Source organism: Cuculus canorus, chromosome 2 (assembly GCF_017976375.1).
Source record: "Cuculus canorus isolate bCucCan1 chromosome 2, bCucCan1.pri, whole genome shotgun sequence".
NCBI lineage: Eukaryota > Metazoa > Chordata > Aves > Cuculiformes > Cuculidae > Cuculus > Cuculus canorus.
This window is the reverse complement of record NC_071402.1, coordinates 59,019,443-59,091,531: the sequence shown is the minus strand read 5'-3', so window position 1 is coordinate 59,091,531 and position 72,089 is coordinate 59,019,443.

Here is a 72,089-nt window from a genome sequence, read left to right as displayed (position 1 = left end):
TTGTATCAGTGTAATAAATCCAGACAGCATCCTGTAAACACAATAGCTTGAGGGGAAAAAGTTACTTTGGGCAAATGTCAAATAGGAAAAGCTTTCAAGCATGCAGAAGACACTTCATGAAACTGAAATTAGGGCTATTATTTACATTTATTTACAAAAACTGAGCTGAAATGTGCTACTTATAGTGTCACTAGTTTTTACGCCTCTGCTAAATCTTTAGTCAGATGCCACCTCATCATGATCTTTAAATTCATTAGCTTCCTGAGAACATTATCTTTTGCTGTTTTTTTTTTAAAAAAAAAAGCTTAGCAAGAAGTAAGTTACAAAATATGTTGATTAAGTTTTCAAAAGGAAAAGTAATTGAAAGGCTGAATTTTTCCTGACTGTGGAAAAGGTGGTAATTACTTAAGCTTAATGTCAACAGCAAAATTGTGTGTGTATGTGATGTTCAGCATGGATAGATTTTTGTTTACTATTATGTGTAAGCTGTAAACTTGACTTTTTTTAATTCAATGTTTATTAGAAACTAAAAGTGTCAAGTAAATCTAACAGTAGCTGGCAGAGATGAGACCTTGTTTCTCAAAATAAACAAAGGGATATTTTACACTCTTGCTGCATCCTTATTATTAAATATTGTGGAGTAGTAGGAGCAAAGCTGAGAGAGAAGCATTTGGTGTTGAGAATCCAAAATCCACACTGTCCATTAGGGATTTTTACTTCAGAGATCTAATCTAACCTAATCTTGGTTACCTAGTCTCTATTCCTCTCTTGTGAGACCTCATCTGGAGTATTGTGTCCAGTTCTGGAATCCTCAACATAAGAAGGATATGGAACTGTTGGAATGGGTCCAGAGGAGGGCTACAAAGCTAATCAGAGGGCTGGAGCACCTTCCCTAGAAGGACAGGCTGAGAGAGTTGGGCTTGTTCAGCCTGGAGAAGAGAAGGCTCAGAGAAGATCTTACAGCGACCTTCCGGACTAGACATTAGGCAGAATTTCTTCACCATGAGAGTGGTGAGGCACTGGCACAGGTTGCCCAGGGAAGTTGTGGATGCCCCATCCCTGGAGGTGTTGAAGGCCAGGCTGGATGGGGTCTTGGGCAGCCTGATCTAGTGGGATGTCCCTGCCCATGGCAGGGTGGTTTGGAACTAGGTGATCTTTAAGGCCCCTTCCAACCCAAACTATTCTATGATTCTATGATTGTTGGATTTACCAGCTGCTGAAGCACACTAAATTCATTTCTGTAGTGTATCTTCCAGACTCGTTTCTTCTGAAAGGATGCCTGTTATATGTCTCAAGATTGTCCTCTGATGTGAACCAGAGAGGTAGAGTGGGAAAAATCAGGATTCAATTCAAGATTGTATTCCTGATCTCAAATAAAATGCTCAGGCAGACACATACTCAGAGTAACATTTAATTTCTAATTAACTGTTGCAGCAGCCTACCTTTCTACTGCATTGACTGGCAGGATTGTAGGATGCCCAACAGTAATGAGAATGAAGTTCCATTCCCCTCTGTCCCCACACAGACATAGGATGGATAAGTAAATGACTATAATAATTTAGGTGCCATCTCCAAAACTGGATAGAATTTTTCAAGCAAATTTAGCCAGAAAATTTTTTTAACTCAAATTTTAGAACTTTGCAAAAAAACACACCGGTTGGAGAACTGAACTCCATTTCTGCTTATTTATAAGGAGATTTTAATATATCCTTTTTTAATGGAGACTTACGATCACTGAGTGAAAGACTACTCTCACACCCTTGAAATGCTTTCCCTAGCTACGCATAATTAAATATTTGGTAGAACAAGGATCAGAACATTGTTGTTGCTTGTTCCAGATAAAAGTACAAAGCCTCAAGGCAGTAATTCAGTCTGTTTTTCTGCCTTTATCCTTCCTCCTTTACAAAGACTCTGAATAATGTTTGATCAGAAAAGAAAGGTTAAAAAAACACATATCCCCACTGATGGATGCAAATGGTGACCTTGTATCAACAGGCAAGGAGAATGAGGTACTCAACAATCTTTTGCCTCAGTCTTCACCAACAACCACTCTCCTCACCCCTTCTGGGTCAATGGACAACAACATGAGGGATCAGGAGGGTAAAGCACCTCCTGCTATGGGGGAGGATGAGGTTCATTACTGTCTGAGGAACCTGAACACATATAAGTCTACAGAAACCAACGAGATGCATCTCAGTCCTGAAGGAATTGGTTGTTGTGGTTGCCAATCCACTCTCCATGATATTAGAAAAGTCATGGTAGTCAAGAGAAGTCCCTGGTGACCGGAAGAAAGACAACATTTTCCCCATTTTTTTAAAGGGTAGAAAAGATGAACCTGGCAACTACTGAGCTGTCAGGCTCCCCTCTGTGCCTGGGAAGACCATGGAATAGATCCTCCTGAAAGCTATGCTAAAGCACATGAGGATGGGGAGGTGACTAGTGGCAGCCAGCATGGCTTCAGGAAAGGCAGGTTCTGTATGACCAATCTGGTGGCTTTCAATGATAGGGTAACCACAGCAGTGGACAGGGGAAAACCAACTGATGTGATCTGTCTGGACTTCTGTAAAGCCTGTGACACAGCCCCCCACATCCTTCTCTCTAAATTAGAGAGATATGGATTTCATGGGTGGGTGGCTCAGTGGATAAGAAATTGGTTGGAAGGTTATGTTCAGAGACTAATGGTCAACAACTCGATGTCCAGATGGAGATCCATGACAGATGGTGTCCCTCAGGGGTACATGCTGGGACCAGTGCTGTTTAATATCTTCATCAATGATACAGACAGTGAGATCGAGTGCACCCTCAGCAAGTTTGCAGATGACACCAAGCTGAGTGCTGTAGTTGCCACACCAGAAGGACCAGTCATCCAGAGGGACCTGGACAAGCTGGAGAAGTGGTCCTGTGTGAATATCATCAGGTTCAAAGAGGCCAAACGCAAGGTCCTACACCTGGGTTGGAGCAAGTCATGGTTTCAATACTGGATGGGGAACAACGTGATTGAGAGCAGCCCTGTGGAGGAGTTGGGGGTGCTCATTGATGAGAAGCTCAACATGAGCTGGCAATGTGCTCTCACAGCCCAGAAGGCCAACTGTATCCTGGGCTGCATAAAAAGAAGCATAGACAGCAGATTGAGGGAGGTGATTCTGCACTTCCACTCCACTCTTGTGAGAACCCACCTGGAACATTGTGTCCAATTCTGGAATCCTCAACACAAGAAGGCTATGAAAATGTTGGAACAGGTCCAGAGGAGGGCTACGAAGTTGATCAGAGGGTTGGAGTGCCTCCCATATGAGGACAGGCTCTGGAAAACAGAAGGCTCTGAGGAGACCTTGCAGCAACCTTCCAGGACCTGAAGGGGGCATACAAGCAAGCTTGGGAGGGACTTTTCACAAGGTCATGTAATTATAGGAAGAGGAGGAATGGTTTTAAATTGGAAGGGGGAAGATTTACAGTAAACATAAGAAGAAATTTCTTCACAATGAGGGTTGTGAGGAACAGGAACATGTTGCCCAGGGAAGCTGTGGATGCTTCCTCCCTGGAAGTGTTCAAGGCCAGGTTGGATGGGGCCTTGGGCAGCCTGTGTAGTGGGAGGTGTCCCTGCCCATGGCAGAAAGGGTGGAATTAGATGATCTTTAAGTTCCCTTCCAACTCAAATCGTTCCATGATTCTATGATTCTACGATTTATTTGACCTCCGAGGAAAGTGTTGGTTTTTTAATGGAAAAGTGTTCTAATTTGAACTCTACTTGGTGGTTCTCCTCACTCTTCCTGCATTAGTTTTGTGCTGTTCCTTGAATTTGTAACATATGCATTTTGGGTTTTTTTACTGTGGATAAATACCCTCTTGCATTTACAATGTAAGACGTAATGCACGTTCCAGTTTTATTTTATCCATTGAGAACTCAGTTCACATCACAAATGGTTGGATAGCAAGTCAGAGAAAACTGCAAAATATGATTCAAAAGTGCAGTCCAAACTAGAACATTGATGTAGTTGCACATTTAAGTACAAAATTCTACAAATGAAACCCAAATATCATCCTGGCTTGAAAACAAACTTCCTGTTTAAGTAGAATCAGTACAACTAGCTGGCCTAGATGAATACTCAAGTCTTGTACATGTATTTTTTTAACGTTTCTTTCCCACAGATATTTCTGGATTTTCCAAAATATGGTATTCAAAAGTGTGGTTAATAGGCATATCCTGTTTCTAAAACAATAACTGTTACCGTGTCTTTAATAAGATTATTCCATCAGATGAAATGAAAACAGAATTGGAAAAATTGGAGTGTTTTGTAAAGGTGCCTACTCTCAACATAAGCTTTGATTCAGTGGATTTCTCTTTTTATTGTGAGCAATTTTTATGACATTCATACATTGAGATGAAAGCACCAGGGCTGAAGATCAGAACTGACATTTGTAATCTGTATAAATTTTCAATTTTGTAATTTTGTCATGTATGATTTAGCACTATAAATTCCAATTTGGATTAGAAAGTCTTTTTCTCATATGAGTATGGAAGTAGGATTTCAGTAAGAATGGGAACTAACCGATCTGCAAAACATGTATACATCTTTCCCTTGATTATACTCTGATTTAAATATAACTTTCTTTATCTTGTTTTCATCAAGAAAAAAAGTAGTTATATTAATTTCTTTCATCAAGTAAAGAAGACAGGAGGCTTGCCTTTATGAATAAACATATTAAACATTTATTTGTCTTGTGAACAGTTTGCATGGAATTATTTTTAATTTACATCTCCAGCATCTCTCATCTAAGAAATGGGATGGTCACTTATCCCTGGTCATCAATTTGGTCTTATTTGGTTTTCTCTTTGGATCTCAGATAACATGTGGAATCTCGACATGAATCTCAATAGCTGATATTTCCAGACATTAGCTGGAAATTCTGTTCATTTCAAGTAAGGTTTCATGTTAGCCTTGCCTGAGGATTTTGGTATGGTGATACTAAATACAGATTTTTAAATAATGTGTTATTATAATGCCAAAATGATCTTTTATCAATTTTTATGATAAACTTAGTCTTTAGTCAGCTTCTACTCCTTACAAATTATTTTCAACTGAATCAAAGTATCTCTGAGATAAGAAACTAACCCCAAAATTTTCAGTCCAGAGTATATTGAGACAAATATGATCAGCATGCTGGCTTTATGAAATAAAGCATCCATGTTGGAAATACAGGTAACACTGAATTTCAAACTCCTTTCTTTTGATAATCAACAGATAGAAGTCTGATAATTTTTTATGGTGGAGTTTTGTATTTCAGTTATGTACTAAACATGAACATTCAAGATAAAAATATTAAGGCAATGTTCTAGATTAGCCCCCCTGCTTCTGTTGGCTAACACTGAGCCATGCAGTCCTAGTTCCACCCTTCCAGGGATAAGGAGACATGAATAAAGGAAATGCAGTTGTGATTTGGGAAAAAAAAAATCCCTAAACCAGTTTTAATCAAAAAATAAAAATAAAAAAGAGAAAAGTTAACCAAACTAAGAAGTAAACAATGAAATACAGAACAGGCACTGGAAAAGTCTTGGACTGGGTTCAGCCACAGTGGGGAGTTGGATCTACAAAGTGGATTCAGGAATGCACAGGTTGGGAAAGAAGGGAGGGGAGCAGGCAGAGTTGTTCTAGAGTCACAGAAGAAAGGAGATTGACCCTTGTGATCCCTTTGTTTTATACCAAGTATGATATATATGGAATGGAATACTTTGTTGATGGGTCTTGGGTCACCTGTCCTGTCTCCTCATCCCTGCTGATTCGACCTTTTTTTCACCCTTTGACTTATGGTATTCTATCGACTTCAGCAATTGTCTTGGTTTCTGTAGAAATAAGTGAGGGGATTCTTTGCACACCATTCGCCTTATTACCTAGTAATAATTCTAATTATCAAGCGTTATCATGTCTAGAAGCAAACACTGCCTGAATGTTCTTCAGGAAATTCCGTCACTTGGAAAAGGCTAGACTGAAAAATCAGAGAACTAATTCTAGTTTAACACAAACCAGGAAAGGTAGTATAGAAATGGAATATATGCTGATTTACAGTTGTCAAAAATTTGATTTCTGATAGGTGTTTTGTCATCCTTCCTCTTTATTCTTATGACTTTGGTAGACTAAAACTATCGCTCAGAAATCTCAAGAGCTTTACTGAAGACATTTTTGCCGAGTCATTGTGATTTTCCACCTTGTCAGATTAGGACTAACACAATAAAATCCAGATTAATTTGAGAAAATGTTTATTTGGGGCTTGAAATACATTAATAAAAGAAAACAATGAAATCTTCTTTTTTTTTTTACTTACAATTATAGCTTTGAGGCAATCATTCTAGTCTTAATTACTCTTTTAGTCTAGTCTCCTAGCAAAACCAAAAAGAAGCTGCAAAAGTTTTAATCAGCCATATTGATGTGTAGACTAAATAAAAAGTAGAACTCTCTATCACTGATATAATTTTTATCTTATTTTTCTTTTTTCTTCATTTCTCCAGATTCCTTCACAATCATTTCACATTCCCTGCTCAACTCTGGACCTGTTTGCCTGCTCTTCACTTTTATGATAGCCTAATTTGAGAAACAAGTACAAAATTCCTGACTGTTGCTGCTGTTGTGCAAAGGTGATAATTTCTATTTCTAAGAGATGTTGAAGAAAACGTACGATAAATTCTATTTGGGTTTAAGAGATACAGCCTTCTATTGCAGATTCCTCTGTTGGATGGAATATGGCCTCGGATATGTTGTACAATATTTTGTGTATAACCTATCAGAATTACCTGCAGACTTTGAACAAGTACTGTGGATAGTATGTGATTATATACCTGCATGAACTTGTAGACTGCACTGTAGTGTGAACAAATACTGGAAGGAAAGATTTGGGAGAACAATAATATTGAAGTGTGCTATTCTGTGCTGAGTATTTCAAGATCCCTTTCTTAATTGTTTCAGAAAGTGCCTACTGATGGAATTACTCAGAAAGAGTATCTGTGCAATTCCAAATTATTTATACTATCAGTCAGGCTACTCAAACATGGCAAGATGTTTTTCTCTTTGCTGAGTTTGATGCCTCAATCAGTAGTTTTCCTCTGGAATAAAGTGGGAAAAGCAAAAGAAGATTAAAAAAAAATCCAGAAGGAAAAGAGAGGTAATTCACCATGATCAAAAATACTGATTAGTTGGCATTCAAGTACTTGTAAGACTTTGTAGAACATTTTATCATAAATACTGCTTTTTAAAGAACGAAAGTAAAAGAAAATATAATCTCACCTAATTATGGACAACCTCATTAAATCATTCATAATGAGATACCATTTATTAGTCACACTATTTGTGACACTGCTTATCATCTTAATGTGTATCAGTCCTACTCTCTCATTCTGCCTGAAACTTTGCCAATCAGCATGATACTGTCAGTCAACCTGATAGTGATACTTCCGTTTGCAAGTTTTTAATATTATTCATTAAATTTCTACCATGAGGAATCATCCTATCTTTCTTTTGTCTATAATTTGGAATCAAAAGATGATGAGAGATGATGACTCACAGCTTCATGGTGCAGTTTCTTTCTCTGGTATTGAATGACCAAAATAAAATTTTTTAAATTCTGATGTTTGTACATGCTTATCACAAAATTTACATATCATTATTTACATTCCTCATCAGGACAGCAGGAAAATATTTTTCTTTCAGTAAAAGCTTTATACAATGACTATTAAATAGTTTATTCTTGGAATAAGTTAATTAGATAAATCAGTCTACCTTATACCCATTCATTATTTTTAAATTCAGGTTCAGATTGAAGTGTCAATATTAGGTCTTTTTCAAATGTCATTTAAATTTGACAATTAGATATTTTCTCTGGAATGTCTATCCTTTAAGGGAAGAAAACAAGTGAGAGATGCCACTACATGGCCCTGAAGAATGCAAATAAAATAAGTTATAACTCTCAGTTCAGAGACATCATTAATAGATGCTCTATGATGTTCTATAATTCAAACTTTGTTAATCATTTCTGACACATAAATCATGTTAAAAAAAGGAATACTCCTTTCTTATTGAATAATACACATTGTTTTCTGGGACCAAAAATGTGTTTGACCTATGTCATATGGAAGGAGAAAATGTAAAAGTGTAAAGTGATTGCATTAAGATCTGAGTGTGTTTCGATCATGTTAACACACCCTTGTATACAGCTTCCCATTTTGAAATTGAAGATGCCTGTGGAAAAGGGGCATTTTCTGTGAGCACCAAGTAGTTAAATCACTTCCCATTTCTTCTGGCAGACATTGTTAAGAATAAAGTTATTTCGTGTATTTGTACTTAAAAGTCCATTATGTAATCAAGGTCAAACAGTCCACAGGGACATAAACTTTCTCAGAGATGTTTTTGTAAGGCTGGCTTAGTTAACATTTTTTTCAGATCATATATTTTGTTGAAAGAAAGATTCATCTGCAGTTTTGCCAACATTAGATTGTAATGTCCATTTATTTTTTTTAAGTTGAATTGATTTTATATAGCACTCAAAAACATAATATAAGAGATGTGCAGTTATTCTGGTCTTCCTTTCAAGTGCATATTATATTTAGAAACTAAACTTCCCTAGTTTTACATTTCAGTTCAGTCTTTTTGGCCAAACTGTATACAGAGAAGAAGGAGGAGGTGCTCCAGTGCTGGAACCAAAATTCCCCTGCAGTCCATGGAGAGACCATGGAGCAGGTACTTTCCTGAAGCCCATGGAGAGGACCCAAATTGGAGGTGTGGGAAAATGTGAGGAAGAGGTTAGGTGTTTTAATTTTTGTCTCTATTTCTCACCATCCTATTCTATTTTTATTTAGAAATAAATTGAATTAGTTTTTCCCAAGTTAAGACTGTTTCACTCCTGACAGTAATAGGTGAGTCATCACCCTGTCTCCATCTCCTTTTTTTCTTCAGAACTCTTGGTGAATTTGGTTCTATCCAAATTCTTGTTGAAAACTGCTTGTTACTTTAACTGACTTCAAAGTAAAAAGTTATGACTTTGACTACAAAGTACAGATTGGAATTTTGAGTAGATCCCTGGAGTCGTTATCACTCCAGACTGCCCAGTTGCCCAAGAAACATACAAAAAAAACCCTACTTCCTCATCCTGCAATGCAGGTCCACTGGGGATGGATCATAATGGCTGGTAAATATGAAAAGGTTTTACTGCATATAATTAAAAAAAATCATTAAAAGGGAAAGTAAATTTTCTCTAAGTATGCCAATTCTTACATGCTATGGCGAGTTAACACTGGCTGGCTGCCCAATGCCCACTCAAATTTTCCCACACTCCCATTCCTCAAAAGAATAAGGGAGAAAAGTAACATAGAAAAGCTAATGGGAAGTGAAGTACATTTAAGCAGAAAATAAGGACAGAGAGAGAGAAAGAAGAAAAGTAGCAGAAGAAGAGGAATATAACATAAAAATAATCACTACTCCAAAGAAATCCAACAGAGATTTCCTCAAGAAAAGTGGTCTATGGCCAAAGCAAATCTTTGAGAATTTGTGATGCTGCAATTTCTTTAATAAACAAAGAAGACAAAAATAAATATAAAAGATAAGAAACTGGCATAGTTTACTGAAGTCTCATAGTTTGGAATTTCTGGAAAGGTTTCTATCAATTTTATTATGTTTTCATAGACTTTTTCTTTGTTTAATACGGTCTGAGCCCTGCCAGGTGTTAATACCCCTCCCTAATCTTCATTTTTAACAAGAACAAAAAAAACCCCTATGATACACTTCCCCCTCCTCGTCACTTTGCTATTTTCCAGAATAGAGAGCAACTGTAAGAAAATCCCTACGCTACCGCCAACGACCTTAATTCATACGCTGCTATTTCTGTTAGATTTATGATTTGGAGCCCATTAGAACTGGATAGGCTGTCACTCTTTTGGTGCTCTATCTCAAATGCTTTGCATCAAAAAACTCCAATTGATAGTTACTGGTAAGATAATTGCTAGAGAATTAATTCTTAGGCCGTGATGCAAAAAATCTCAATCTTCTCAAGTCAGTGAAAACTTTCTTTGAAAAAAGGAAAGTATGATTTGTGCTTTGGCTTTGTTTGGGTTTGGTTGTTTGTTTTTAACTAGTGTAGGACTTCTATGTCTTTCCTGTTTCTCCAATTCCTTAAAGAAATATTGGGTAAATAAAACTAGAAAAAACAAGTTCTTAAAGAAAGGTAAGTATGACATAATTGAAAACTGATATAACGGCAAGTAAATTCAAGACTGTGGGACAAAAACAACAGCAACAACAATAACAATAAAAATCAGAGTGGAAAGTTGTGCTCTGAGGGTCAGAGTGTGTCATCTGAAGTCAACGGGCATAATTTACAAGCTGAGCAACTTTCCTATGTAAACAAGGCTAAGTTGCTCAATTATTATTATTCTGTTTTGACTGTGCCTGAAACCAAACTGCACAAACAATATGCTAGTTGTCAATTTATGTGTGCTATATAATGGTTGTGAAAAGGTTTTATTATGCACCAATTAGTCATGCCTGGTTAAAGATACACATGCAGTGAAAATAATAATGATTTTGCAATAAAGGCCCCTGCAATCATGCAAATCGAATACCTGAAGTTCAAGGAGCTACTTATAGAAGATGAGAAAACAGAAATAAGATATAAACTATGTTATAAAATTTCAGTAATTATATAGCACATCTCTGATCTGGCTGAGAAGTTATTGACAAGTAATAAAATGTCATATCTGCTCTAGTGTGGAATACACAGCTGAAAATGAATAGAATAGATATATGCACTAAATGTTTGACCTAGAAATATATGAAAGCAGAGGTTTTAAATGGAAATAAATGCTGAAACATCTGCTGTCTTTGTAACTTAGTAGTTGCTTTTTCTTGTAGATCGTTTGAATTCTTTCTGATTATTGTAGTCTTCTCTAATATATACCAGTAGCTGAAATAGTGAATAAGTATTTGTAATATGCCAGCTTGTTTTCTATTTAGAAGAAGAATCCTTTTATGTTTCCTCAGCTGTTGCTAGATTTAATAACTCTACCAGATGTCACATTTAAATTGAGGTTTTTTTAAGGACTTTGAAAAGCATCAAAGCAGAGACAGCCTTTAGAATTTCAATGGCTATACCACAGTTTCTTAGAATTAAGCAACTTTGTAATTATAAAAAATTCTTAATAATTAAAAAATATAAGGCTTAAGTAAAACAAAAATACACTAGAAAATAATGGGCCATTATTTCTCCCAGATATGCAAAGTGTTGTATGTAGTCAAATCTAATGTTCTGAATAGCAGAATTGCCACTTTCTCTGGCGTTTGGGCAATGGCGGTAAGGTTAAACACCATTAAAAAAAATAATCTAATTTAAGGTGTTGGTAGTATCCAGAGTATTCTGAACTTCCTATGGAAGGACAACATCACTCTCAAGTCACTAGCAGCTGCCCACTGAATACAATAGGAAATAGATCAGAAGACCATCTTATGCCCCAAAAATTTATTATTCTGAATCTTAAATTTATTGGCAAATACCTGGCAAAACTAGACTCCTTGATCTCAGTTTTACAGGTATTGTCTTTCTTTGTATTTGCCTAATTGTATACATACACATCTATGAAAAATGCACAGGCTCTTCTGAAATACATTACTTTTTTATTTTGCATAATTGATCAATATGCCATTGAAATCTTTTCTCTTTGTGGATTTATTTTGTAATTTTATTTGTTTTTCTACCGTTCATTTCTACCATTCACTTAGTTTGTAATGCACCACCTATCAAAGTCAGGTTTTGAAACCTCTTCAGGTCTTGCAATAAGCCTGCACTGTTTGTGTTAGCATTCTAAATAGTAAAATGCTGCAATTTCTTCTTCTGATGTCAAGCAATAAGTTCAAAGTAACAAGTTCTTACTTGATCGGGAGTGGCTCAATCCTAAATTGCCTCTGATATTATCCTACATATATGACTGTGTGTTAGTTTTCTTGTTATAATAATGTGGCAAGCAACACCATGAGGTAAAAAGATAACTTGTTCAACTTCCCAGAGTACTAAATTTAAAGCAATAAAAGAAATATTTTTGCTTGATATTAAGTTATTTCTAAATAAAGAAAATTATTATTGTTGACACAGGCTGCTCAGAGAAAATGAAAAATGTATCTAAGATTATAACAGAAATTAAGTATCAAGCTGAAAATATTTGCCAGTTATTGTACTTCTCAGTTTCAGTTGCATATGTCCCTGCAGAGAATACTGTAGGAAAGACTTTAAAGAGGTAGGAAAAATGTTAGTGTGTAATTATATATGTTTAATTTTGTCTCCTGAGTTTTGATTTCTTCTGTTCTTTGTTTATGCATTAAAGATTCCTTTAAAACCATAAGGTATCCTTTAAAAGTAAAGTCATTCATAAAAATATATTCAAAGCTTTATCTCAAGAGGAGCAATTCAGCAAGAATCGGGAACCTTAAACCTAAGCTGAATGCATGTTTGTCTCATATAAGGTCTATATAGGTTTGCATTTAATAGTGGAAAATGTTTGTAATGTAAATTGCAACAGCATTTTAGTATCCTATTTATAAAACTACCAGAAAAAAAAATTCTCTGTGTGTATGTCTCTTGTGTGTGGAAAGTTCACACAGATATCTTCCCTTATGACAATGATTCTTACTGATGGCATATTTTTCAGAAACCGCCCTGCACGCTCACTGATTCTTTGTGCTGCATTTTGTTCTCTGTATTTTCACCTGTCTGACTGCTATTGATAAATAAAATTAATTTTAAAGCTGAATAGAAGCAGAGGGAGGCTGTTCAATTTAGAGGCCTTTCAAAAGCTTTTCATAATACTAATCTCAGATTTAATGTATTTGAAATTTGCCAACATAACTCTATACTGAGCTATCCTGTGTAACATTTCCATGAATATATTGTCTGCTTGGTGAGCATTCAGCTGCTTATAATGGTGTTCATTCTGTGGTTGAACATTCCCATAGAGTCTCTGCAGTTATAATTCTTTAATTTTTCACTTTTCTAACTGTTTTCTGAAATTTGCTTCATGTTTCAACTGGCATTATGAACAATTGAAATATTGTTGCAGAGAAGTAAAAATGTTGTCTATGAAGTGATATTCTGACTCTAAATTCTGTCTTTATATATGATTTTTAAAGACAAATTTTAAATTTGAGTAATATTTTAACAAACGTTACCTCTCCTTTGGTTAAACCATTTTTGAGTTTTGGCAAGAAGTCCACTTACTTGGCCATTCACAGTCCCTATTGAAATAGGTATTCTGTATTACAGATATATTGTTGTTTTTATTTGGTAACTAATCTCGTAATATCACTGGATATTACGAGTCACTCGACTACTGGATGGGGGAAAGGTTGTGGATGTAGTCTTCTTGGACTTCAGTAAAGCCTTTGACACAGTTTCTCACAGCATTCTGCTGCAGAAACTGTCTGCCTCTGGCCTGGACAGGCGCACACTCTCCTGGGTTGAAAACTGGTTGGATGGCCGGGCCCAGAGAGTGGTGGTCAATGGAGTTAACTCCAGCTGGAGGCCAGTTACAAGTGGAGTTCCCCAGGGCTCAGTACTGGGTCCAGCCCTGTTCAATGTCTTTATCAATGACCTGGATGAAGGCATTGAGTGCACCATTAGCAAGTTTGCAGATGACACTAAGCTGGGAGGAAGTGTGGATCTGCTGGAGGGTAGGGAGGCTCTGCAAAGGGATCTGAACAGGCTGGACTGCTGGGCCGAGACCAATGGGATGAGGTTTAACAAGGCCAAATGCCAGGTCCTGCACTTGGGGCACAACAACCCTATGGAGTGCTACAGACTGGGGGAAGAATGGCTTGAGAGCTGCACAGAAGAGAAGGACCTGGGGGTGCTGGTTGACAGCCAACTGAACATGAGCCAGCAGTGTGCCCAGGTGGCCAAGAAGGCCAATGGCATCTTGGCTTGTATCAGAAATGGGGTCACCAGCAGGTCCAGGGAGGTTATTCTCCCTCTGTACTCGGCACTGGTGAGACCGCACCTTGAATACTGTGTTCAGTTCTGGACCCCTCACCACAAGAAGGATGTTGAGGCTCTGGAGCGTGTCCAGAGAAGAGCAACGAAGCTGGTGAAGGGGCTGGAGAACAAGTCTTACGAGGAGCGGCTGAGAGAGCTGGGGTTGTTTAGCCTGGAGAAGAGGAGGCTGAGGGGAGACCTTATTACTCTCTACAACTACCTGAAAGGAGGTTGTGGAGAGGAGGGAGCTGGCCTCTTCTCCCAGGTGACAGGGGACAGGACTAGAGGGAATGGCCTGAAGCTCCGTCAGGAGAGGTTCAGGTTGGATATCAGAAAAAAATTCTTCAGAGTAAGAATCATTGGGTACTGGAACAGGCTGCCCAGGGAGGTGGTTGAGTCGCCTTCCCTGGAGGTGTTTAAGGAACGGGTGGATGAAGTGCTGAGGGACATGGTTTAGGGAGTGTTAGGAATGGTTGGACTCGATGATCCAGTGGGTCCTTTCCAACCCTGTGATTCTGTGATTCTGTGATCACTGTTAGGGAGTTACTATATTGCAAATTTTCACTGAGATAAAATATGAACAATTAACTTTTTACCATTTGATAAATATTCTCTTGCTTTTATACCTCTTTTGAAAAATGAGTTACATATGCTATTGTATGTGTAGTTTAATTACAGCTTTTTTTGCAGTAATGGTGTTGTAGGCACCATTAAGGTGCCGAAATACAACTAGGCCTTTAAGAAGCTTAGCTAAAATCCCTATATCTTCATATGTACTTTAACAAGTAATGAATGGCACGGGCATTTAAGTTGTTATGCAAAAAAAAACCCTATCCTATTTCTGTATCAGTACTAGAGGTATTTTGAATGATTTCACTTTATAAAATCATATTTAACATATAAATAACTACGTTTACATTTAACACTACTAATATATAAATAGCTATGCTTACATTTAACACTGTGCTTTGTAGGTGCAGAGTTTGGGGAAGATTGTTATGTTTTTGGGGGAGTTTTGTTTAGTTCTATTTTCCTGCCTGGACCACCCTTGGAGAGAAGTTTATAAGAGATTGTTTAGAAATTTGCATGGAGGAATAGGAAACATTTATGCAATGTTCATGTCAAATATTCAGAATATTAATCTATTTGGTTCTTAACTCAAGTGAGAGTGTCTTTATTTTTCACTTTTTGTTCTTCCCCTTGTGAAGCTTTTAGCAGATTTTTAATATTCAAGCACTACTAGTAAAGAACAAATGTCCTTGTCAGTATTTTGAAGTCACCTAAGGTGCAAATCATCACTCCCTCCTCCCGCCTAGTGGCTAATAACTGCCATTCTTCTCACAACCTTCATTACAAGATATGAAACACCTTGACAGCTTAATGGACTTCTAAAAAAAAAGTTAAGATAAAGGCAAAATATCCCAAATGTTTAACACTGTTACTTTGTTATGACTGATCAAAAAAAGAATATATCAGCACTTCCTGACTGGATTTACTGACTATTTCTTGTCCATATGCATTCGAATTTTATTTTAAACTCAGTTGTAAATTTAAATTCACCTTGAAAGCATCCTTTCACAAATCTTTGTCTCAGAAAACTTGGTTACTAGACTGATTATGCTTTGAATTACCCGGTTACTTTATACCGTGAAATAGTTTATTTAAGTTGGGTTAATTTCTCTTTTCTGTTTTGTGTTGTCTCCTCAATTTCCTCCCCTTACTTTTCCAGGGTACTGACTGTTATATTCACTTTATTCTAGTACTCTCTGAACATCAGAACAAATGCACAATACTAAACATGCTACAAATTCAGCATGTTAGCCCATTGATTGGTTTTGTATATGCTCAAATAGAAAGAAAAGAAGTTTCTAATTATTGAAGTAGGTGCAGTAAGTTTTAAATTGTAGAATGAAGTGATGTAAGTCAAGCAATAAAGTAAAGTATTATTTCTCTTTACTAGGGAAAGAAATATGTTAACAACTGTAGAAAATATCTGGTTCTCCTAGTAGTTCCATTTTATTAAAAAAATCCCAATCAACCAAACAAAAAAAGAACCCTATCAAAAAATAAACAGAATTTTTTTATTGATTGCTGCCACTTGGTGTGTTCTATGGTGCAAATAGTCATAGTTAAATCAGGGCCTGAACGAAAGTTGAAAGAATCAAACCCCTGTGTTCTTTTCCAATGGTATTTAGTCCCTTGACTTAGTCTTGTATTTAGATGGTGTTTCCAATAAATCTGCAAGAAATCTGTATTTGTCCATCTCTGTCTCAGACATACACATAAAAAAGAGCAATGAAACTAAGAGAATTTTTGTTCGTCTCTCAAACAGACATTACAAATGTTTCTGTGCTATGAGCAAAGAAAGTAATTTAGAAAACTTCTGCATTTGCATTGCCTCTCAGCAATGTGAATAACCTATAGGAAAATGAAGAAGAGAAAATATCTGTGTTTCACCTATTGTAGTGGAAGCAAGGAATGACGTCTGAAAGTAGTTTTGTTGCTGTTTTTTGTCAAGGCAGTAGTGAGTTGGGGATGTGTGTCTGTACGTATAAGATTTTTTTTTAATTTAGAATTTATTTCTGTCATAAAAGTTAGAGATATGTGTTAGTAAAATGCTCACAAAGTAAGGATTAAAAATATACCTAGGTTACTGTTCTCATGCTGAAATTATTTATTGTAATATTAATTGATTTAGAGTTATGTGCCTCAGCTTCAAAACAATAGTTGCTTTTCAGAATATGCCACACATTCTGTAAGCTATGAATTTCCTGCAACAGGTGCACCTCTTGACAGGATTAATTTATAATCCATGCTGGTCATTCACCCAAAAGTTGCCTGTCTCATTACTGGAAGTTGAAAACTCCTGATGTTGTACTTAAAAAGGCTTTGACCCACGTTTTTAACACCTCTTTGAATAACATCTGAGATAGCTTTTATGCTATAGATATTTTTCTTTTCTTTTTGGCACCACGTGGCTCCCTTAATCTTCTTTAACTCAAATAGCAAATATCCTGCTTCTGTGCTAAAGGTTTGCAGCTTAAAGGCCAGCAGGGGCAGAGTTCTGTCACTGCAACCAAACTGGAGGTTTCATTCCCTCTGAGTTGAGTTTGGTAGAGTTTAGCATCTAGAGTACCTGCTGAAGAGGCAGACGTGCCAAGTATTCACTAGATTAGAAAATATATCTTGCTGTTTGTAAAGGAGTGGGGAAGGGCATACTGGTATTATTACCCTAAAAATTAAGAAGTGGAAAAAGGAATGTAGTCCTGGCAGCTCACCTAGGCTTTCTGAAAGTGCCAGTGTCACTCTCAGGAGGTAGAGATCTCAGCTGGAACTTGTGTGCAGAACAACAAGTGCAGACACAAGTGCAGAACACAGTCTTGCTCCTCTAATGCAGGCTGCTTCACATTTCCCTGTCTGCAACAACATTTCTGGAGAGGAGGAGGTGCTAGCAAAGCTATTTTTTGCAGCCAAAGGCTTTGTATTCACAAGCCTGAAATAAAATTTTAAGAACATGTTTAGGTAACTTTGCTTGACTTAGGCTGGAATGTCTCTTTTCTTAGTGCTCATCTGCAAACTGCTGCTTCTGAACTTGCTTAACTTGTATTCCACGAGTCAGATAATCTCTTGGGTAACTTCAATGATAATAAAATCATTAGGGTGTTACATTAAGGATGAATTTGACCTAGCATCTTGCTCAGCAGAGCACAGAGCAGCCTGCATTCTCTAATTATGTTTTGCTTTCCTCTTATATGCCTTGCTCAATAAGTACTGTTTGTAAACTAATATGATCTTGCAGCTCTGTGTATCTCACAATCTTTTCCATTTGCCCATCATAGACAAACATGCTGTCAAAGCACTGTACGAACATTACAAACAAACAAAAAAATCATATTCTTTGAATATTTTTCAAAAAAACAAAGAAGATATGGGAATATACATATTTCATTGGAAAAGAATGCAGTGTTTACTGAGTATTAGTCTAATGATTATGTTTGAATCAGTCCAAATGTGACAGTACATTATAACCCTAACTTAATTTTAACATTCGCGTATGCTGGAGGTAATCAGGATATTGCTGACTGCATTGACTAATTCCCCTATTTGTTTTCTAGAGGGGAAAGGCATTGACTTTGTTTACTTTGTGATCTCTGCACAAAAATAAGAAATGTAAACATCAGGAGAAAAAAACATAACAATATAAACACTTAACGCTTTCTCAGATCTCACATTCAATACACCCTGAAAGGTACTGCAATAGATGTCTGTGTATATGTATCTATTTTATTGCAATATTCTCTAACAAAGATATTAATCCAGTCCTTCCTATGGCTACATTTCATTCCATCTCTGCTGGTGGAGCTTTGTGGGTGTAGATGTCAATATTGTGAAAGGATGGGACCGTTGGTGTGTGTGAAATGACACTTGTCTAACTAGTCCTGTACAATTACTCTACTTGTGGCTTCAGCTTACATTCAGTCCATCTCCCAACTGTACTCCCTAAGTGGTGTCTTATGTTATAGATTGAGTCTGAAGGAAGTGGGTCTGAAGTAAGTCATTTCACCAATGCGTGTTTACGTGGTAGGACCTGTTCATATGTGACTCAGTTCCTTCAGAACTTAAGACCCGAACAAGTGATCACCTAAAGGTATTATACACGCAATTCAATGCAGCTTCACAGAAACTGAGTAAATGATCCCAGTTATCCTTATTCTTCCTCTTAAGGCTCAGTCAGTCAACTCACTAAATTCTTGGGAACAGATTGTCATAACCATTGGATCTTGTATTTTTAGTTCTATTCTTTGCATTTTGCTTCAATGAAAATACTTCAATATCCAAACTCTACTTGGGCATGCTCTGTTACCTAGAATTGGTAGGACAGGTCCTTATGCATTTCTTCTAGTCTTTCAAATTGTTGTTTCTGTTTCATAATCCGCATCAAGCACTTCTTTTAGACATTTACAGTTCTTTGGCCTCTCATGCAGTGTTTTTGTAGTAATTGTTCTTTACTTGACAACTGTACAATACTGTATTGAAATTAATTGCCTTCCTTAATCTTTGCATTATACTCACTTGCTTTTATAAACTGAACATACTGTATTTCCAGTCTTCACTTCTGTCATTAAAAGAGCTACAAATTTATTTTCAATCATACAGACTTGATCCAGCAGTAATTTCTGTGTCTTTAATCTGTTTCTGCCTGTTCACCAGTTGCTGCTTCCTTTTCTGGTAAATTTTTATATTTGATTCACTCATCTCTAGGAGTTTTGTAAGTTTTCATCATCATCTTTGGCTTGAGAATTGCAGCTTCATATAGAATTAACTTCTTATCGTTTTACCCCAGGCTTCTTTGAACACTAATCTCAGTTCCTTTTAGGTCTCACATCACTTTCTGGTTTTCAGCCAGGACATATCGTAAGCTGTATCCTGGTGCCTTGAATAAAGTTTGAGTCTAGTTTAGTGGTAAATTCAGTTGTAGAGATGGGTGTTAGAAGGCATCCATTCTGCTTATTTTCTTAGTTTTTCAAGCCAGCAACATGATTGACTTGAGACTAATGTGCTTTCTGTTTGGAGCTCTGGCTTGAAAAATAAAGATATTTATCCTGAATGAGGAATAATCATCATTCACCTGCACCCATAAGACTTTATTAAACATTTACCCACTCACTTATCAAAATGCAAAAAATCCAAAAAGTAATACAATGTCAGCCTTTGCGTAGTCAGTGTTTTATTTTCATTCTTAGAAATAATGTTGTTTCTTAAAATATGTATTATATAAACTGCAATTTCCCATAAATATCTGCAGCCTACCTCTAGCTCTCATGCTTTACCTAGTAGAAGAGTTTTATTTATTTCTGTCTAGTCAAGGACATATATTTTTTATTGTTTTGAAAGTAATACATTTGACTTGTTGGTGGAACAGTTGATATAAATTACTTTGACAGCTTTCATAACTGGTGTTCCTGATGCCCCTTTCTTGCTTGCTTGTTTTCTTTCACCGGTATTTGAAGCCAGTAAAGGCTAAGGAGATGCACAGGAAACATTTTTTATATACCATAGTATAATTCAAATTTAAATATGTTTTTATATATCCAACACTGAGTGCTAGATATATAGATTGTCTTCTGAGGAGTGCAGATCATTGTGGGTTTTGCTACAATATAATGAGGGACTGCTGCATCTGTAATCTTCTTAAACAAGTTCCTTGATTGTGGGGTTCGTGTAGTTCATAGTTATCAAGTAAATAATTTGTCTAGTTAAAGTCATGTAATAACACACTTAAAACTACTGTCTCAACAGACGATTCTGTTTATATGTTTTCTAGTATTTGGTCACTGGTTAGAGCCTTATATGAAATATGGACTTTTATGTTCTCTACTTTTGAGTTAGTTTACTCAGTTAAGTAACAAAACCATAGACAATATTTTATTATATATAAGATTGTTTATATAAAGTGATGGATTTTTATAACCTACCACACAGCTCTGTGATTACAATGCACTGTGAACAAAATGTGTCTCTCAAACGAATGTCTAATGTCATTAATATTTTAAGCTATATGAAACATTGAAACCTATATGTAAATAAAGCCTTACATTAAAGTATGACCTAGATTTATATTTGCATAAAGAAAGTGAACGGGTTGTTTATTCAGACTTATTTCTGTGGGTTTGTTTTGACATTGTGGAGCTTTTTTCTTCTTCCACTCAGCTTGGATGATGCTGGAAATATATGCAGATTTTATAACAATTTAAAGGGAGTGATGACCTGTTGATACCTATCACTTTTTAAATTATTCCTGTGACAGCATTTAGTAGCTTAACATACAGAACTGAAGAGCAAAAGAAAACTTAGCTAACAGTATATGTGATTATTTGCATAATGATTGGCATTTGCGCTAGTGTCTCTGTCACTGACTGTAAATGGATGAAGGAATTCAGTCAAAGGGAGGAAAGTCTAACATTCTCTAGCTTTATGCAAAATAAACAGAGTTTTGTAGGAACTGGAAGAGGTAAGTAGTAGAATCACTAGGTTTTACACTGCAGCACAAAATATGCCTTTGTCTCGCTTTCATACTCATCATACATTTGACCACTTTTTCTATTTTGGGTATTTTATGTCACAGTTTTCAGAACAGCAAATGTTTAGTTCTTAACTTGAAAGGGAGTGTTTTCTCTTATGGTAGGATAAATAGGAAGCATAACAGAAAACACAAACTTTCCTTTCTGCTTTTGAAATAGGGAAACAAGCTAATTTCTTATATTACTTAAATCTCTAACTTTATGTGAGGTTTTGAAAAAAATCTGGGCATTTTTCTTTTATCAAAACAAATTATGTCATGCTGTTCTAGATTTGACATTATCTTTATTCACTTCAGGACTGATGCTCTGAAGTGTTTTCAGTAAACTCATTAGCATCCTCCTCATTAAGATCATGTCTGGCGCTCTGGTTGTGCAGTGCCTAGTGATGGCACAAAAATTGTAACAGGGATCTCAGTGAAAAGATTTGCCTTTAAAAAGTAAAGAAAAGAACCTCACAGAACTGTAACTTTTTTTTTCTTGCTGTGTGTATATATTTCATGGATCAGAATACACTGACCTTTTTCTCCAGCCCATTGTGCATATTTCTGTGTTTGATTTTAAAGTAAAACTAAAAGGGAAGGAAAAGGACTACAAGAAAATTGCCACAGCACAGAAGCTACTCTATTTAACAGGTTTCTTAGAAAGCTAATAATGGTGGCTTAGTTACCTCTCCTGTTGTAAAAAACTCAGATCTCCAAAGCAGAAATTTTTTTTTTGTTTGTTTTTAGTGCGTTTTGGTCTTAAGTCTCTTTTCATCCATGTCACATATATGTTGTAAGAAGTTGAAAGGCATTGTATGCTTGGTTTTCTTCTTAAGACTGTCCTGGTTTATTTTTCTTTTCTCTATTTGACTGAAAGAAAAGTTCAGTCCTAAAAATATTTGATTATAAAGGATTTCCTGTGCATTGAAGTCTAGCCATGGGCTGTCACGAGAAGAACCTTATGTAACCCACAGCATTGCTTTATCCAGTTCTTTTTAAATGTACATTTTTTTTGTACTTTAACCATCTCTGCTGTCTTTTGTAAGCCTGTAAGAGGTCTGTTGTCAGCTTAAATGTATATATCATCCGTCTATACAGATTTTTTTCTGTGGCAGTATTATTTTTTTTAATTAAATAGTTTATGCCCCCTGAAGCCTTTGCCTGTTCTCAGCTGATGTATATATAAAACAGCAATCATATTCCTTCTCATGTATATTTTTGCTGGACTAAGCAAGAAGAGCTTTTAGTGCACTGAGAAAGTATGTTCCTGATTCTCCCTACCACTGTTAACTTTTCGCTGTTGCTTTTTTTTTTTTTTTACAGTGCTCGTACAACCATATTAAAAGGGAACTAAGAAAGCACAAAATGCATTTGGGATATAACTTTTGTGTGCAGATTATCATCTGGTTGTTCGAGAAGAGAAGAAACAGGATCACTGATGGATCACTGTTGAACGCTCATCGCAAAGTATTCCCTTTCCTTTTTTGTAAGGCATACTGAAAGCTGCTAATAATTATATGTTGCTGGCCAGAATCATGCTGTAAAATCATCAGAATAGTCTGAACATTTTTTTTTTTTTCTAAAGAATGGAGGGTTGAGAGCAGTTAATAAGAAGATATTTCTTGGGGAATTTGTTTGTTTGTTTTTTTTTTTTCTTTTTTTTTTTTTTTGTTGCCTATCCCTCTCCCCTCCCCATATGTAATAATAGATAGCTAAAATAACTGAAAAATATAATCATATTTTATGAAAACTTTTCTTTTGAAAAAAAAGCTTTTCTACTTTTCACAAAAAGCCTCAAAGCTGCATCTTTGGTGAAAAAGAAAATTAGATATAGTGAAAGGACCTAAAGGAAAAATATATAATCTTAGTATAGCATCTTACTGGCTTTTAAATAAGACATCCTTGTAGAGAAGTATCACAAACATGTCTTGTGAGATGTTGTTAATGGTCTCCACTGGTTTATAATTTATACAGACAGAAGTTAATGTAAGAAAATGTCATAGCAGCACATTTTAACAAGGAAAGGAAAAAGTTGAGCTGCAAAATGTGCATAATAAAGATTTTTTTCCCAACTGCCAGAAAATTTATATTCATGACTAAATCAGTTTTAATAAATTATGCACAGCCTTTAGAAAGTTAGCAAAAACATGAAACATACTGCTATAGGTTTGTTACCAGGACAAACAAAAAATGTAAGAAGAAATGGGAAGAGATGGTCGACATTCCCAGATCCTCTTCCAATACTAGGATTTTATTTACTTTATTTTTTTTAAAGGGTTAAATTTCTTTCTCTTCAGAGTTGTCTAAATATTTTTTTATTAGAAGCCAGTGTCTATCATCCAGATGACTAAATTAAAACAGATCTATCCCTCTAATTATCTCAGTGCTGTTCAATAACCCAATTACACTCCGCACAGATATCCTCTGAATGATTCCAAAGTTTTATGGATTTACCCACTAATGGCGTTCCACATTTACAATAAAACCACCTGTTGAGCAATGAGAATATCTCCAAATTCTACATTCTTATTTCTTTAAATTTTTAAAGAAGCTTTTCTAAGTGCTTTAGCCATACTAGCAAGATTATTTTCTATTTTCTGCTTTTCCTTTTCAAAAAATCTTTCTGTATAACTTCCATAAAAAAAAAAAAAGAAAGAACAAATCTTGGGATGTGATAATTCAGCTTTGAATAGCATGTCTCATTCAAAAGTAACAGTTGCTGTTAAGAGGGTTGGGGTTTTTTCAGTTTCTTCTTCAAGCTGCAGCTGGCAATAAAATTGCATTTCAAATGTGGTTCTTCCACAGGTCACTTCACTGCTTAAATGTGCCAGGACAGAACGCATCTCTCTTGGATAAAGTTTTGGTTGCTGAAACTGAAAACAGAGAATTCTCTCTCTTGCAACAAACCAGCTCATACTGACTTGAGAAAGTGACACCGATGATTCTGCATCATATGCACAGAAGGGTTGAAAATTATTCCAATAATTACACTGCACTCTGTTTTGAATTTCTGTTTATTTGTGTTATTGTTAACTGTTACTGAACTGATGTTCCTAAAATTGGGATGTTCCCAATGTTGGGATGTTCCCAGCATAGAGATAATGTTCCTGACATAGTAATTTCATTAGTATTTAAAAGGCACACGAAGTATATCTTTGCCATAGATACAGATGTTTTTTACCAGGGAGAAAAGAAGTTTGTGTTGTTTGTAGTCTTTAAAAAACAATGTTTGTTTTAGGTCAGAAAGAAGCACTAATTTAAATATTAAAGTGAGAGGTTGGCTTTTCCACTACTGAAAGATGAGAATTCATTCTGTACTAATAGTTGTGTATTTGAAAAAAAAAAAAGTCTTAGAAGCATATGGATTCTAGGAATAAAATTACTGTCTAATCAGAACTAACTATATTTAACTAACTCTCCTTTGCTACTGAGATATAATGCTGCATTTTCGTTTAAAACACTGATAAATATTTATTATGCAATGACAGAAGTCACATAAAAATGAGAGTTATACTGAAAGGTAACTTTGGTTAAACAGTGCTAGGGAAAATCAGAGAAAGGACTTGGGAGAGGAAGAAAATAGCAATCAGTATTTTCAGGGAATTTTTTGACAAATATTTCACAGTAAGAAAAATATCACTCCACATATTTCTTTCTCAGTTCCTCAGATCTCACCTGTGAAAAGCACATAGCAGCATTTCCAAGGTAGAAGGAGTAAATAGTAAATAAAGATGATGATGCAATGGAACAAGTTGCCCAAAATAGTTGTGGATACCTCATCCCTGGTGATGTTCAAGGCCAGTCTGGATGAGGCTTTGAGAAACCTAATCTAGTGGAAGGTGTCCTTGCCCAATGCTGATTGGTTGGATCTAGATGATCTTGAAGGTCCCTTCCAGTTCAAACCATTCTGTGATTCTATGACTTTTTTTTTTTATTTATTTCTTCTTTCCTGAAGAAACTTCTGCTATTCCATTCTGCACTAGCCTTTGGAATTATTTGAATTAATGAAAATACACTCTTTATGTAGACTGAAGCACCTGTAACAAGTCTCCCAGCTATGCATCTTAATGCTTGTATGCCATTTGCTTAAAATGAGTTAGTGTAATAGAAGAATTGCTGCAGTCCAGGCGATGTAGATTGGTGCTCTAATACATACATACTAGATGAAAGATATTTTCCCTACTCCCATTTTAAGAGGGAACAAGGTGAAGATAAAGACTTATATGAGTTAACCACCAGTCAGAGTTAATGTTCCCATCAGTGTCCTCACTGACTGTCACCCACAGGTCTGCCTGTCAGAGCACACGTATGCGCTTTTCACCAACAGGTTGATATTGGCTACCAGAGAGCCAGAGGGTTTTCAAGTGTTGATTGTATACTTTTCTGGTGCCTCTTGGCGAGGTGGGACTAAGTCTGTTATTATGTGTTGATTGTTCTACTGTGTCATTAGAAGTGGGACTCAGGGTGGGGTACTGAGCTCAGTACATGTTTTTGGGGGTCATTCTGTTCTTAACTGAAACAACATCAGGCTATGAGTCCTCTGCCTTATCCCCAGTGTCACTCAACTGATGTAAGTTTTAAAACACCATCCTATCCACCCGCCTCACAAGATAAAGTTGTTCAAGTCAAATCATTCTCTTTTGCAAAGTCAGAAACATCAGTGTTTTCCACTTCTTGCAAGATCGGCCTTGACAAGTCTGAGCAAGTCCGTTGTCCCACAAGTCTCTTCCTCAAAATTGCTTCTTTCTTTCTGCTAATAATAATCATCAGTTGGTTATAGCCAGTGAAAAGCACTAAGTCTTCAAAAAGCTAAGGTGACTTGAAGGGTGTTTTGGTTTTGGGGGAGGTGGGGGTTTTCTTTTTTGAGGGATGGGGTAGTTTTTTTGGTTGTTGTGATTTTTTTCACACTGAAGATTACCTTGTAGTTTTCCTATTGCGACCACACTAGTCTCCAAGTTGTCCTTCTCCTGAGTCATCTGAGGAGAGAATATAAATTATGACAGGAATCTTTGAGTGACCCATTATGATACACCTGGCAGATTAATGTAATTAAATTGCTGTCACTTAAAATTCATTCTTACCTGTCTTTAGTCATCTATTTATCTGAATTAATCTGATTTGGGGAATCTAAAGTTATAGCTTTCAAAGATATTGAGTGTCAAGTAATCAAAAAACATAGGTAGAAAGAAAATACTATCTAGAATGAAATGTAGTTACACATGATTGTTAGTGATTAAAAAAAAAATATCTTGGATTTTCATTACACCAGCTACAGAATATTTAAAATGTTCAAAATGCACAGAACATTTGAAATTCTGAAATTCATTTACTGGGTACTGTTTGCTATGGTAATAATCATCATAGTCTAACATAGCATTTGACAAGCAGTGAGACATACCACAAGAAGGAAATGGATTTTTTTCTTAACAAAATAGACAGAATTTTTACCGTAATTTATAAGTTGTATTCAGCTTTATTAGTTGAACTAATAAGCAGAAAAATGAACTCATGATCCTCCAAATTTGGTGAACTAAATGCACTGGTTAAAAAGAATGAACAATGCATCATGGAAACATCAATGTACAGTGAAATTCTCAAGCATAAAATATAAATAAAGCAAGGCTTGATTTACTGTCTTTAAAGACTGAGATATTGGAAATGAACACTTTCCATAAATAATGAGAATCAACAGCACAGTATTCAACTATCGAAAATATTACAAGCATCTGGTAGGATTTAGACTTTTTTTTTGTTTTGCCAGTTGAGCATTTTAACATGATACAGTAGCAATTGTAAAAAAGGTAAATCATATTTAAATTCAACTTCACGCTATTTGTCTCAAATGAGTGGTTTTTTTAACTAATAATTTTAAGTTTTACTTTCACAATTTCAAGAAAATACTATATGAGAACTTCAGTAATATGCTATTACAATTGTGCAGTTACATAATTCTTAGACTCTTAAAGTTAGTGCAATAAGAACAGTATTATAAAAAGAAAAAAATACAAAATATCAGTCAATGAAGGGTAAAAAACCAGTTTTGTTGTATATCAAGATGTTGTAGTTTGAAACGATCTTGTTTGGGAAGAAATTTGATCAATTAAGCAATCTGTAAATTACATTAATTTGTCTAAGAAAGTCTCAGAGATGTCCAATGACAGAGCTTCGAAGAAAATTTAAGAAGAAGAATTAGAAATCAACATTACATGAAAATACATATGGTTAATATATAAAGGACTGAATGTTGACACCAAATTTTAATTAATGTTATGTTAAAGAATTGATTCAGAATTCTTTTTTTGGTTAATTTTTCTACTGAATAAAAATGGTTTTGCAAACCGTTTAGTTTTTATCACACATATGCAGAGTGAAATAATGTATCAGGACTTAAATAATTTCTAAGTTTCAGAGACCACTTACTACACAAAAGGTAAAAAAAATTCTTTCTTCAAAGAAATGGTTCAGTGTTGTGATCTATATCTAGTAAGTCTTAGAGTAGATAACAAATTGAGTTTGCAATGTTCAAAGTTTACCTGAAGGTCACTTAGATTTTTCTTTCATTCATTATATATACAGATATATAAAAATTCTTTCTTAATGCATTAACTTCATATTTACTAAGTTAAAAATAGAAAAAAATAATTGGGGATCAAACTGACCCTTGGATACCATAGTACAAGAGGTATAGAGTAATGCACAGAAGGAATTAATTTTTTTTATATATGCTGAAAATTTATTTAACTTACACTTTTGTGATTAAATTTGATATATGCTCAGTGAGAAGGAGAAATGCACTCTGCTAAACTAGAGATTTGGTTAGATGGAACATGTTTCTCTTACCAAGTTTCACTTGAGTTATGTACAGCTTTTGTAATGCTTTGTCACAGAATGTGAGTTCCTTTGAGATTTGCTGTAAATTATGAATGCCTGTGTACAGATTGCTAGTGAGCTCTTTCAAAGCTGAATGGAAAGGATTGTGACAAAATTACCTGTTTTTTCCATTGCGAACAAAATCCTGGGGCACTGTGTCTTTTTTAGCATCTGATTCTACTTTTCGTTACTGCTGTAGTAGCAAAAAGACAGGTACTTTCCTTCTATATTTCTTTCTCAGATGCTTCAGCACATGATAATGAAAGAACTTTAGGTAATGAAATGACTTCGCATAAACTTGACAACTTCATTATTTGGAGATTGTGCTCAAACAGGCAGAATGCTGAACAGTGTGATGCTGGAAAATAACGTTTTCCACATAAACTGTTAGTTGCCAGCATTACACTGCATGAGTGCTATGAAAACTTCTCGCTGAGAAATTAATTGCAAAGCTGTGAAACACAATGGCAATGGCAAACTTATCTGAAGTTCTTGACTTGAAGGACCTTCTTATAGCAGCGTGATTACTATAAAGTATATAATGAGGAGTAGAAAAATCAGTATTGTAGCAAAGAGTAAAAATATTATTACTCATAATAAATTGCAATGTTATGGCACATATGGTAAGTAGCAATGGCACCAAGCCTGACAGTATTCAAGAAACATTTGAACAACATCCTCAGACATATGTGGGAGTGTTGGATTTGTCCTATGCAGGGACAGGAGTTGGACTCAATGATCCTTGTGGGTCCCTTCCAACTCAGGACATTCTATGATTCTATATATGATCTAGTGATGGTACTTTTTTGCTACTGTTCTCAGTATAATCAACTAAGGAAGCATATTTTCCAAGTAAATGCCTATAGTCTGTGGTGGGTTGATTCCATACAGCAGATAAGCCCATCCCCCACAACTATTCACTCATTACCTCCAGGAGCAGGATGGAAGAGAGAATAAAAAGAGCAAAAGCAAGAAAATTTGTTGGTCAAGGTAAGAACAGTCTAATAAGACAAAAAAGAGAGAAGGAAAGAGAAGAACAACTAATGCGAAGGCAGTCCCTCATCCTCCACAGAGAGACCAGTCTTGTAGAAGCAGAGGAAGATGGAAGACCATCTCTACTCCATTTTCTTTTAATAGTTGAGTATGATGTTTTAGGGTGTGGAATATCCCTTTTGCCAATTCAGGTGAGCTGTGCCGTCTGCATTCCCTCCCAACTCATCTACCCCAGCCTCCTTACTGGATAAGAAGGAGATGTTACGGCCTAGTCTCAATGGACCTCAGCAGGATGGGGGCAGGAGGTGTAGGTTTCTTTTGAATGTTTGCATGGGAACCACAGAAGTAATGACAATCAATCAAAAGATCTACTCAAAATTCCAATTTTTACTTGAGCTCAGTCAAAGTAACAACAATTTATAGCAACTATCTTTTACTTGGAGCTCTGTCAAAGTCAAAATTCCAATCTGTACTTTGAATGCAGTCAAAGTTTCAACTCTCTACTTTGAGCTCAGTAAAAGTAACAAGAGTTTACCAAAAAAAAATTGGACACAATCAAATTCACCCACAAGTGCTGAGAAGAAGAAAAGTGAGGTATATTTGAGAAGAGCATTACAAGATTAAAAGGAGAAAATTAGCAGACGAAATGAGAATATAACATAGAAATAATCATGACCCAATGGAGCTTTCAACAAGAAAACATGGTCTATGGGGCAGAGAGCATACACCTATGTTTGTTGTCATGTATTATTTATAGAGGATCTGCATCCCCTGTTGGCATATAAGGAAGAATTTTGCTACGTCTGCGCTGTGTCTCAATATGGAAAGTTCTTGAATTGGGGTTGGGGGCTCCAGGAGTCACCAGCAGTTCAAAGAACTCTTGGCAGAATAACCATTACTTGAAACCTTTGGATACACATGAGCAGTCAGGGGCACTCCTGCCTCTTCAGAATGCACAAATTCCTGAGCCACAGCAGCATGGACGGTGCAGCAAACACCAGCAGCCCAGCTGCAGGCATGGGGGAAGGGGCAGCACCTGCTCTCACACCTCTCTCTCTGCTGCTCAAACTGCTTAAAACCCCAAACACACACACCCAGTTTCCCACTAAGATGGATGTTTAAGACACACAGACAAATACAAATAAAGAAGTTGATCTTAAGGCCTGGTGTTGGGCAAACACTCTTCAACAGTAGCTGGCTCTGGTGTCTTATCAACATTATTTTAGCTATAAATACAAAACACAGCACCATACAGGTTGCCATGAAAAAAGTTAATGCCATCCCAGTTGCACTGCTCTATATTTTTCTATCTTTGCTTAACTCTTTTAAAAAGATGAATATTAGGAATCTGTAACTTCTTTTAGGCCATTTAAAAATAACTTACTTTATACAAGATATATTTTCACATATTGATGCAGCTTTTGCTTTTTTTCATCCTTGGATTTTAATTTAGACATTTTTAGGTGTTCAGAAATGTTATTTGTCTTTGTTTGTGCTACTTTAGTTTATTATTTAAGAGCTAAATTTTAATCCAAGTGGTAGAAGCCTCTAGAGGTTGTATTTTCATCTAAAAGCATGTTTAGTGTTAATGAGGTAGTGGTGGAGAATCAGTTTTCATTTTTCATTTAAATATTCTGTTCTTATTTGCACCCTGTTGCTGCTTTTTTGATACCCATAATTTAAATAATTGATTTAATGAAAAAAATCCACCAGTGTAAAGCTTAACAGTCTATTTCAAAAAGGTCAGACACCAATTACTGTGGTTTTGCATAAAATGAAATAAGAAAACCTGTCCCTTTCACTCCTGGGCAAAAATATTAGGAAAGTCAGGATTCTCAAGGGTGTTTTTCAGTCAATAAACGTTTCAGTGAATGATTGCAGCACCAAAATTGAAACGAATTGCTCTCCCTCCTAGAATTATACTAAGACACATGCACGCGTGCACACACATGGATATAACTGGTAAGGGACGAAGAAGAAATGTTCAGTACAAGAGAGAAAGAGAGAAAAGTAATGGTTTATGTAGCCTACCCCTAAGAATGATTATTGGTTTTGTTGTCAACAATACTAGTGATTCTATTTTTTTTAATTGTATTCTAGCTGTTTGTGTCTTATTTTTTGTTATTCTATTTGCATTTCTAATTTGAAATTTTCATATTTTTATATGGTTTGGCGGGCTGTGTCTACCTAGTTCTGGTATTTGGAACATAAACAGAAGGTAATATGTTTTGTAAATTTTATTTTAATCTTTCACACCATTCAAATCCAACTACAGATCACAAGGCAGTGCCATCTGGAGACAGCGGAGCAAGCTCTGAGCCAAGTCATTTCAGTATCATAAGTAGTATAGTTATGCTAGTGTGGCACTCTGCCTGGGTTCATTAACTTGCTGAATAGTTAGGTATGTTATTGAAGTAGAGCACTATGCCAATATAATTACAGGATTTTCAACACACAAAAGCTGTTTTCAGCATCGTCATGCAGTGCAGCATCATGGCACTGAACAAGTTTTGTGTTGATCCCTTACATGAGGATGGCCTCCAACAACTCATTTGTATCATAAAACTTGACTTCTGGCAATGTCCTTCTCTGGTCCAGAAATCCTACCAGGTAGGAAGTTGAATTTGCTCATCCTTCAGGGTTATTTTTCAGAGCTCTTGGAATGTATCTGCAGCCTGTAGGCCTTTGGCACAAGAAGATTACTTGTCGTCTTCCCACTGCTCCTTCTTCCCAACTGCTATCTCCTCTGCTTCCACTATCTTTCTAGAAACCTGAGCAAAATTTTGCATTGCAAATAAGGAGCATTTATAGACAAATTTATCAGAGGTAGCTACATGAAATACAGTTAAATGAAGACACATTATGTGATTTTAGGCTAGCTAAGGGTAACTTAAATATCCAAACAAAAAGTCCTCTTTTTCTGGCCTGTTTTGCCTACTTGTCTTTGAGTGTTGCTTTTCAAATTGATCTTTTTGATTGTCCTGTGTGCTGCATAATATTTGTTGCACAGAGCTACCAGGACCTGTGATGCCAGCATGCAGAAGTGTGAGTGAGAATTTTTTATTTGACAGTTTCCTTTCAACCATAGACTGCATAGGAAACACACGCGCACTTAAACACAAAAATCCTCTGCAAGGCCAGAGAATTCCTATCAATAGGTAGTATGTTGCCAAACAGTTTGCTCGGATGCTCTACACTACGATAATTCATACATTGTCTTATGAAAATAGTAAAATCTTTTTTTTCTAACCTTCAAAATATATGATTCTTCATTTCTTTATCTCGCTGGAGCTTTTTTAAAGGGCCAGTGCCTTATAATCATAGATCATCTTGAGTTAGAAGGGACCCATAAAGATCATTGGGTTCAACTTCCCACTCCTTGCAGGACTACCTAAAAATAAACCCTATGACTAAAATAGTTGTCCACAGGTTCCTTGAGGTTTTACAGGCTTGGTGCTGTGACCACTTCCCTGGCAAACCTGTTCCAGTGACTAACCACTCTCTCAGAGAAGAACCTTTCCAAACATCCAGTCTGAACTTCTCTTGATGCAGCTTCATTCCTTTTCCTTGTGTGCTGTCAATCCTACCGTGATGGAATTTAACCCTAAACAAAGTAGTGATGATTTATTTTGTTTAATTATTATCACGTTTTTTTATTCCTGCCTAGTGACTGTACTACTTGGTGTTATGAATTTGTTATGAATTATCTTTTACACAGAATGTCATGTTTTGAAAACTAAGTCTTAACTGAAATCGTTTTGATCTCAAATGAACTTCCTAAAGTTATCTGGAACCATCTGATAAGTTGTGTGTCTTCTAATTATTTTATAAGGGTTTTTTTTCTGGTCTAACTTTTGTTTCCTTCAGGTGTTTACTAATCTTCATCTCAATTTTGCTCTTTTGTTTTCACTTCTCTCCTTACTGGGATACATATCTGAAAAAGAAATAAGGAGAAAGTTACTGATTAAAAAACTCTAGAGTACCACATTGAATATACAGATATTTATGGGTCCATTAATGAAACTTCTAATTCACACATTATTTCTGCTTTATGTTATAAGCTTTCTGTAGTGTATTCAATTAACTATTATTTCCTGCCATTTTTAATAAAGTATTTTTTTTCACTCTTTTCATTACTCCTGTTCTACTGTACTTATGTATTTTTTTTTTGTACTGATTAGTTAAAACATACTTTTTTCCTTTTTCATTATTTCTGGATAGATAACATCTCTGTTTAAAAAAACCCGGAATTAGATTGTCCAACAATATATACTATGATGATATCAGGAATCATTACCGTAACCAGTGAGGCAATACTAATTTAAGCTAGCTGTGCCTCATTAAGTTTGTTAACCCGGGTTTTCCATTCACCACTTTTATTTATGAAATCACACCGGTGTTCATGGTAGTAGAATGTGAAAAGTTTTGGTTCACTTCTTCAATTCTTCACTTCTTGTTGCAGAAAGAAACCCTTTCTTCAGTTTGTGAATGAATGGAGGAGAAACCCATAAGTTGACAGTGATAGGAAAAAAAGAGCTATAATTAAAATACGATAAAGTACACGAGTCTTGTCTCTCTTAGCAGAATTATTCTGTAAAGAGTATAACTTATTACCAGTAAGTGAATTGTCAAGAATTACTTTCTATCATAATAAGTATATCTGTACAAAGAGAATGATATTAAAGATATTAAACCAAATGTTTCTTAACCACTTCCTGAGGGTCATCTTTGTACTCCCCATCTCTATGAAATGTTTTTATTCCTTATATTTTCACACAATTAGAAAGGTAGAATTTTTTTCTCCCTCCTTTAAAAATAAATCTTTTAAATTACAAGTTTTTAGTCTTTGTGGTTGCAGGGCAGTCTTCGGGAGGAAAAAAAAAAGCAAACATTTATTTTTGAGGTAGGGGCTATTATGTCTCTGATCACCTAAAACAATCTACACTAGTCAATTGTTTAAGAAAAATTATTTGCAGCACAGCAGTGCAGTAAAATTAATTTAACTTTCTTGGGTTTTTTGTTTTTTTCCTTACAGAAAATAATACTCATCTTTCTGTTTTGTTGGTTTTGGGGTTTTTTTACTCCAGAAGTACAAATAATTAATTAGTAAGGATGTAATAAGTGAATCCAGACTCCTTTTTCATCACTTCTTTTCCAAACTCTCCAACCTCCAAACTTTTTGTCATTCTTGTTTAAAGAATCCTTAAGTAAAACTCAGATTTGAAAGGATTTCACAATGAACAGGACAGATACAACTAGGAACAATTCAGAATAACATTTAAAAAAATCTTTGTGAATGAGCAGAATTGAATACCTGATAAGACTCCTTGTTTTATCTGGAACAGAGCTATTTTGTCTTGTAAGGAATACAGTTTTTCATCAGCAAAATGCTGTATTACAAGAAAATAACCAAGAAACTTCTAGGAAACAAACATGTTGGGACTGATCAAAGATCAGCTTTATGGTCTGAATAGATTTGCCCTTTTCCCGAATTCTGAATCATGCCTTGATACTTTACTGGTGTTATAAATTAATCCCTGAAATCTGAGCACTTTTTCTTAAAACCAAAAGTGTGAACAAATATCTGTGTGTCAAAATAGCCAGAAATAAAACCCCTGCTTTTTGACAATCAAGAAAGTACTTTAAAACTTTTTCCAGAGACTTTTATTGCTGGAGATCACAGAAAACCAGACAGCTGCAAATTTCAATTGTCATTTTTTCTGACAATCCTCCCAGTTCAGCAATATTTCCAGTCACTGGAAATAGTTCCTGTAAACTATAAAGGAAACAGGATAGTCAGATGTGATTTATTCTTTCTTAGCCATCGTTATAATTTCAAAGTACTAGTTCCACTCCTGGTTTTCACTTTCAGTTATTTGACTTACTGGAGGATTCTTAAGGGTGCACAGGGCTAGAGAAAGTGTAGACATTTTTTCTCTCAAAAAACCCCATTTATTGATAGCAATTGTTATTGACTTGATAGCACTTGGCTGCATTGTCATAATTGTTGGATTTTCCAAAAACTTATAATACACAGTAACTTGTTTCCTGAGGTAGTTTTCTGGTTTGTGTTAATAATGTAAAGGATATGTAATTGGTGAACTGATAAAACAACAGAAATTCCACGTGTAACCATGTTCTCTCTTTTCCTTGGTTTAGGAAAGGGGTATGACATCTCTGTACTAGTGTGGCCTGTGTGAGTCTTATTAATATGAGTAAACTGCTATGAGGTCCTCAAGTAATACGAGGTCTGACATTAAAACAAACCAACCTGAGACTGCCTGTAACTCTTATTTCACAAATTAAGAAAGTAACTACCAGCACCTTCAAAATAGTTACCTTCAAAGTTTACACACAGCTGCATATGATGCTGTTAATGTTCAAAGCAATTCCACAGATCATTTTCTGAAAGGCTGTTGAGGATTCTATCATTTTACATTTTACGTCTTCTACCTACAAAAAAAACAGAGCACTGATTTTGCCTTTGGGAAGAAGGAGCCAGGTCTGGCAAATAAGGTGGGTGTTCAGACGTGGTGGCATTGTTATTAGCTAAAAACTGCTTCACAGAGGAAGTGTTGTGGGCTGGAGCACACCAACGTTTTCTGACTGAGGATAAGAAAACATCTATATTTGAACATGTTCCCACTTGTACTGAGTGAAGTGATTGAGTTCAGCCTTGTCTCACTGTGATGGGTTCCATGTTCCATAACCATCTCTTTATCTCTCCCCTTCCACTCTTGGCTCCTGAGCTAAAGGGTTAGTTGCTTTTTTTTGGTGTTGCACCTCTATAATTTACTTGCTGTTTTGTGGCAATGCAGAGGATTATGAATGTGTCTATGGATACCTTGGGGATCCTTGATCTGTATTTCAATGATAGAGAGCCATTTCTCAGGCTAACAAGTTTTGAAGACCAGTCATGTTATAGATACTCATAAATATCAGGTGTTAAGTAAATTAGGAGCTATTCCTCTGGAAATTTTGAAAATGATATGTGACACTGTAGAAAGTTGAGATGATGCACACTGCAACTTTACAATTATTGGTTGATCTTCTGTCCTTTGATTTCTTAATTTTGCTTTTTTTCAATTTTTATCAATTCTCATAAGGCTGTACATATTACTCCCTCCAAAAAGAACCAAACCAAACCACCCACAGAAGCCCTGCCGGAATGAAATCTTGCTCGTGCCTTTGCAGGACAGAAGATACCCTGCATAGCTGTGTATAGAACCTGTTTTTTTTTAATAGTGTCCACAAAATTTCTAGCTACAATGTAAGAAAAACTGTTGCCAGATAATTAACAACACTATATGTAATGCATTACAGACATATATGTTGTAAGAGGTTATTTTTTTTCTGAGAAGCATGAAGTGTGGTTCTTCTCTAAGAAAGAGCTATAAAAGATTCCTGCAGTTCAATCTCAGATGAGTTGCCAGGTAAAAGTAAAAGCTTTTGTGTTTAGTTACTTGTTTTTTTTCAGTTGTAGAAATGCCTTTTAGGATGTTGCTCACTATCCACAATGTAGCTGCTCCCAGAAAGGTTATGCAGGTTTATGCACTGTAACTGATGCAATTATCTGAGAGAATAGAACCACAGGATGGGACACTACTTCAGTCATAAGGTAGGTCATCAATCCTTTTCTAGAAGTCTGAATAGACAGAATAACAAGTAAAACCTCTTTTATTTTATTTTACATTCAGGATAAGGAGATTCTGCACCTGGTTGTTCATATCCCTAATTTGTTTGCATGTTTGAAGATTCTAATTTTACTTATATGCAAGTGAGGGATAGTATGGAGCATGCAGTGTCCTGTTCATAATTAACTAAAAATGCCTTTTTGCTTGTTCTGACCTCTTAAAATCTTAAAGAAATCTATCAAACCATTCTGTAATACTCTGCTTTTGTTGTTTGAAAGGAACACAGAAGTCTGTGAACTCACTTTTCTTTCTAAACTGAAAACGGGTCTTTCAGTGAAAGGGAATAGCACTTTCATCCTCTAAAAATATTGAGCATTCAGTATTCTGAGCTCTTCATTTTTTGTGATTCTGCCGAACCTGTGGAATCATGATGGATGTTTGAAGCACTGTCCATTCTTTCCTCCGCAAGTCCTGTTGATTGCATTGAGGTTCAGCTACCACAATCAAGGACTAGATATCTAGCACACCAGCATAGGGCTGAACATGTAGCTGTGATGATGAATAGTGGTTTTTAACTTCTCCTAATAAGACAATTGAGTGAAATTTTCCTGACTTGTACCTATTAATTGACACCTACTGATCTAGTACAAAAGTGTGCACTGCATGTAGTCTTTTCAACAACAGTAATACAGTGATACAGCGAACTCATACAGTACAGAAGAATGATTGGCCAGGAATGAGCTATTCATGATCTGCATGGGCAATGCAAATATTGATATATAGATGAAATGGTATCCAGGTACCATCGGAACTGCAGTCTTCATTTTCATCAAAAAAAGTTGAATAGGAACAATGCTCTTCTGCTTGGATAGGATTTGGGAGGGTTTTTTTATCAGAATCATCCAAGCTAATGAAAGCATTGATGATGGTGGCAATATGAAGCGGTCACTCAACACTATCTTTTTTGAACTTCTCTTTTTCACATGAGAAATTAAATTTGTAATGTACTTTTTTTTTTTCTTTTTTTTCCCTTAATTCTACTATGGTAAAATTCAGGAGCTTCGTTTATGGCCCAGACTAAAGAGCTGCAGTTCAGTCCACTGGATTTCCTGTGCAGGAATCAAGGGCTGCTTATTTACAAACTGTAGATTTGTCAGCTGAATAACCTTTCGGTTACTTTTCCTGACTAGTTCAACAAACAAACCCAACCAAAACTGAAAAGATTTTTTTCTATACAAATTTTACTGTATAACTCCTCAAATTGGGTTGAAAATGTTTTCATGACTTATTTTTAAAAAACAACCATATTATCTCTACATTTTCTGGCCTTCCTCATTATTGTTTAATAAAATTTTCATCAGTGGTTGAAATACCAGACTGAAAGTGAAATGTATCAAACTTTGAGGTAAGAAAGCTGAAAAGAAAACACCTTAGTTGTTTTTTTTTTTTTTTTTGGCTGGTATTTACTACTGAAACTAAGTAAATCTACACTTTTTTTTTCAGGTGGGTAAAATGCTGTCTTTCATTAGCATACTAAACCTATGAAATGGAACATTTGCTAGGAGCTTTTCAAAACCATAACTGGCTAAATCCACAGCTGGAAAGTAACCTGAGTAAGCTCTACAGGCTGATGATTTGGACACTGTTGAGTCGGCAAGACAATTTTCTTCTTGTTTTTACTTTCTTCTGTGTGTTAGAGGCCTAAGTCTAGTCCACTAGTGTGAAATACTCTCAATTTAAAAAGATGTTACAGTTTTGCAGTTTGTCTTTGTAGCCTTCTGAAACACACTGAAAGACAAAGGTTTGTACCAAAAATTGCCTCAATCCTAGATGTATCTCCTCATATATTTCTAAACACACAGTATAATAATTCATACAGTTATTATCAAGTTTTTTATTATTCAAGTGTGTTTATGCAGAAACACAATGAACTGCGAAACTTATAGAACTTGTCCTTTCAATATTAGGTGCAGATTCGTGTTAAGCAAGAGATATAAATTCAGTCAACTGCATATATTAAATCATTACCATATTGTAAATCTAGATTCAAGTTTAAGATCCTTTTGAAGAAAGTTATACTTAACAGTGATTTAAACTCAGAATTATTACAGCAATGTTTCTTCTTTATAAAGTCTGTTTACTAAAATGCTTCTTCTTTTGTAAATTGAATTGTAGATGAAATTGGTTCCATTAAAGTCACAGTAATAGTTATTTTCTGATTGCATGTTAATGTGAAGAATTCCGACACTGGTTTTACAGTTACAATAGGTATCTGCTGTGAAATGATGTTCAATTAATTTGAAGATTCTTTAATGCATTTTTAATTACACTGTAATTGAAAAAAATATTGTATTTTTCTAACACTTATCGCCAAGACTAACATTAAGTCTATATGAACTGTCACATTTCAACTGAAACTTGAGAATTTTTTTAAAATGTCAGATTCTGATTTTTAAAGGTTAAACGCCAAAGTATTTGACAGCAAAATTGCAGCAATAAAAATAAATTGTTTTATTTAAACTCACAAATATTATATTGGAAATATATTTTCTATGGAGATTAGAATTCTGAAGCCACAATGTATCTCTAAACGCTTGTGGAAGTTAGTGACAAGTATTAGTATTAGTATTAGTATTAGTATTAGTATTAGTATTAGTATTAGATTCTGCCATTGTCATACAAAATTTTATCCAAACAGTATTTAAACAGTTGGAAAAGACAGACTTCTATGGATTGAAATGCTGTGGGGTATTTTTGGACCGGAACTGGGAATTTTTGAGTCTACTGTTAGTGAGTACGTAGTTTATTTCCCCCAAAACACATCTGAACATCAAACCACTTAAGTAGTATTCAGTTTCAGCTGAGGGTGAGGGTGGTTTAAGAAAATTTGTCTATAACATCTGTTGAAGCTGTCCCAAAATTAGTGTAAAGACCAAACTTTCCCACATTCTGTGCTGTATGCTTCAGATGTGACTTAGGTGAATGGTCAAATTGGATCAGCTTTTCTGCAGTACATGTTTTGCAGCAGCCCTGACAAGTTCAAGATATTTCAGAGTAACTCAGCCAAACTGGATGGCAGCCAGGTGCCAGGCTATTGCACCTTGAATACATCTGGCGTATCTGCATGCCACCAAGCAAGGATATGAGTGAACTAAAGTTTTGGGAAGCCATATCCTCTTCACTAGGTAGTAACAGTTTGATGGAGAACGTGTGAAACAATGCTTCAGGGAGCACTGACAGCTCACAGATCTAAGAAATACCCCATCTTTTGACTGGACAAGTTGATAGCCCGTGGATCTGGGACGTGACTACCCCTTCCTTCTCTCTTCCTTGGCCTTATTCTCCTCATTCTCTCCCCTTCTTATAAGTGTCACCACTATAGACAGCATGGATCTGAGTTTTAGATTTGAGTTCTGTGACAAATGTTTAAGTCATGGGGTGGAATGTAAAGCCAGACTTTGCTTCTTTCTTTGCATTAAACATTCTGCCTAAAGGCTGCCCATTTGTGTGTTTGTTTTGTGGTGCCAGCAATGAATAGTGGAGGCAGTGCAGTAGCAGACCTCCCTAAGGATGGAGCTTGGGATATTACCTGAGGATCTCGTCTGTGCTGGGTTCAATGGAGAAGAGGTGCTGGAATGAACACCATTCTCTCTCACCTGGATAAGCTCAAGGTCCGGAGCCTTTGCTACAGGGGGAGGTGATGCAACGACAGTGATGCCCCCTGTGCCCCCACCTTTCTCTGCCCTCTGGACTGCCAGGTCCAGACTCTCCCAAAAGACATGTGGCAAGAGCAGTCCAACACATGTAGGTGGGAGTTGGGTGGGACTTATAAAAGAACTCACAAGGAATCAACTGGGGTTCTTTCTCTCTCACACACACTCCTGCACTCTCTCTTGTGCTCTCACTTGACCATCACTTCGATTGGACCAGCCTGAACCACGCAGCTTGGAAGAAGCTGCTGCTGTGACCACGTGTTTCCAAGAAACTGCTGCTGACCATCGACTTGGTGATTTCTTTCTTTTTCCCTTCTCTCTCTCTCTCTTTCTCCCTGTCTCTCTCCTGTTACCTTATGGTGCACGTGTAGGGTCGGATCTGAGTTACCTTGGCTGAGATCAGGCATCAGATTGTGCTCAGAACAGACTGGGATCTGTTCGTGTAACTTTGGGAAGTTGCGCCTCCATGTCTCAGCTGTGCACCCCAGGATTTTGGTCTGTTTATGTTTGCCAGAGCCAGAATAAATTTTGCTTTTGATTTTCACCCTGAGAGGGACCTTGTCTGTCTCCGGATCGCCGCACAGATAAACAAACCCCACCCCACCCAGTCAAACCTGGACCTGAGTGTGTGGCTTGTGGGTCCGAGCAGTGACAACCTCATATGGTTTACCTGGGCCCATTAATCCAGCCTATCCATGACACCCTGCAGAGCCTTCCTACCCTCAAGCAGATCAGCACTCCTGCTCAATTTGGTGTCATTTCCAAACTTACCAAGGGTGCACTCAATACCCTCATCCATATCTTTGATAAAGCTATTAAACAAAACTGTGCCCAGCTCCGAGCCACAGGGAACACTACTTGTGACTGCTCACCAACTGGATTTAGTTCCATTCACCACAGCTCTCTGAGTTCAGCCATCCAGCTGTATTTTTTATCCAGCAAAGTGTGCACTTGTTTAAGCTGTAAGCCACCAGCTTCTCTAGAAGAATGCGGTGGAAAAATGTCACAGATTTACTGAAGTTGAGGTAAATAAAATACACAGCCTTTACTTCATCCACTAGGTGAATTAGTTGATCATAGAAGGAAATCAGGTTGGTCAAGAAGGATCTACCTTCCATGAACCCATGCTGGTTGGGCTTGATTCCATCATTCATAATCTGTGATGAGTAAGGGGCTTAAGCTGTTGTCAGGTTTGCAGCTTTTCCACTAGTAAATTCAGTTGCCTTGAAACAGGTTTATCAGTGCAGATAGAAGTAAAAATAGCTTTAAAATCTTTATAAGACATGATGAATACCCTATGAGGCAAAATACATCAGAGTTCAGACAAAATGGGACATATGTCATGTCTGTCGTGTTGTCTGATTTGTCTTTTTTTTCCCTTTAGTTCTCTTTGCTGCACTGGTTTAAATATGGTCATGAGAAGGGAAAAAAAAAAAACCATCTTGCAGAATTAAATTTCAGTATGTGTTCCAGCAACTATGCATCTATTTACTTATATTTACCATTTCTTGTTGGCCTGAAGGACTATTTTCAGTGCTTTTGAATCACTGATGGATATCCTATCTGTTGCTTTTGATGCTTTTAAAAAATCAATAGGAGTATGCCCATCCGTAAAGTTTTCATAGGAGCTTTACTAGGAAATAAAGCAGTCTGTCACAGTGAAAAGAATCTCCAAATCTGAAGGAAAGGTAAAATACCATTCAAAATGTCTCTTGGGCAATGTGTGTGAGGTTCTTCTTTTTCCAGAGAAATTTATTGCTTAGATTTAGTAAAACTAGGTAGATCTTAGTGATAAAAAGATGTAAATGAAATAAATAAGTAATTGAACACCAGTTAGTTATTTAGTGTTTTATTTCACTACTTTTTTCATTGACTTAACTTCTTTGTTAAGTGTTACCCTTTTTACAGTCAAATTGTATTTTTTAGATAATAACATCAATAACTCAGTACTTTTAAAAGGGGGAAATCAGTCTAAAAAAATCCCACTGTAAATGTCAGTCTCTCTTAACTTCTTCACCCCAGTCCCCTCTTTTCCTTTGGGATCCTAAGAAACAGTTAATGACTACATCATCTTCTTGTTGTTAACAGGGAGAAAATAGTGCATGCACTGACAAGTCCCCAGTCATCTCTGAGAGATGCTTTGCGTTTTGGGAGTAGGAAGAAACTATGTAACATGGAATTACTGCCAACAATTTAGCCTCTAAGCTGCACAAGCAGTTGAGAGAGAGGAGTTTGAAAAAGATTCCATTTCCAGCTGTAAACACAAAACCCAGATGTACCCAGATTAGAAAAAAAAATACTTTTAATCTACCTAGAATCCCATGTAATAGTCTGAAGAAACTTCCTGCTTGAGTGCAGTAGGTGAGGTGGGGTTTTATTCATTCAGGTTGCATTGTAGTTTTGGGTATCTGGACCAAAACTCTCACTGTTGCATCAAAAGTGCATAATTTCATTCGATAAAAAAGAACAATGGCATAATTTGAACTTTTTTTTTTAATTAACAAAGAATTTCAGCATTAAGAAAGAATACTTTTCATAGCAGTTTCAAGAAGCTGCATTCACAGTCTTTATAAGTGTCTCATTAATACTTAGTGAATGACAATGTGAGCAGATTATTCTTTATAGATGTTAAGCTGGTGAAATCTGCCCCAAACTAATTAATACATAGGCACCCTAAACGTCTGTGAGAACAACGTTAGTTACCCAGTTTGAATTTATGTGTTTGACACCAAAAGATTTGAATCATACTGGCACGATCAGTGGAGCAGCTGATGATACACTGTAAGATACCATTTTACATCTCTGTAAATTGTCTGTGAGCTTTCGGTAAGGAGAAAAATTAATGAGAAAATACTTCTTAGTTGTTTCTCTTTCTCTTGGTGGCAGAGATCGTTTATGTTAGTGTAGAATACAATGCTACACTCTAGATCACTGTATTTACAGTAATTTAGATGTATTTGCATTGGCATTCTGGAATATAAAATGCTGTTGGCATCAGAGATCAGAGATGTGATTGCTTATCAACAATGACATTGGCAGATGACAATATGAATATCTGAGAAAAGTTTATTATTACTACTGTTATTTTGACTGTATACAGAACATAAATATTTTTGAATCCTAGGCCTTCAACAGTTAACTTCACGTATTATTCAGTTTCTGGTATTCTAAATGTCCTTCATCACTTTGCCCTGTATAAACTTTGTCATCATATTTCAGAATTGTAACATGAATTGCAAAACAAGAAAAAAAAAAGAAGAAAAAACACGTATATCCCCCTCCCCCCAAATCTTAAACCCAGTATTTTGAAGCCTTTGTAGTATGAATTATGAATGACTTCTGAGAGCACATAATGCATTTATACAGACTAAACCAGTTCTCAGAGGGATTCTTGCAAGTTAAAAGACACATAGAGATAAAAATTAAAAGGCTTCACAGACTGTTTCAAATTAAATTTGGATTGCTTTCAAACTTTTAAACCTCTCCCTTTGTTTCATTTCCTAGAGCCTAGTTATCTCATATGCTATCGAAATTGCATGTTTTCAAGACATAGTACATTAGGAATTAGACTTTTTCAGGTGAAATGACCTTTGGATTGACATTGCCTGAGGAGATGAATGACCTTTGCTCCTTGCTTTCATCAGCTCATTCTAACCACAGAATTCAACCTATTACTGTTGCAGATCTTTCCCTCATTTTCCATACTAATCTTATAACATCACAGGAGGCCTACACTGCAATAAAATATTGAAATAAAGCACTATTGTTTCTGTAGCAAAGAGGAAGGTACAATGTTTTATCCTTGACTGTCCAAAGTAAATAGAAATATTGAACAGAAATTAGGTTTTGCAACTATTACACACTGACTTGATTTTACACTAATATTTAGTTTAAACTGAGGAGAATGCCAAGTGTAAATATATGACTTAAAAGTTTTTATTGACTAGGATGCTGATCATACTGATTCTGCTTAGTCTTTATGGAGCAATGCTGAGATCACCTTACTGGAATAATTCACAGGCTGGTGCCAATTTAGACTTACTGATTGGTACAATCATACACATCTACTGTGATTATTAATCATTTTTTGTAAGTTGCTCATTATCATTTTTTTGAGAATGAAGCATGTAGCAAAAGTTTTAGGCAGCTGAAAATGATATGCAGGATAGTAGGTACTAATGCAAAAAATGAGTTTGCTGTACTGCTGGTCTAACACAGAAAGATGAAACTACGGGAAAGGAACTATAGACCTTTGATTCTAAATCTGTATCTTTCATAAATAAGGAAAGAAGTCAATTCCTAAGCTAAGATCTTGGGTTTGTCCACTTCTTTTGATTACTTGTTAAAAATTTCTTTTTGTTCATTCTTTTTACTCCTATCATTCAGCTCAATGTTATTTTCATGTTACTCAATCTTGGGTAGCTGTCTCACACATTTCTTCAATGCCCTTAAACTCTTCCAGAATAATAATATAGATTGCACATGTATGAGTAACTTTTGTACACAAGACCTCATCTTTTTTTTTTTCATGGAATTGCAATAAATTGCTTTGAAGAAAAGAATAGGTACTGAAATGATGATCCTCTTGACTTCAACTCCATACACCATCTGCATTAACCCACAGTGAGATGTGTTTGGTTCTGCTAGGTAGAATATGGAGAATATCTCCTGCCTCGGAAGTGATGCTGGAAGCACGTATAATGTATATTCCTCTGTTCTTCACTTGAAAGTGTATATTGTGCTTTTGTTAATCTGTGATCTTATTTCTCCTTCAAGAAGAAAAGAAGCAGTACATTCCTTACTGTTCCCTGTAGTACATTCCTTAACTGTAAAGTTTCACTGAAAGACTTTCTGTGTATGTATGTGTCAATGCATTTTGTATAACTGTATTCATTCTTCTTGGAAGTAATGTAAAAGTCATAATGTATAATTTGCTATTCTTTCTGAAATGGGTGAGAAGATACCATGTGTTTGTTTACTGTATTCTTAACGCTTGGTGGATTGCAAGAAATTTAGAGTTGATCAAAGCCTTGGAGATCTATGCTTTACTTAAAGTTATGACTAGAGGAAAAATAATATTACACACCAAACAAACAGTAAACCAGTTGTGTCTAGGGTCATATTCACAACCCAGTGGATCAGATAGATCTTCTGAAATTGCTAGAACAAGTTGATTTATACTATCTGAGAATCTGGCTTCTTTGTTTGGCAAAAATACTTGGTTGTATGACAAGAAGGGAAATTGAAGGGCTTTATTTAATGAATCTTTGACAGTGGAGGGGAAAAAAAAATCTTTGTAAAGAACCCTAAGACATTTAAAAGCAACTGTTCTCAAAGTCCTCATAAAGACATATCAGCATTTTTGCCTTCAATGGTGACACACAACTATGAGAATCGGAATTCTTCAGTCATGCTTACATAAGAGTTGGGATAACGATCAATTGTCCTGAAATGCACTGACAGAACCAAGTTTCTGTGGGGTAACCAGAACCCATGCTGCACCACAGGAGACCTAATTATGGAGTATTTGTACCCACTAGGTATCAGATTGCTGAAATAGGATTTTGTTTACACTGAACTCTGTAAAGAAAGTACATAGATGTTTTCACAGGTAGCTCTTTGTTGCAGTAGACTCTTTCTTTACCCTTACCCTGGCCCATCTTCTAAAATACCTAGCTAAGTGTGAGTCAGGTATTATATAAAGTGCAATTCAACACTCCAAATATCATCTGTAGTCATGACCTGAGTCAATAATCACTAGCAGCACATTCTAGATATGGGAATTTCAAGGATTTCTCCTTGGACATTTCTTAAGCCTTCACAGTCTTCAGTAGGAGAATAAAAATTACCTGAAAGTTCTGTAGAATTATAATTCCATTAATTTCAGTGCTTCAGTCAATGTAAAGATGCATTGGACCTCACGGTAGACTTTAGCTTCACTTAGTCATTGTACAACTTTTAGCTCACTGAATCATACAATGAAGAAGGATTTTGCTTCTGTAGATTCTTCAGAACTTTTATGAGCATTTTTGGTTAGAGGAATGGAAAAAGTCTCTTTCTGCTACCTGGATTTGATCATAGAAGATCTAAAAAAGCCAAAAGTGAATAGCTATTCATGGAAGACATAATATACAATATTTTTACTTTTCATTCATATTTTAAATAAATCTAAATATAAATCAGCCAGGAAAACTTTGACTCTTATAAACATTATCATATTACAACAACAAGATTCTGGTAGCTGGTTTTTATGAGTCAAGGAAAAGAGAAACTGTCCACAGCACAAACTAATATGTTTGGCAGTTGTCCAAGAAGTGAAAATTGAATTCTCCTTAGAATTATTAAGATAACTGTGACCTCATTTCATTTATTGCATTCTGTTCATCTTTACTCTTTTTGTCTGATCACACATACATCAACTCTTTGGAGGTTAGAATAGATAGTGAGAGGCATATTATCCACCTTTACTCATGCAATGGAATATGAGTTTTCTAAACCTTCAGCTTCCTTTAAGGAGTTCTTTTTGTCACTGATTATTTTCTAAAAACAATGGATGAATAAACAGATTTTGTTTTTAAGTAATTTTTTAAAATTTGGAGATAAAGTTGACATTGTTGAACCTAAGACTGTGACCAGCCACGGCTTTGACATTGAACAAGCCTTTTGTAAAGGAAGAATATGAAGAAGAGGGAGATGGTCAAGCCACAATGGAATCATGGAATCACAGAATCATAGAATGATCTGGGTTGGAAGGGACTAATTCCAACCCTTCCCTGCCAAGGGCAGGAACACCTCCTATGAGATCAGGCTGCTCAAGACCTCATCCAACCCACCTTGAACACTTCCAAGGAGTAGGTAGACACAACTTCTCTGGGCCGTTGTCTCAGCACCCTAATCATGAAGATTTTCTTCCTAATGTATAACCTAAATCTTCCCCCTTCCAATTCAAAGCCATTCCCCCTCATTCTGTCACTACATGTCCTTGTAAAAAGTCCCTCCCCAGCTTTCTTGTACACCCCATTCATATACTGGAAGGCTGCTATGAGGTCTTCTCTGAGCCTTCTCTTCTCCAGGCTGAACAACCCCAACTGTCTCAGCCTGTCCTCATAGCAGAGGTGCTCCAGTCCTGTGATCAACTTTGTAGCCCTCCTCTGAACCCATTTCAATAGTTCCATATCCTTCTTAATTTGAGGATTCCAGATTCAGGACAATTAATTTGAGGATTCACAGTCCTCTAGGTGAGATCTCACAAGAGTGGAGTAGAAGGGGAGAATCACCCCCTTGACCTGCTGGCCACGCTTCTTTTGATGCAGTCCTTGATACAGTTGACCTTCTGGATTGCGAGCACACATTGCTGTCTCATGTTGAGCTTCGCATCAATAAGCAATCCCCAAGTCCTTCTCCAGAGGGCTGGTTTCAATCATGTCATCCCCCATCCTGTATTGAGACTGCTGATTGCCCTAAACCAAGTGTAGGACCTTGCGCTTAACCTTGTTGATTGACACACGCCCACTTCTCCAGCTTGTTCAGCTCCCTTAGGTCCCCACAACAGACAAGTAAACATTTGCTTGGTTCTCTGTACAGGTTGTTGATTAACTGTTTGTATTTCACTGAGTCCTTGCAATAAATGTGAAAAAAGTATTACTACTCTACTATTCTTATAAAGAATTTTTGGAGTACATGACAGAGCACGATTTTTTTTTGCCTTTACAGTAAATAATGTTAAGGTACTCACAGAAACATTTAGTTCCCAGCACTAAGCTTTCAGTTTGAAGTTTCTGATCACTTTTAGATATTGCTTTATGATGTACTGCATGTTTCTTTCTCAAGAGAATTCTCCATTCTGCATCAACAGCAACATAATGGCTGAAACTTTGGTAGTTATGTATGATAACAGCGGCAATTGGTGGTGTGCGTTTGTAGCAGACAGACAGCTAGCCCCTGTTATGCTATGTACTGTTAAAAAAAAAGCAACGTAACAAAAAAAAAAAGACCCCAGGCTCTCCCAGGCTCTCTCAAAGCAAATCCAATTGGAAGAATGGTCATAAAACATTGTGCATGTGCATGCATGCAGACACATGTCATGGAAACAGAGGAGGAAACTGGCTAGTGACAAATGAATTTCATTTCCTTCCATGAGGAGGAAAAAGGCTTGTGGATTAAAGACTGGCAGAAGATGCAGAATGTTTTGACTCAGCTGAGTGATGCTCTGTCTTGATTTTGTCATGAAGCAGTTATGGGAAATATATCCTAGGAAAAAAGTGTTACAAAGTAAATTCACAATTGGTCGGAAAACTGTACCAGGAGACAAGTAATGATTTATTTGCTGTCAAAATGAACACTAGCAGTAAATAACCACCTCTGATTCCTCAGGGGTATGGTCTGATCTTTTTCTTTTTTTTTTATTTTTTTATTTGAGTTGTTGGTATTTTAGAGAATATTTTTTCCACATGAATAACAAAGACTCAGCCTAAAATGTTGACACAGGTGAAGAAGGACGGTAACTATGATAGATAATAAACACAATGAATAAATGATTACTGGACTAGATAGATTATAGGGATAAATGTACAGTCCTACATATATATAACATATGAGCAAAAGATGAGACACAGTTGGCCTAGATACAGCCTTTAGAAAAGAATCTAGGGCATAATGTAATTAACTAATGTGGGCTGTATAAATAGATGTGTTTTATATGATGCAAGAAATTCTTACACCTGACACTCTAATGGTAATATTTGCCTGTAATTTTGCGACTGTTTTAAGACATCTGTACCTCAAAAAAGATATGGACCAATTAGAGTCTGGAGGATTCACTTAAGGTTGACAGAAAATCCGGAAATAATAATCAAAAAAGAGAGGCTGAAACAACCAGTTATGTCTAGAGAAGTGGTGCTTAAAGAAAAAAACAGGATAATATACAATTTATACACAAAGAATTCTACAAGAAGATAAGAAGTAATCTGCTCTTTATGTTGTCTTTGTAATACAAAAGCACAGGGCTTAAATTACAATGGATAATGATGTATTTCATTTGTGAAAGAAAAGCTTCTAATGCTAGAGCAGATGGATTAGGTAAACTATGGAGTATCTGTTTCTTTTAGCTTCTTAAAATTAATTTAGATTACATGGCCTTGTACAGAACAAGAAATTTAAAGTGTAGTTTTTTAGAACTAGTTTTCTAGAATTTTGTGGTTATAATTGTCATAATCTCAAAACAAAAGTTCTGGACACTATGAACATGGTTGCTTAGTCCCTCTGGCATACCTGAAAGCTTAGGATATGAACAATGAGTGTTAGCAATGGCAAATTCTAGGGATCAATGTAAACTTACTTTGCAGTAGCTTCCTGGAAACCAGTTTCTACCTTTTTGTATTTAAGCACTGAAAGACCTCAGAGCATTCAAATTCTCAGAGTCTCAAATTCTCCAGATCTCTGTAGTACCTTCTATACATTTTTATCTTCATTTAAAAAGAATGTTTAGGATTAAGGTACATGACTGAGGGTTGAGCTTTGAAGTTTTGGGAGAAATTATGCTGACTTAAAAAAGATATATGTCTTTGGAATGATTATAATGAGTGCTTCTGCTTGACATAGGACTAACTGTATATTTATTTTTTTAGTTTATTTTTGTCACGATTTTTCCATTAATTTGGAAGTATTTTTATTATACAGAATTAGACCATACATGAGAAGAGTCAGCACTCAACATCTGTGTACAGTTCTCATTTAAATTGCAAAATATTTGTTCACAAAATCAAAGCAAAACCCCTCTTCTTTTTCTTCACAAATTCATTACCTAAGAGATGTAATTTTCAGTTCTAGCACTATGATATTATACCTTCATTCTATATTTACATTAATTGAGGCAAATGATCAATGTTTAAGCTAAATGAAAAAAAAAAAACAAAACCAAACCTCATTCTCTTTGTCTTTACCTCACTGTTTCTATTGATTTGTCCTATGGATATTCTACCAGAAAGCAGATAGGATATGTGCATGACCAGTCCTCCTCACACTGTTATTCTTTCTTCTGCCACTGCAGCCAGACACATGCAATAGCCCAATGTTGGTAAGAAATAGACCTTTCCTTTTTGGTTTATCTACGTGTAAAGACTGAAATTAAAAAACATATTCTTCATTTTACATTAATCTTGACTGTTTCTAATATGACAAATTCGGTGCCTTGTTTACAATTAATGTTTTACTTGAAAATAGCCAACTTACAAAATAAAGTTTTTTATGGTCAATGTAGTCTAGTTATGAATGTAAGGTTTCTGGTATAAACTGTGTTCTGTTGTGGATATCAAAGTGATGAGAGGTAAAAAAAGTAAGAAAATTCTCACCAATTTCTTCTTATAAATGTGTGCAGTGCTGGCGTGTAAGTAGAAATGCTTCAAGTGGTGATGAAATCAAATATTTTCAAAACAATCACATTGTGAAATATAAATACTAGTCTACTTATGCAAGCATCTAAAATCAATTACTTGTTTAATTGTTATTTAATTTCTACTGATTAATACAGGCAAAAGGGCTAAGGTGAGAGATGGTCAATGTCCACTTCTTTATTTTATTGCTTTATATTTTGAATAAAACTATATATCCATTTTGTAATGCAATTTTACTAACAATGTCAAATAGGAGCATTTCTTCTAATTAGGTATGATATAATTTTGAACATAGTAAAATTATTCCAAGGTCATATGACTCCATTTTTAGGATAATCCAGCTTGTGAAGGAATGAAAGTACTCACCTGTGATTTGTGCAAGGGGTTAAAGAATATATTTCACTTATGCAATTAACTTACACATTTCCTTACTAGATGTATACAGAACTGCCTAAACCTGACTTATTTACCTTTTATCTTTATTTTTTTATTATTTTACCTATGCTAGCATCATAATATTTATCAGTATTTTCATCAATACTAGCATGTTAACTTCTGTACAGCTCAATGGAAAGATGTCCTTATACTTTTTTAGGATGACGTTTTAAAATTCTATACTGCTGCTATGAAGATTTGTTTTATACAGAGTAATCTCTTACTACTAGGTATACCTCATGATACCTGTGGCTACTCTCTTCATTTTTTCCACTAGATATTGTGCTGGCACTATCAAAAATTATGTCATTTGTTAAGGTTTTTTATATTTTCCCAGACACTAATAAGTTTTCAGTTTTTCATTCTTTACCATTTTTGTAAAGTATTTGTCTTTTGTTGTAGCACTTTTCATTCTCCTAATTTAACACTACTAATCAGATTCTTAGCTTTATTCTGGATAATTGTTTTACCGATTAGCATGGGACTTTTTTCAGATTTGTCTCCAAAAACATTGTTCTAGACAGACATTTAGAACTCTTGTGTTTCCATCTGATTTTCAATATGCAAATTTATTTTATAATCTTAACATAAAGTAAAATTCACATACTTCTTTCCATAAAGTGTGTTTCTCCTCAAATTGTGGCAATAGTTCCCAGAGGTGAAAATAAGATTTTTAACTTTCCAGAACAAATTCAATTTCCTTCCTTTGAAAAGTTATGGAATACATATTTGAATTGCTTCCATAGCATCATCGAACCTATTTTGACCACTGATGCTTTTGTAGCTATCCTTCACTGCCTGACTAGCTAAATATTGTTCAATGTCACACACACAGGACTCCATTTCTCACCGCAGATTTCTATTGCTAGCAGTGTGCCTTGGCAGCTAAGAGAGCAAACTACATCTTGGGATGGTTCAAACTCAGCATAACCAGCCAGTCAAAAGAGGCGATCGTCCCACTGTATTCAGCATTAGGAAGGCTTTATCTTGAGTACTGTGTGCCATTCTGGGCCCTGAAAAAAAGAAGGATTTGAAGGTCCTTGAATGTGTCCAGAGAAGGGCAACAAGTATGGTGAAAGGGCTATAAGGAGCAGTTAAGGACCCCTACGCCACATGGGAATGGTTCAAAGCTGCACCAGGGGAGATTTAAACTGGACATTATCAAGTATTTCTTTACCAAGAGGGTAGTCAAATGCTGGAACAGGTTTCCAAGAGAGGTTGTTAATTCTCCAAGTCTGTCAGTGTTAAAGAGGTGTTTGAACAATGCCAATGATAACATGCTTTATTTTTTGGACAGCCGTGGGGAGTCAGACAGTTGGGCTAGATGATCACTGCAAGTCTCTTCCAACTGAAATGTTCTATTCTGTTCTGTTCTGTTCTGAAAGTGAACATGTTGATTTATTTGGTGAAATATAAAATTATTAGTTCTAGATACATTCTAAGTGTACCTTTTTTTTTTCTTTTTCCCTTGAAGAAAATTTTCAAACTGGATTTCTTGTTTTCCCCTACCTTTAAATAAAAGCTGTGATTGCAGAGTTGTCATCAAATATGAGTTAGAACTTCATATTTCTGCATGATTTAAAGAATTTTTTTCTCAATTGTTGGCGACTGGACCCTTTCCTGCATTAGCGAGGCATTTGCTGAGAAGGATGTGCTGTATCCATCTCCACCAAGCATTAAGTAGTTCTCTACCTATCTTCCAGCTGAATCTGCTTGGCTATGTGATCTGGTCTCAGGGTGCAGAAAGAAGCATAGCAACTCTCAGCTGACTCTAGACTTCCACCAGTCCTAACACTGATATGCTGAGTGAAAGATACTCAGGTTTAAAGCATAGGCAAATACAGGATTTTTGGCTACCAGCAACAGAATTCAGTTGAACTGTGTTCCCCACTTTTCTGTGGTTTATGCTTAAGCTCTCATTTAAGAGAGAGTATAAAATTAATTTATATAAACTCAAACTATACAGGTGGTGAATGTGTCCTGTATCATTCTTCTACCGTTATGAAAAAAATACATACAGAAGGTTTTCTTCAAAGGTTTCCTATGCTAAGAAGCAATATTTAAAAAAAAAAAAAAAAAAAAGAGTTTCTTTCTCAACCTAGTACTTTCTATGACCAAAACTAGTATTATAGAGGGAAGAAAGGGAAACTGTTATGCCGGCAGCTTTTACAGATTATTCTGGTGACACTGTAATACCTTTCTGGTGTGATATCATCTGTTTATCCTATCTGATAATCTAATTTATCTACAATTCCTGCTGGTATTTCCCTTCCAATATGAAATGTCAATCACAGTTCAACTTGAGATGAAAACCCAATGTACCTGTCTCTTGGAATGACAAAGAAGGTGGGAAAATGCAAAAAAAAACCAGATTCTTTGCCTCTCAAAGGTTAGATATAAATGCTCTAGGAAGATGAAAACCACCAACCACTATGATATTTTGAAGCATTGTTGCTTAGTTCTGTAAAATTTTATCACTCCCTGCCCTAGACTGCAATTGGGGAGTTATTTATTTCCTCAGTATGTGTGCATTTAGACAGCTCTGTTTCTAGGGGTTAGAAAGAAGACAGATCTACAATAAGAAAAAAATATATATTTTTTTTTTTTTCATTTAGAGTGCAAATGTTTTTGAAGCAAAAAAGCAGGATGCTGTGAGAAAACACCAGGAGCTGCTCCCTGTGATGGTTTGATCACCCTGTCACCCAACCTGACCTGAATCCTAATAAAGCGATAACCACAACTGGTGGCAGTTATGACGGTCAGTGATGGCCATGAAGGCCGCATCCAGCCCAAAGTGGATTTAGGGGAGACAATAATCAAGGCCTAATCTATGGCAATGCAACCACCAGGCTACAGTGCTGGTCGGTATCTGACTCAAGACAGTCTTGGAAGAAACTGGCACCTGCAGTCACAATATAAGTATGACTGAGTCAATCATAGAATCATAGAATCATAGAATCACTAGGTTGGAAGGGACCCACTGGGTCATCGAGTCCAACCATTCCTAACACTCCCTAAACCATGCCCCTCAGCATCTCATCCACCCGTCCCTTAAACACCTCCAGGGAAAGTGACTCAGCCACCTCCCTGGGCAGCCTGTTCCAGTGCCCAATGACACTTTCTATGAAAAATTTTTTCCTGATTTCCAGCCTGAACCTCCCTGGTGGATCTTGAGGCCACTCCCCCTTGCCCTGTCCCCTGTCACTTGGGAGAAGAGGCCAGCTCCCTTGTGTTACTACATAAATACTGGACAGATCAAGACCCCTTTGAACTCTCTCCAATGGCAGCAGGCAGCATGCTGGGGTCTCCCCTTGAAAAGAACACTTCTCAAGGTCAATTTTGGTAAGTAAATTGGGAATAAGTACATTAAACTCTGTGATCTTAGCTAAGTATAAAAGATTGATTGTGTGTATATAATCCTTTAGACATAAACTGTCAACCAAGTCTGCATCTAAGTCTGGATCCAGCTGCACTTAGACTGCTCTCTGAGAAAGAGTTTAGAAAGCAAAGAGGTCCTTTCTGAACTTTGTGACCCAGTGGGAGGGTCTCCCTGGCAGTTTTGTCTGAACCTGTCCTCTACGCAGTAAATAATCTGATGTACCTTGCTATCAAACCTTCTTAAATTACTGTCACATTTCCTGTCAAACTTTGTTAAATCACTGTTTTATATCAGTATACATATTGCTGATTCTCTCTTAAGAATGAAGTGCATCTCTGTTCATGACAACCCCATACTTAGCAGAGTTATTTCCAGTCAGCTCCAAAACAGACTTGCTACAGGCTAATATTGAACCCATGAATCTCATTGATGATGCATCTGTGATAACGTGTTTAAGAAGGGATTAAAAGTTCTATGCAGCAGTTGTGAGACAGAGGAGTGAGAAAGCATGAAAGATACAGCCCCGCAGACTCCAAGACAAGAGAAGGGGTATGAGATGTTCCAGGCCTTGGAGCAGAGATTCCATAGCAGTGTATAGTGATGACCATGGCGATGCAGATTGTCCCACTGCATCCCATGAAGGTGGAGCAGATATCCATCCTGTAGCTCATGGAGAACCCCATGCCGGAACATGTGGACACATGTGAAAGGGAGTTGTGACCCCATGGAAAGTGCATGCCAGTGTAGGTTCCTGGGACTGTGGTCCCATGGAGAGAAGCCTGTGCAGGAGTCTATTTCCTGGCAGGACCTGTGGCCCTGTGGTGGACCCATGCTGGGACAATTAGTGGACTGTCTCTTGTGTTGGGGCCCCATGGTGGGGCAGGGAAAGAACATGAGGAAAGAGTGGCAGAAATGAGGCATTATGAAGTGACCACAGCCTTTATTCCCTATTCTTTCACCCTGCTTGGATTGGGAAGTGTGGGAAGAAGAGAGGCTAGGGGGAAAGCATTTTTCGTTTTGTTTTATTTCTCACTGTTCTGCTCTATTATTAATTGGCGATAAATGAAATTAATCATCTCCAAGTCAAAACTGATTTGTCTGTGGCAATAATTAGTAAGTAAACTCCCTATCCTTTCCTTGACACGTGATCACTTTCTCATCTTAAGGCCAGTCACAAAGAGGCCGTGCACACAGCCAGTGTCAGCGCACCATATTGACGAGGTATGTTAAATGCAACAAGTTTGTCACTATTACTCATTCACTATTGCATAAATATCAGCAGGAACATATGTAGGAGGAAAAAGAATAGGAGCTGTTCCATAAGACAGAGCGGATCTAATGGGATGCAGTAGTGGTCATTCTGTGCCCAGGAGGTAGGGAATCAAAATCTGCAGAGCACTTTGTGTAAAGGGAAATTATAATCAAGGCGATGTCTTCCTCTCTCATTGACATGTGGCCAGGGTGAAACCAGAAGGGACAAACCTCTGGAATGAAAGAAAGCTGATTAGTAACAGACATGTGGGCATGTAGGGTGTGGTGGAAGGAAATTAAGGAATCTTGCGGAAATATCTTGGGCTCAGCTTTTGCTGCTTTTATAAGTTGGTAGAATTGTTTCCACCATCTGCCTTTCCAGGCAGTTGTTTAGGCTTGCTTAGGACTTCACATGTTCCATAGTGGTTGATTTTTTTTTTAATATTTACTTTTCTTTCAATGTCCAACTCAGCTTCACACCTACCTGCATATCTTTCTGTTGTATTACTTTTCTCATGTTGTTTTCTGTATATCCCGTCCCACACTCTTTTTATGTACCTTGCCTCTCAAGTATTTTACTATATTTTTTAAGTAGCTTCAGAAAATGAATAAACATGAGCTGACATGATATTTGGTGTTCTAACATTGTCATGTGTAATGTCTTTTTCTTCACCTTGTGTTATGTGGCTTGTATACTCTGTGCAAAGCTTATGTTTGCATAATTGGACTTCAGTCTCATCTGAAGAAACCTGTGTAATAAATGTGATTAATACAGGGTATGTTAACTGCTAATTATGCAGAATAATAATAGAGGTGTTTTTTACAAGTCCAGATTCCTTCCCTGGATATTTTTTTTTAATTTAGTAAGCATTATAAATGCTGTAAAATGTTCTTGATTTGCATTTCAGAACAATGAGAAAGCATAATACCAGTCTTTTTAGAAGTCCAAATTTCTTTAGTGTTTGTCTTATCAGGGGATGTTCTTGGATTGCAGAATAGACCTTCATTTACTAAAGAAATAACATAGAACCCAGAGTAATTTATACTCTTACATAAATCTCAGATTATGTGAAGAAAGAATAAAAAAATTGTTAGCCACCATTCAAGTTCAATATTACAAACCTATTTTGCCTTTCAGTCTAATGTGATACCTCAGGACATCTAAACTGTGTTTAATTCTGTCTCATGCTACAATTAAATATTTTAAGTATTGGTTTTGTGTAATCTATGACTGTGTATGTATTATGAGAAGTAGTATACGTTGCTATCTTTTATTATTACTTTTGTAACTATTTGTCAATTCGTATTAACATTACATATCAAATTTTTTTTTATTTATTTGTTTTACTTTGGGGTTTGGGTTTTTTTTTTTGCTTTTGTTGTTTTTTTGTTTTTGTTTTTGTTTTCTTTTTAAGGCTGAAGTGAAATTATCTTTTTTGGAATGTGATCCGAATTTATTCTTTCCTAAGAAATACGTGTGGCTACCTTGGTATTTGCTTTTTGTTTTGAATGAAGTGTTATTGACCTGAACAGATGAAAAAAATATTTTTTTGCCTGTATTAGCGGATTATTTAAAAATAATAGGAAATATTTTGTAGGATTCCTTTTTTCTGTTTTTTTTTTTAATTTGTCTTTTGGTCTCTAATTTTGTCATATGTCTATCTCACTTGAAGATTAAAACTTTCTTAAATGGCTATAGCAGTTTTATTCTTAAGTCTGCAACTGGAACTCAGTGTAGTCAACTATGTGTTATAGTTGAGCACATACTATTTCTATGGGGAATAAATGCTCTGATGTTTTTTTGAAATTTATTCTAAATTAACCTGTGAACAAAAAAATGAAGGTTGCTTGAAGGGTGCAAAAATTCTTTACACCTCTGTACCTGGGAAGATCACAGAACAGATCCTCCTAGAAGCTATGCTAAAGCACATGGAGGACAGAGATGTGATTAGAGGCAGATGTAATGTTTTCACCAAGGGCAATTCCTGCCTGACCTACCTAACGGCTTTCTATGATGTGGTAACCACAATAGTTGTAATCTATCTGGACTTTTGTAGTGTCTTTGACATGGTCCCCCACAACAACCTTCTCTCTAATCTGGAGATATATGGACTTGATGGGTGGACTGTTCAGTGGATAAGGAATTGATTAGGTGGTCACATTCAGAGAGCAGTCGTTGACGGCTTGGTGTCCAGATGGAGATGTGATCCTCAGGGGTCCATACTGGGACCAGTGCTATTTAATATCTTCATCAGTGGAATAGACAGCAAGATTGAGTGCACCTTCAGCGAGTTTACAGGTGACACCATGCTGGGTGATGCAGTTGTCAAATTAGAAGGATGGGATGTCCTCCAGAGAAGTGGGCTTGTGTGAACCTCATGAGGTTCAACAAGGCCAGGCGCAAGGTCCTACACCTGAGTTGGGGCAATCCATGGTTTCAATACAGAATGAGGGATGATGTGATTGAGAGCAGCCCTGATAGGAAGGACTTGGGGGTGCTTATTGTTGAGAAGCTTGACTCGAGCCGGCAATGTGCCCTCACAGCCCAGAAGGCCAACCGTATCCTGAGCAGAATCAATAGAAGTGTGGCCAGCAGGTCGAGAGATGTGATTCTCCCCCTCTATTTTTGTCTTGTGAGATCTCATCTGCAGTATTGTGTCCAGTTCTGGAATTCTCAACATAAGAAGGGTATGGAACTGTTGGAATGGGTCCAGAGGAGGCCTACAAAGGTGATCAGAGAGCTGGAGCATCTCTGCTATGAGGACAGGCTGAGATGAGTTGGGGTTGTTCAGCATGGAGAAGAGAAGTCTTCGAGGAGGCCTTATAGTGAACTTTCAGTACCTGAAGAGGGTGTACAAGAAAGCTGAAGAAAGACTTTGTTACAAGGACATGTAGTGATAGGATGAGTGGAAATGTCTATAAATTGGAGAGGGGAAGATTTAGACTAGACATTAGGAAGAAATTCTTCATGATGAAGGTGGTGAGGCAGTGGCACAGATTGCCCGGGGAAGTTGTGGATACCCTCTCCTTGGAAATGTTCAGGGTCAGGTTGGATGGGGCCTTGGGCAGCCTGGTCTAGTGGAAAGTGTCCCAGCCCATGGCAGGGAGCTTGGAACTAGGTGATCTTTAAGGGATCTTCCAACCCAAACCATTCCATGATTCTATGAAATAGAATAAATTTAGTTTTTATCACTTTTAAAACATCTCTAAACATTAATTTTCGATATGAAATCAGAAATAAATTCTCAGATGCATTCTCTCTTGCTATAGTAGAACTCAGTCACTTCTCCAACCTAATATCCCATTCCTACTGCATTATAAACTGGTTTTTAGACAAGAAAACCTCATTCATTGCTGGTAGCATGTGATACAAATAAACTGCTGAAGACTGCATTCATATTCAATCTTTTTTTGTAAAAATCTACATGTGTGGCTTGAAAAAGATGCCTGCTGTGATGTGGCCATGATTTTAATTTAACTTTATGGATTATATGGTGATGAGACAAGTGGAGGTGGAATGTTAGGAAATAAATGTTTCTCCTTTTTTCTAATTTGTAGTAGATCTTTGAAGTTTTGATGCATTCAGTTGTCGTTTACATCATATGAAATAAAGTAAATAGATTATCTAAAATCAATAAGTACCCTCATGCAATTTTTTTTCGTGTAACTTGCCACTTGTTTAAGGGCTTAATCTCTTAATGATAAGGGATATGTCAGAACATCACCTTGGGGCACTTATTTATTTTCCTAGCTAGCAATTACAGCCTTGTGTTTTTATTAGTGCCATTTCTCTTGAGAAAGATAGCTGATAAAATCTACACTGAGAGGGGAGTTCAGTTTTATTGCCAAATTTAGCATATGTTGCATAGTTTGGTAGCGGATTTCTGTCTCTAAGTGTGCTTCATTGTTCTGGAGATATGCAGTGTACACCTGCAAAAAATATTGTGGATGAAGGACTCATGACTGCTTATCATGTTAGTGTTCGGTTTTCAGATTAATCTAGTTAATTCAAGGATTACGTGATTTCTAGTTCTGTCCCCATTCCTGTCTCCCTGCCTGGTGGCTCTCTTTTGCAGTCGATGCAGAACATAAGGCTACATTAATGAACACTGAAATTCTTTGCTAAAAATGACAAAACACAGACATTTCTCTGTCATGCTTTTGCATGTGGATTATTGAAGTGGGGGAAAAAATAAGGAAAAAAAAATGAAACACCTGCTTGGAGGGTTTGTTTGTATGACGTAGTATGATAGTACAGAAGATAGTAGTTTGTATGATATACAGACATCCAGCATATTTTCAGATCCTACGGGTTTGCATTTAACTTTGGAAATAGTCTTTTCTTTTGTGGTGAGAACAGGATATCTGTTCAAATTATTGTAGCTAGATCAATATTCATATGATCTGTCACATAGTAAATAGCTGAAAAGTTCTACAAAATTTTGAGTATTAGATATAAGGGAAAGGCTGATGCATCAGTCTGTTGAGATGTAGCACAAATACTTGAGACATCTTTTGTGCTGTATTTTTTTCTGATGGTCTTTTCCCAGATGATATGAATAAGATCTGTTGTTAAAAGATTATTTGTTTACTGTGGCACAACCTACAGATGAGATATTGCTTATACTTGTTCTTCAGTGCTTCTTCTGTTTTTCTGCCTATTTACCTAACAAAGTCTCTGAACACAAAACTAATAGCTTTTGTTTATTGCTTGAATTGAAGTGCAACATCAGTTTAGAAGTCTGTACATCAATATTTTATCACAAATGACTAGCAGGGTTTTGCGGAACTGAAAACAAATTTGGTTTTGTGACATCAGGAACACTTCTTCTGAGTGCATATATATCAGCTTGAGATGGATAAATTTCATATGGTAATTAAACAAATTAAGACAAACGACTAAGAAATATTATTCACTTTCATTTGAGCAAATCAGTGTATTTTTTACTTTTTTATAAAAGTCATTATATAAAAATGTAATTAATGATCTGATTACAGGGCAATTATTTTGATTGAGATGCTTTCGCCAGGCATCCCTGTCTTGAGGCAGAGCAGCTTTAAATCAAACAGAGCACATCTTCATTAAGCAGAACAGAGCCTTTGCAGAATTCTCAAGGCCTGTAACACATAAGTGCCTTGAGCAGGTTGAGACCAATTCAGATGACAATTATAATTTGCTAACATTGGCTGCTTAAAAAGTTTATCGGTTTTACAGTGTAAAAGAAAATTAATTTCCAGAATTTGTCAGGTGTCTTGCATCTCCAATCAGAAATTGATGGTAGGAGTTCAGTGGCACAGAACATGGAACAAAGCAGTATTTATTCCTCTAGAACCTAATAAATTTGGCATTTAATTCTATGAGAGTGCTTGTAATTCTTAATTATGACTGATAAGGTTCATTCTCCCTATCTTTCCTCTTCCCCTATCTCCTAGAAATTAGTATAGTCATACTATTCTTTAGGCCTCAAGAGCTGAAAAACTGTATTTACATTTGTCGTTCAGTGTTCATTGATGACAAATTGTAACTCTTAAGAGTTCCTGATTATTGTGATAGGTGAGTTGTGTTTTAAATACATAGAAGCAGCAGAACTATTTGCCCTTCAAGGTAAGGGGAGAGAGGTGTTTTGCAACATGCACTTTGTTCTTGATGATGGACACATTTTCTCTCTTTCAGGGCCTTATTGTCTACAACATTACATAGTCAAGCTGATTTTTCTGAGCCTGTATGTCTGTCCCAAGAGAATATCCTCATTGTGAGCAATTTCCTGAATTTGCAAACTTGAATGCTGTCTACAAATGGTAGTGCATACTCCTGCTTATGCAGAAATAGACTGCAAGAAGTAACATGCTACAAATAAATTCTCTTCATTGCAGTAGCAAACACTGCCTTAATGAACTCTTATCTGAATTAGTTCTTACCTTTCATTGGATCACAAGAGTGGGTTATATTTATCTATTTATCTTTGTAATGAAAACTGTTCCGGACTTCATGTCCAGTTCTAGAAAATCACTGGAGCTGAATAATGAACACCATAATTCAGAAGATGGAGTCAAACTGGCTGTCAGTGAGAATGCTGCTTGCATAAGAACAGAAAAATTATTCATCCTTCATTCGTACACAACTGTGTTTGTCTTCAGAATGAATGCTGTATTTGGTTATCATTATTTCCTGCAGGATGTAATGTTGCATAACTATAAGAAAAACTCTGCCGTGAGCTGTCGCATCTTGACTCAACGCCCTCTAAGCAGAGGGGTGATGTGCTGTGTTAAAATGGAGTTCTGGGAAATGACAAATTCACTATGTGGTTAATTTGAACTAATTTATTAATTCTAAGGCAGTTTACAAATATTCAGTTGTCTATTAGAGTAAAATAACTATCAATTCATATACAAACTGTATAAAGCAATAACGTGCCTCTCCAGAAATGAAAATGCAGAGAGAGAGAAGGATAGGGGAAATACAGGGAGAGACAGATTAAAAAGAGGAAATGGGGAATTAGTGGGGAAAAATATAATTTCAGCTTTCCAAAGGATTCTGCTGTAAAATGTGATCCCCAAATCCTTCAGAATATGGGAACGTACACTCAAAATAGGGAGACTTCTCCCTTTATGTAGTCAATGCTGGCTGATCATGCCCATTTACCCGCACTGGGCATTCCTTTAGTGGGAGCTCTGTGTTACTTAAGCTGTTATGTGTTGGTTTCCTGATAGGCTTGTGCAGTTTGTCTCAGGAGTCCTGGGCTCCCTGGGCCCCCCCTGCAATTGCAGTGACTGATGTGTGACCTCTCCATACACTTGTGCAAAGAACATTTTAGCAGGTGGGAAAATGAGTGATCTTCATTTGTTCCTTTTGAGGTAGTTTCAACCAGTTTGTCTCACAAACATGGCTTGAAAACAGCGTCTGAGACAAAACAAAAGGCACAATTCATCTGTGGTTTGTCCTAGACAGGAGTACTTGCTGATGTAATAACCCAGGTGATGGGAAAGAGAACCTGGATATTTTACTTCCTCAGAATATTCTTCAGTCATTCGTAAGGTAATTATCCTACAGTGTTTTAGTTATTTTTCCAATAAGAAAACTCACAATACTTCCGTCACGTACTATAATACAAATAATTAAATGGCTTGTACAACAGTGAACACATACACACTTTTTGAAGCATTGAGGACATATATTATGTTCTACAAAATAGATACTATTTGAGTTTGTTCAGAAATACTTCTGCCAAATCTCAAAATAACCCCCAGCAAGACTTCCCCATTTAGAATGAGTCTACCTCCTTCAGTTTTATCAACTCTTACCATTCTGGCATACATCAAATTAATGCCAGTTTAAAGACTGAGTTTTAAATCCCTGTGATAGCTTCAATCATATTTTTCATTAAGTTGACAAAGGAACAGTGTACCTATATCTGTATAGTTATACAAATCAGCTATCACATTTGTGATATTGAGCAGGAACTAATAATACATGCTCTAACATCCTCATCTTAGCTTTTTTGTGAGCAACAGGGGATTATAGCATCATTTCATGAGGTCTTCATGCAGGAGTTTTTTTATGTAAGTATAATTTCCATGTATATATAAATATATATATTAATCTTAGAACTACGTTTGATTTCAAATGTCTGCATTTTTGATGGTGGAAAACATTTTTTTTAGTATTTAAGTAATTTATATGATACTCCATAGGAAGCAGGAATTACATTTCAAATTTTAAACAAAAATAAAAAAAAATATCACTTTGCAAAGCCTTGCAATTTCAACAAAAACCACATAAATAGATCACTAATGAAATGGTTGCTTATTGTGAAATAAATGTAAGACTGAGGCTGCATAACAGTGGAATATTTACTATTTTTTCCAATATACTCTGGAAGACTTGTGTTAATGAATATTATGTATGGTTATTTTTTGCATGTTTCTTTGAAACAGAAGAATGCAACTATGGCCCATTTGAAAACAAGAAAACAATGCCATGAGCACAACTTTACTATTCAATGGACTTTGAGTCTATGTTCCTCTAACAATATGACGAAGTGGATTCTCTCCTTTGTTGAAGTATCTGTTGTACAAATAATTTCAATTTCATTCTGGTAGTGTTTTCAAAAAACAAGATATTTAGATCTTTTATTTGGACTGGGGGGAATTCTTGTTGGTTTGGTTTGGTTTGGTGTTCCCGAGAAGATATATAACCTGGAGTCTCAGAGAGGGAACAGTACTATTTGCTTATTCAGTTGCTTACCAGAAAATAAAGAATTCATTTTAAGAGCAAAACATATCAAAAGTTCCAACAAAATAATTTTCTAGTCTCAGATTACATTGCAATAGCCATGAATGTAGTAAGCTCTTCACACAATGTACTTGTATTCTTAGATTTGAAGACTAAGATTTTTATTAAGGTGATGAATTAATAGGAACACATAGGAAGATGAACTCTGAAGTTTTCATGACTCCTTCTTTTGTCTTTTTAATGTACACATTGTACCATTCTGGGCAATTGCAGATCTGCGTTAGCACATGAACAATGCTAAAGGGAATCCTGCATTTCCTCAGAAGAATACAAGTTAAAGTACAGTCTTTGTATCTAAGTGACAATCCTAGCTGAGAGAGGACATCATCTCTCATGCCTAACTATTCCTTTAACGTTGATGAAACCCTGGAGGCACTTTAATGAAGAATTGTCTGTGCTCAGGGGCTGCCATACTTCAACTTTTCAAATACAGGGCCTTATTTTCTTAGTTCAACACAATTCTCCAAACTATAACAGGAGACTTGAACTAGCTCAATAAATACCTGCACTCTCATCAGCTATTTAGATGATACTATGCCAGCCCCCACTTCAGTTAAAACAATTAAGAGCTCTTCTGAAGTCAGCTTACAAGACAGTGGTTAATGCTAAACAGAGTTCTTTGTTATGAACAAGAACTAATTCTGGCTGAATGACAGAGATAACCCTACAGCTTTGCAGATGTTGACAGACTATTGCAGTGGTTTCTTCACCAACATTAATACTGTATATTTTGATAAATTTTGTATATTTTTAAAAATTTTGAAGAGCAAGAGGATGATGCATCAGTATATCTTCTAATAAGCATTTAATGTTTCTATGAACTTGAGAGGGATAAAACACTGTTCTTTATTATGTAAGAAACAGAGAATGGAGATAGAACTGATTAAGACAGGCTTGAGGTATCACCATGGATTTATAATGGGAAGGTTTTGAAAAACAAAGTGGCAATTGTGATTTGATAGTTACAAACACAATTGTGTTATGTGAATCCATGCAGCGACAGAATGATCTTTGAGATTAAAATACTTTTACTCCTAAAAGTAATAGTCACTTTACTTCTCTGTGTTGACTTGTCAAAGTTATAGAAGTGTACTTTGGAAAACAAATTTTGAATTAAAACTCCTAGTTCCTTTTAGATTATGAGGAGACTGCATATTAGTGAAATGTGCTAATTTTGCTTACTGAGAAAAGATAGAGACTTACTGGCCAAAAGAGGGATAAATGTTCTCATTGACAAAATTCCTAGCTTTTCTTTGGGCCCTGGGCATAACTTCATGGCTCGTATAAGAGTTTAATTCATGGTACTAGAATCTCTCATTCTCATTGATCAGAAACATGGTTACCTAGCCCATGTATTATGTTGAGGACAAGTTTTACTAAATCCTGGAATGCAGAATTATCTGATTTTTGCTTGCAAACCTGAAAGTAACTTGATGTAATAACTCTGTAAGCAAGTAACTACATCCAGTGCTGTGCTCTCGAAGTGGGAAAGGTGTCTACATCCAAACCAGTGTGTGCAATGGGAACAAGCTAAGGAGCAGATGGCTTGTTTTTATATCCATTTCCCCAGAAACAAGTTGCATGTAATGCTCTTAGTTAAACAACAAATATCTGCAATGTTCTAAGAGTCAACAAATTCACCTTTACAATCTAGATAATCATGGATAAATCAAGATCTGTAAGATGTACTAACGTTTCTTTAATTTCCCTACTGCAACAGTATCTCTTGGGGGAGCAGTAGCCTTGAAGGAAATGTCTTAAAAGTAAGGAGTCAGTTTGCTTTCTGTTGTTGCTGAGCCAGCCTGAACACATGCTCTGCACCTTTATGATTCCACTGCACACAGCTTCGAATAGTGTTTAATGATCACCTGTAGCATTTGTGATAAAAACTGAACAAAAGCTCCATACAGAGAAAATAAATGCATCTCTGGTGAGCTTGAGTGTTGACTTGAGAAACAGAAGAAAACAAAAGTTCTTCAATATTACATAAGATTTTCTCATTGAACTGGAGGTAGATGATGTTAATTTGTGTGTCCCTGTATTACAGGGAAGACTGTTTTAATTTTCCTGGGATGCACAATAGAGATCTAATCCAACAATAAGCTGCAGCCACAGAAAAACAAAACAAAAAAGCAATATCTTTTTCACTTCATTTGGCAAAAAAGACTGCATCATGCTTTTCTCTATGGGTACTTTGCACAGCTTATTTGGGCCTTGTAGTCCCTGAGCTCTAAAGTCACAACAGTTAGGCTTTAAAAACAGCTAAATTCTGATCTGAAGAATCCAACAGAAGAAGTACCAGCACAGACAGGCTAAACTGTTCACCTTGTGCTACCTGCATAATATTGAATGTTTCTACTGATTTCAATACAACAATGTCTTCCACAGAACAGAGACCCTGTGTATTATTTGCACTGTCACTCAGTTCCTGTAATCAATTCAAAGTTTTTGTTTGGGCCTAATGTTTATTTCAGAATCAGTTGAGAAAATAGATGATTTTTTTTTTCACAGTGGATAGCCTTGAATAACAATAGGTCAGAGCTAAGGAGTACTTTTCCAATAAGTAGTTCAGGGTTCAGGGAAGCATACTGTTGTATTCTAATTCTCCTCAAAATCATTGAGGAGAGTTTAACTCTCTCAATTAACTTGTTTAATTTAACTGCTTTGAGTTTAACTGCCTTGATTTTTTTATGACAAAAAACTTGCATAGAAATCTCATAAATATTTAGATTCCTTAGACGTGTTTTGAGTAAAGTATTTTTTCATCTAAAAGTCTCATGTCCCACAGTCAAAACCAGTTTAATTTCTAGATTTGAAGGGTTTGATAATACTATACTACCACTATTTGAAGACATTTAGTCCTAATTGCAACACGCAATGCCTGCTAATAGAAATACTGGATTATATATTAAAAAGTAGATGTGAAAAGAGACTCCATTCCTATACTAAATTCAATTAAATGGCATCTGAAAGTAGTAAAATGATTTATGTTTTTTTTATTCAGTCAGAATTTGCTGAACACAATTTTGGTCTTAAACAAAAGGACTGCCTTCAAACAACTACATTTGATTTTCACTGCTGACCTTTATAAGGCACCTCCGAAAACAATAACAAACCCAGAAAGATTTTGTTAGTAGAAAACTAAAGTTGATATAAAACTGCTGGCTTTGTTAATATGTATTTCAAATCCCATTAATTAAATGCCTTCACCAAAACCTTTTGCCTTGTTGGAGTTTCTGTTAGTCTATCTTAAATGTCATCAACATACAGAAGAGACCTCCAGGCTTTTTGTGCTGCTGCAGCAGGCAGATTCTGCAGTGTATCATGGAAAAATACTGTCTCACCACAGTACCATCTGCTTGAAAGTACAGGGGGAAATGCTGAGCACTTTCCTGAGCTGCATGCCATAAAAAACTGTGAATAGGATCTCATTAGCCTGCAGCAGTTCCCATTGTAATCACATTATATTCATGCAGAGAAAATTACCTACCTGAGCAGTAAGTCCTTTGTATTGTTTAACACCGGTTGGATACTTCCTACCATTGCTGCAGCACTGATTTCTTCAGTTTTTTCAAAACAGGAGACATATATTGTGGATTTTTTGACTCAAAAAATATTCTACAGTGTTTAATGGAAGTTAGATTTTCAGACAAGCACATTAAAATGGAGCACAGTTTATTTGTTTCCTCATATTATCCTATTTTTGATTGACTGAAATTATTTTCACTGAGGAAAAGGTAAAACATCTTGGTTAACAGAGAAAAGCAATAGTTCTGGTATCAAAAATATAATATTAAATTGTGTAAGGTGTAAACTAATATGTTGCAAGGAGGTAAATTTAGTTGTGGATTTCTGCATGACAGCTAATTCTCCTTCTGTAAGCTCTTGTAAATTCAGCTAGTACAAAGAGCTAGAGGTTTATATATTTTGTTTAACTTAGGTCATCAAGAGGCAATTATGTTGAATCCTTCACAGCCTCTGAACCCTTTCACATTTGTAATGAAAAATAGCTACCATGCAACCTGCACTTAGAGTTACCAAATGGGAAGGTTAATGTTTTACATTGTTTTATAGTTTTCCCCTTCCCTCCTTTATCTCAGTTATGACAAAATTGAGATACAAGAAAGACCTTCTGTAACCTTGGAGAACCAAATGTGACAGTGGTAGTCTCAAATGTGGTGGTTGTGATGATGATATATGAGAAAAAATAAGTACTTTCATTTTGTTTCCTGGTATGCTATTCCTCAACATCATGCTCAGGTATGTTTAGAATTGGTCTTTGCTTGAAAGGGTTTTTGGTTTGTTTCTGTGCTTTATCTGTGACACTAGTTATACAGGGAGAATTTCTGGCCTTACTAGAGCGAAAGGGAGTTCTTATAGTTTTTCATTTGAGAGAGACAGTGAGTGTCAGTTATCTGAATATTACTCAGTTTTGCTTATGTTTATTTTTTTTGGCATAATCCAAAGAACATGAAGAGATTGAAAACATTTATAACAGCCTTTGAGTTACGTATTGTGTTTCACCTGAGCTGCCTGAGGTCCAAAGCTTTATCCTTTTATTATATTATGAGAAACAGAGAGAATCCTCTGACCTATGCATTTTTTTGCCTTTGTGCCCTAAGTTACTTGATTTTACACTGGTATTGCAGGTCTATGCTACACCTATCCAACTCCTCCAGACAAACATTTCAAACAACTTTAGAACTTCACCTGGGAGGATTGCCCTCAGCTGGACACTGGATGCATCTAGGTATTCCACACATCTCTTACCCAGAGCACTGAAGAAGAGATGGAAAACCTCTTATTTCCATTAAAATGTGCTGGGATAGCTAGCGTGGGAGGTTTTGTTGGTGGTGGTGTTTTGGGCTTTTTCTACTACTACTACCACTACTACTATTATTATTATTATTATATTTTATTTTCAAGTGAAACCAAGTGAGATTAATCTGCTTCGTGAATTTGAAACTCTCTGGGCAAGTCTTGTATTTGAGGTGTAAGTTTAATGGAAAGATTTGTTCTTCCCTTAAACTCCCTAATTGTGTCACACAATAAGAAAGGTAACTGACATAAACCTATGCATTCTGTGGGTAAAAAACTCTTAGAGGTTCCTGTGTATTTTAACATGGTTTAAAAGACTTTTAAAATCTCTGTCATATGATCAAACCATGAAGCCTAAATTCATACCTTTCCAACCTGTGTTTGAAAGTAGGATTCTGGGCTGTTAGACATTATTGATAAGTTATTTTAGCTGTTAAAAATGCTTTTATTAGTTAATTTCTTATTTATTTTCAAGGAAAATAACTGTAGTAATTGATTAGATAAGTTTAATCTGAGCTATTATTGTAACAAACTAAAGGTAAAGAACAAGTAGTAATTCCAAAGTGCCATTCCCTATCCTATTTGTTTTACTATAGCACGTGTTGCTTTTGACATGATTTTGTATTTATACTACCAGTTTGGCCATTTATAATATAAATTTACTATTAATTGTGGGTAAGGAAAAAGAAATCTACAGATAGTTAAATGTTTTGAATAAATATGCCATTATCTTCACTGCTTAAACACTTCTAATCTCTTACCTTCACTAAATCTGTGAAATTGCTACAGTCATCATTTCTGGGCATATGTGTTTATCTTGATTATATGATAAATGGGGGTGTGTTTTCTAATTACCATATAATTAAGGAAACAATCATAATCTCATGAAAGATAATAAATACAAATTAAACTGCTGAACACTTAATTGTAAGTGTTATTGGACTGAAATGAGAATTAAGTGAGTCCCAGAGAAAAAATGAAGATTTCTGAGACTATGTTTTTGAAACTGGAGAGTTTTTCCAGCATAGACTCAATACAACCTACTTCTTCAGTCATTCAGCAAACACTAGGCCAAATTCTTTCCATGGTTTTGCATTGTTCCAGTGGACTTTCTAGGGAAATCTGTGAAATAAACACATTCAGAGTGAATAAACCCATGAGGAGATAGTTCTTACCTGAAATAAATGTCATAATTATATTACCTGATAAAACGAACAAATGTCTTATCAAGAAGGGTGGATGCTTCTTATCCCTCCAAAACACTGCAAACTGTGTAAGCTTCTTTTGATTTCCTGTAATTTTCCTTGCGGATTTCTGCTAGAAATTTGGCTTTGTAACAATAAGTGGAAAGATGGGTCTGAGGATTTTTATAATTATTCGCCTAAAACGTCCACAAGTAATTCAGTTTCATGCTGACTTTTGAGTTATCACTGTTTTACAAAAAAGAAAAAAATGATCAAAGTCTGCTCTGTTCACCGCACTGCTTTGACTTCTTTTTATCTTAGTGTCCTCAGAAAATTTTCAGTATGTTCCCTACTCTGACACTTGCACCATCAACGTGTGAGAGTGCATTAGCGCTCGGGTGGTTCAAGCTAACCTTCTGCAGATTTCTCTTGGAAGTTGAATTGCCCTTTTGACAATTCATCTTTGTTAATTACCTTCAGAGGAATTTGGTTTGTTTTCATTTTACTTTTCCTTTTTTTAATCATCTTTACGTTGTCTTCATGATAAATTATCTAAATGTGTCCTTACTGACTACCTTCAAGCATGCTACAGAGACAGGGTCAAAGAGTTATAGAAGAAAGATATGTGAAAGTACCTGTTGGTAGGATATCTCTGTCATTGTAGCAAACTCGTGGAATATTTATCTGCAAGAATTATAAAAATTTTTTTTTCCTTAATTATCAGGTTTTCAGATTACTGTTCATTGAAAAGATTTATTTTCTAGTTTTTATCTTGTTGATTAAACTAACTTACTATTTTAGAAATTGAAAAGCAATCTTTTTACTCAACTTTCTTCATTGCTTTCTCTTTTCAAGCACTCTCATGCAGGGATTTGGTGGGTGGGGGAGTGTTCCAGTGTTTGCTTTGTTTTAGAGAACAACATTTTATTTGCTATAAGCGAGTCAGTTCATAGACAGAAAACTGAAATTTTTCTGCCTCTAGCAAGGAATCAGTTTTGCACAGCCGTCTCTAAATTACATTAATTTGCAGATGGTCCTCTTGTATATTTGCTTTAGAAAGATTAAAACCTCAGGGTTCAGAGTACTGGCTGACTTCTATAACTTTATTTTTTTGTTCATCTTTAATTTAAAGCAATTTATTTATCAGTTCTAATGTCCAGGGTTTTATCCATTAAGCTTTTAAGCTTATTAGGAACCTGCCATCTGGAACAGTATATTAGCAAAAGCTTCTCAGAAGACTCTGTTATAATTATTACATATATGTTAGAACATATTTATTTAGATGTATGTACTTAGGAATATATTTCTTCTTATTGAGGTTTAGAAGTCAACTTGAACTTCTTTCAATTATGATTTTCTGCCTCTAACATTACATTTTTCTCCTTTTCTCCTTAAAAATATTTGCTTTGTTTTCATGTGAAGTCAAATAGTCATGAAATAATCTGATTATGAATATGTGATTTAAAGCGGAAATTGATCTTTCAGTCAGATATGCATACACAGCAAACTAAAAAATGAGGAGGCAGGATACATAATCTAAATATAAGCACATGATATATTTAGAGGGTAAATGTTGATCTTGCTTTGTATGACACACTTTGACAACTAGCAAAACACAAGCTCAAGTCTCACCAGTCACTGTTATGTAAATGACATGCTTCACATTTTTACTATACATTTTTCCACCGAGTGTAACTTTGAGAAATATTAAGCATAGTCAATTAAGCTTAATAAACCTGTACTATTCCTCAAATTAAACTTATTTATTATAATTGATATAACTTTCCTACTATATTATTAAGCCAAACAACTTTTTTAATGATAGAGTTAATTATAAGAGCTTTCTAAATGTAAAGGAAAAACCACAAACATAATATTTTTTTTTCAATTATTTCTTTAAATCAAGAATATTGATTTACTGTTCAAAATGCATTTATTAAAGCAGTTACATTACAAATATCAAACACACAGTGGCATGAAGTTACTAAAAGGAAATGGTAAAGTGAGTTTATATGAGCTATCTAATTTCTTGAACTCAGTAAAAATCTTTCAAATGTTATTGTTCCCAGT